The following is a 72,089-nucleotide window of genomic DNA, read 5'->3' on the forward strand; positions in this document are numbered from 1 at the left end:
TGGAAACGAGTGAAATGGAAAAATGGAATATGGAACAGACTTCATACGAAAACATCTTTCATTCTCCATTAAGTTCAAATGTTAATACCCACCCGACAATAAAACGAACTGTACGCCTCGATGCTCACTCAAGGCCATCAAGTAATATTGAACCTATTGCTTTCCTCAATTACCTGGTTTTTGGCCCAATGTATTTACATTACAAGCCCCCTCACTGCAAGACAGAACTTTCTTCATACAACCGTGAACTTCGGTTTTCATCAAAACATAAAAAACAGTTTCTATACAATGGACACATGATGAAAAATAGACATGAAATAGTTACAGGTAATGCATTTGTCTTTTGTTGCTTGAAAGGTCCGCTCTAAAACCCTTTGGCAAAGAACCCTATAGTAAAACTTCAACCTAAGAATTCAGATGCATACAGGAAATGGCCATTGGAAAACAGCCACAGAAAACTAGCATGGTTGTTATGGTAATATACCTAAACAGGTATCCTTGCTTACTATAAATAGCCTAATACAAAATCAGATTACTCTCATGATAGCCACACAAAACCATGCTTCGATAAAATGGGAGGAACACTGAATGAAGAATTATATTGAGTAGAGAACTGCATGTTTAAAGTTCTGTAAGTCGGTTCTAGGTGATATGTCTCGAGTGTGGATTCTACCTTCATTCATTCTCAAGCTATGCCTAATACAAGCTGACAAAAACAAGTATCAGACGTTGGCATTGACTTTTCGGGCTGCAGGGAAACTCAGGAAAGTAAAAGCATTCGACTGGAATCTGACGAGGGCAGGGAAGTGTGAGCTCTACACGGGGGGCCAAGATGGCTGCTTGTACACAGGAATGGAAAATCTGGCTTTTAACCCTTTGATCTGCTTACTGCCACAGCTGTAATCAGATCCATGTGTTGGCGCTCTGTCCAGGGAGAAGATGAGATCTGATCACAAGGGTGATTACACATGAGATTAGATGAGATCTGATCACAAGGGTGATTACACATGAGATCCTTTTTTCAGGAGGTCTTGTTGCGCTCTGAAAATAGCTGTCATGCACCTCCTGCGGCTCTACATATTTAGCCTCCTTGCTTACATGTGTATTATTGCTGGATTGCATTCAAACTATACAAATCAGATCTCGATGCAAGTTAAAAATCAGATTTCCTGTTCTTGTATGAATCTAACCATAACCATAATGGTATCGCCGCCACTGAAATCCTTAAATCTTTACAATATCCCAATGTGAGATTCATTGGCACAATAATAGATTTGGCTAAAATCCCCCTCACAGTCTTAGGGATCATTTCACTTTCAATTCGCTCACTGCATTGAAACTGCAATTCACGTAATTGACGAGAGAGCTGTTTCTTTTAAATGTCTTTATAGACTGGTTATAAGAACCCCCCCCCCCCCCCGCCCCCAATAAAATAATCTTTATTTTTTTCTTACTCAAAGGAAATGAGCGATTTGCAAGAAAATCGATCCCAACCCTGTTTTTAACCATTTTTAAAAGACATAAAATGTAGGCCTAAATCTATCAGCCACCTCAATGTTACAGCTTGAAAAATGTCAATACAAAAGCAATCAATCCGTGTCATTCAGGTGATGACGGAAGATGACAGGGTCAGTCACGGCTCACCTGTGACAGGGTCAGTCACGGCTCACCTGTGAAATGTGAGCAGAGAGAAAAAATGAGACTGAGCACTAGAGGGCATCCATCAGCATGCTTGGCCTGATTCTGTCAAAACCTAGGCCAAATTTGCCTTTGCTTCAAGTGATGTATAGGCTTCATGGTTTGTGTCGTGCTTTTTGTTCAATAAAAAAAGGTGTCGCAAATAACAGCATTTTGCAAAAACAGTCACAAATCAATCAATAAAATCCCAAACCCTTTCTGTGCTTTTATGAATTTAATTCAATGCAGTGTGATAATTCCGTAGGATTCTATCTTTCTTACACTGGAGAACTCATGATTAAAAACTCAAACTTAGCATTTAAAACCTAAATAAAATCTGTTTTGGTGGAATTCCCCTTTAAGCCGAAGTCAGTCCTGCAATGGCTTTTGGACTTTTGGACCAATATATATATATATATATATATATATATATATATATATATATATATATATATATATATATATATATATATATATTTTTTTTTTTAACTAGCCGGTTGAAGGCTTCATGTCAGCTTGGGAGAAACACACTCCTGATATTTTAGCCCATCTGAAACAAAATCACCAAATCATGAGCACCACATTTTCATCATTATGTTGTTTATTTTAATTTATTTTAATTTCTAATGTGTGCGCATGCTGGTCTGGCTGTGCTGCATGTTGCTGCCCTCAGTTGACAGCCCACTGAGTTTATGACTCCCATGTCTCCCACCCAAGCCAAAATGAATGAACTTAATACTCCCATTTAATAAGCAGCATAATAAAACTAAATATAGTTTACTATCCTGCACCTGTAAATAGGCCAAGAAGGTCTATGTGCTCTATATCGCTTGACCTACATGCCCACCACGGAGAGAGCTCAGCAGGACCATAAACACCTCATATTATTTACAGAATGTTACACTCTCAGAACCAACGCCTGTATGTGTCGCTCGCCATGTGCTGCACGCGTAACGCCAAGTCACGCAGCACACTTTCATATGCTGTCCTACACCACTCACTTTCAGTCTGGGAGATTACAGTAATGTGGCGTTTTTATTTTAATTTTATTTTTTTACTTTATTTAACCAGGTGAGTCCCATTGAGATTACAAGATCTCTTTTTCGAGGGAGCCCTGGCCAATATTATTTATATTTTGTTATACTTTATTATTATTATTATTATTATTATTATTATTATCATCATCATTATCATTATTATTATTATAATATTCGTATTATTTTTGCAGCAAAATACTTTTTTATCCCCATGATATTTTTTTGAGTTGAAAGACTGTACTTTTATCCCCATCTAGTGGTCATTTTTAGAATTACATTTGAAATGCCTTGCTTCAAACTTTCCTTCTCAAAACATCAGTTGCTCGGTTGAATGTAGTGATTGATGGTAATGTAGATCCTGACCTCTCCAGCCAAGACGCCTCACCTCACAATGGTGTGATCAGGAACAGTTGCAAAAATTGTAATCTTATGGTTTATTATTTGAAACCATTTGGACCCATTTTCAATGCTAGAGTGAAGAGACTCATATATGAAACTAGAAGACCTAAGACATAGTTAGTTAGTTACTTTATTGACACAATATAAACATTTTGGGGTCCAAACAATAAAAATCAAAATAATCAATAAATTACAAGATAGAAATACTACATTGGTAACAGCCATGGCATGCTAGCTTGTCTGCGGGTCTCCTGACCTCTCACCTCAATATATCTGAATGAGAAGGTCCTACGGGTACCCACATGCCCACTTTATGCTAATCCCAAGCAGCTTTTGGCAAAAAAAATGGGGGGGGTTCTGCATGCATTATGTGTTATTTTCACCTATTCTATTTGAATATTTCTGCATACTGGGGTCCTTAAACATCATTGGAATTACATAAATTGTGTAGGACTGGAAAGCAGATACTCCTGCGGATTCAATGAGCCCAATTTAAATTCGTGTGTGATGACGTTAGTCTCCGTGGTGGCCTTTTTATTGTGGTGAGACCATTTACTTATCAGTAAGGATGCAGAGTGACGGAAATGACCGACCTCGTTTCACTTGCTCAGCACGTGAAGCTGGGCGCTGCTCTTAGCCTTGCCCGAGGTGAACTCCACCAGGCCGCTGAGGTCCAGGGAGGTCTGTCTGAGCGTCAGCTTGTGGACCGTGCCCATCTTCTCCAGCCGCACCCTGGGGCCCGGCGCCAGCGGCTCCCCATTCAGGCTCCACACGGGCGCTTTGAGGACCGGCACCGACACCTCGCACTCAAAGCAGGCTTCATCAGGGGCCACCACCTCCACGTCCTGCAGCTCCCTGACCAGCAGCAGAGACTGGGCTGAGATGGGGAGAGGGAAACAGAGGGAAAGCTGTTAGCACCACTGTCCAGTTATGCTATACTGTCAAGCTATATTGTCCAGCTCTGACCACTACACAGTACTACAGTAATTTTTCAGATTTTTCGTTTCTTTTCCCCACACATACAGCTGATATGAAGAATCTGGGGCAGTGCTGGGTGTGGACAAGTGCTGGCATATAAGGTTGATTAGTACACTCCGCATTCATTTGACCCCGATGAATTTCCGGTGCAGACACTTTGTGCGGGGGATAAGGGGTACACATTTCCACATTCGCCCCTAAAATTGGACTTGCTAATATTGTTAGCATTGCTCACAATAAGCAAATAGCGATGCTAGCTGCAAACAAATCTTCACCTCCCGTGTCAAGGATAGATCCCCAAACACTGATGGAAACAGATGCCAGAGACTGGTGCAAAGCATCAAAACCATAATAATAAATATACATGTAGCCACACTAGTGGGGAGGGGAAGGGGGAGCCGAGGGGGATAACTCTAGACCAAAATATGGTCCAGGTGTTATGGGCAAAATTTTAAGTTGCTTCTCATAGCCCCACCATCTGGCCGTTCCACCGAGTCTAGGACTTCACATTGGGGTTTTTTTGGCAGAAAAAGAAGAAGAACAATCCTAACGAAAAGAATATGGTACACACAGGAAGTGTTTGATGTGTGCGGCAGTTGTTCTGGCCTGGGTAATAAGCATGATCTGAAACCGCATCAACAGAAAATCAGAGAAAAAAGAGGCCACGGTAAGCTACTCGGCACACTGTCTGTGATTCACGGATGATCTCTACAAAGTGCCGTGTAAAACACCACGGTAATGAGCGCATAGCACCGAAGATGCTACTGAAATAAAGACGAAGATAACAGGATCTGACAGATGACCACTTTAAATCGGTGAATAAAATCTGCATGTGAAGCGGTGGCCATGCTGTTTGTTTGAGAAATAGTACCACTTCCCATGACAAGGAGTGTAATGTAACTACATTGTTATGCCAGTAGATGGCGCTCTGAGGTTATTTATTATGAGTTGCTCCACTGCTGCACCAACCTAAGCGGGGGGGCCTCATCCTGTTGCTACGGTGCTGTACACGTCCCCCGTTACCATGGTTATTTTGCAACACACTTTTGTTGTGTCAGTGAGGAATGACAACTTGGGTGCTAACTTGCATTCACTTTAAATCTTTACCACACAGCAGGGCCCAAAATGTCGAGCGGCCCAACGCTTTCTTGGATATTGGCTATAGGACTACCAACAGCAAGAGCAGTGGTGCAAAGAAACTCACAGTGTTTAGTCTGGTCTTACTTAGATCTCCCCTGATAAACAAAATAAAAATCTGTTTCAAACAAATGTGTGATGATATGAGCAGCACACAATAACGTATGCAGAAACCCTTATCAGTGGAATGACACTAAAAAGATTGTCTTATTATGCAGAAAACCTCAGATGGCCGTAAGACAAGATGACGTATCCAGTCAAAGATGGAATATGAGTCATCTTACAGCAGAAATGAATGGGGGCCAATAAAAGCCTTACATTTGCTTGTGAAACTGCCCCGAAAACATGATCTAAGCTGTTCCAATGAATTGATCATCAACTCTTACCCTCCACTGTCAGCTTTGCAGAGCATGTATACTCGCCGACCTGCACACTGTATGTGCCCTCGTCCTCCAGCGCCACCTGCTGGATGAGCAGCTTGCGGTAACAGCCTTCACTGCAGATCTCAAAGCGCTCTGAGGGCAGGATGACGTTGCAGCCCTTGTACCAGCGGATGCTGCACCTGGGGTTGGACACGGTGCAGTCGAGGATGACCCGGCTCTTCTCCAGGACCGTCTTGTCCTGCAGAGGCTTCACGATGTTGACTGGAAGCTCTGAGAAGCAGAAACTCCAGTTTGGATTCATATATGATCAGGCCACACAGCTGCTGGTGCATTTGTACACTGACCTAATCCACAATTTCATAATTTTAACCATATTCTCTAAAACGAAATCCATTATTTTGACATTTTTTTTCTATGATAGTTTCCTGATAGCTTATCTTTATGACCTATAGCCTAGACCTATATCTCTCACTGTATGTCAACCAGTAGTATTTCCCCCTGCCCCCCCAAAATGCTTGTGATCTACTTATTACTTGGTATCAAAAGTAATGTTACTTGTTGTATTACTTTCGCTATCCCCTCCTCCCTCCATTTAGCGAGATCCTTTTAGAACTGAATCCACTTCATTGGAACAATAATTTATTTTGTATTCATTATTATTAAATACATATTATTTAATAACCTACTAGTAATATGCAATATACAAATGTAGACCTCCTTTGGAAACACCTGACATTAGATTATTGACATACCTTCCACCTCCAGGTAGGCGACAGATTCAACGTGTCTGGCAACAAACTTGATCTCTCCAGCATCCTCTCCTCGCACGTTGCATATGAGAAGAAAATGTTTGGTCCCTGAAATAATGATGATACAAATGTATCAGCAATAATTCAATGAATATAATATATATATATATTATATATATATATATACACACACATATATATATATATATATATATATATATATATATATATATATATATATATATATATATATATATATATATATATATATATATATATATATATATACATATATAGAGACGGGTAATTTCAAGTGAGATCACTGGAATGGAAAACTCTACAATGTATCAGTTGGAACGAATTAATTTATTTCCCTTTCTGTGTGCAATAATAACATACATTGTTTCTTCAAACCTTATTTATGGATCAGATTGTTGTGTGTGTGTGTGTGTGTGTGTGTGTGTGTGTGTGTGTGTGTGTGTGTGTGTGTGTGTGTGTGTGTGTGTTTGTCCTCTTTTAGTATTATAATAAACCTACGTTTAGCACCAGTGGCTCCTGCATTACATTACTGGCTTTCCTTGGGAAGCTAAGCAGGTCTGGCCTAAGATACTCCTTGGATAGGAGACTGGTGCTGGATGTGGTGTTGGAGGACCAGTAGGAGGTGCTCTTCCCCTCTGGTCCAAATGGTCTGATGAATAATCTGATTTGATGAATAATCTCCTCAATGCCCCAGGGCAGAGACAGGGACTCTGTCCTGTGAGTGAGCACCGTCCTTCGGATGAGATGTTAAACCGAGGTCCTGACTCTCTGTGGTCATTAAAGATCCCATCGGCACTCACCGCAAGAGTAGGGATGTAACCCCGGTGCCCTGAGGGGTGTAACCCCGGTGCCCTGAGGGGTGTAACCCCGGTGTCCTGAGGGGTGTAACCCCGGTGTCCTGAAGGGTGTAACCCCGGTATCCTGTCTAAATTCCCACCAGGCCTTCCTTCAATCATGGCCACCTAATCATCCCTCGTTACTTAATTGGCACATTCAGTCCTCAACTCTCCACCGTGATAGGCTGATGTGTGGCGAGCGTTCTGATGCAAACTGGCTGCCGTGCATCACACAGGTGGGTGCTACACATGACCCAGGTGGGTGCTACACATCAGTGGTGGATGAGTTGAGTTCCCTCCCCCTCCCTCCCCTGATATGTGAAGCGCTTTGAGTATCTAGAAAGGCGCTATATAAATCCAATCAATTATTATTATTATTATTAGTATGTATATAGTGTAAAATATCACAACAGTCAGCATCAGTATAGATATGCAGGATAACGATAAGATGTGTTGGAGGTTTTGCAGCTGACCTTCGTGGCGGATCTTGACGGTGCTGGTGGCTCGTATCTGCTCCCCGTTTTTGTACCATTCTCCTGGCACGTCCTCCACTGAGATCTCACACACAAACACAGCATTCTGATCTTCCTGGATGTCCAGGTCCTCCAGGCCCTGCACAATTAGCAGCTCGCGCTCTGTCAAAAGAGTCAAGTGAACATTACAGGATCTTTCATTATGACCTCTCACATGCTACCATGGGACACACACACACACACACACACACACACACACACACACACACACACACACACACACACACACACACACACACACACACACACACACACACACACACACACACACACACACACACACCAGCATCCAAAAATAAATCTCAAAGTTTCTTTCTAACAAGATGCAGTTGTGGTAAAATTACTATTTCTAACTTAATAAAGACCCAATAAACTAGAATTAAAAAAGTATAAAATGATTTATTTACAAAAGCAAAGTCTACGGGACCCTCTGGACAGCCACTTCTCACCTCTTGCTCCTAATGACTGACCCAGAATCACACCATTCTAACATTTCACAGGAAGTCCTAGCCTATGTCGAGAGCAGCTTACTGCATATAGCGCCCACTAGGCATAGGAGGAGGTATTACAACAACAACTTGTAAATCCTCACCACACAGTTCACCCTTGCATTATATTGTTCCTCATCTTAAAACATAATTTCATTTGATTACTGCCTTTGCATGTTGTTGTTGTTGTTGTTGTTGTTGTTGTTGTTGTTGTTGTTGTTGTTGTTGTTGTTGTTGTAGCTATACTTTCTATTGTGCCAATTTTAACTTTTCCACAGAAGTTTGTTATGTTATAAATATCAGAGAGGAAATCACAAAAAGTGTGGACCAAAGCAGCTCAAAAGGCAATAGTATACAAAGTGAAAAAAGGGGGAGCTACTTGGAGTTTTTAGGCAATATTGAATAAGAAGTAGGCTAATATATCTGTGTACAGTTACAAAACAGAATATCTACCCGTAGTATTGAAGATATATTCTGTTTTGTAACTGCTTGTACACAGATATATTACTTCTTATTAAATATTGCCTAAAAACTCCAAGTAGCCCCCCCCCCCTTTTTTCACTTTATAAATATCAGAGAACAATCATCTGCCAACATGGCAATAAAAGTAACTTCCACAGCCGGACGCTTTTGGAGATGTTTCATCACCTAAGGTTACAGTGGCATAGCTGTTTATTTTCAGAGGTCTCTAACAGACATGGGCCCGCCCCACGCATTTTATTTATTTGTATTTTTGGTCAGAAAGGGGGCTAAATAACGCTTCAAATTTAGGCAAGACTTTGGCGAGGGAGAAGCAGAAATCCAGTAGGTGGCAGACAGTAGCTATACGGGAAAGCGCGTTGTGAAGCTTGCGTCGCTGTGTAAGTAAGTCTCCCATGTGTTTTGAATTGCAGCCAGGCAGGTGAAGAAGTATCATGTAGGCTACTGATGATGATACAGCCTGGTTAGTTACAGTATGTTGAATGTTCAGTGTTTGTGTGTGTAACTTGGTAGTACAATGTCAACTAACATGTTTGCTAGCATAGCATGCACGAGGAATAGCTAACTGTTAACATAGCATAGTCTACAAAACAACAATAGCATAGCATTGACCTTTTGTTTCTTTGAGCTTTATTTTGACAGTTCTGCTGCTAAGTGTTAACGGCTACAGCTTAGTAACTTTAATACTTAAGTCACTTATCATTTAAAAGGTGGTGCTTGCTCATATTTTGATTATTCTTTTATTTATTGTTTTTCTTGTGTCAGATATGTCCACAGTAAGTAGCCTCAACGCGAGACTCATCAGTCATTTGGAATCAGCAGCTTTATTAGCAGCTACAGTAGCAGCTAACAGAAGATGGCGCTAATTGTGAGTATGTGCTTTCTATTCCTTTTAAATGTGCAACAAGTTAGAAGTTTACTGCCCTGTGGCACAAAATTACCATAATATACCTTTTGGGGTTTGGCTTGTTGTTAAATATGTATGGCTCATTGTGTCAATTACAGGCTCACCTTGTGCCAGAGACCTACAGTAGGCTATCCATGTTGCCATAACTTGCCAATCCTTGGTTGAGGTTGAAAGATTATGTATTATTATTATTATTATTATTATTATTATTATTATTATTATTATTATTATAGGCTATGAAACAATACGTGTTGTGTAGCCTAGCAAACACATGTATATGCTTCATATAAAAATGTATACTTCATATAAAATGGAATTTGGAAAACATTTGGGTAACGTTAGGTAGGGTCTGTGTCTTGGGTCTATCTATAGGCCAATAGAGAATGTGAAGGTACGTGGTGCTGTGTGGAGGAAAGCGTTCTGTTAACCTGTGCTTGCTATGGTGGTTACCTGCTTACCTTTTGTTTGGTTTGGCTGCAACGTTAAATCAGTCATGGAGAATGGAAAAGATGGAGAAGGGAAAAGAGAAATGGGGACCCTACCACCAGAAGAAATTGAATCTCAATGCTACGCAATTCTATTTGAGCAAACAAACCACGATAAACCTAGATCCATATGATTTGGCAGTAGACTGGATTACAGACACTGAACTGAAATAAGGCCAAGCCAACAGAAATGGCATAATATGGACAATTAATTGCTGCGCTGTTCTTCTTGCTAAATGACCTATGTGAGTTGCTGGAAATTCTACCCACTTGGTAGTTTTCCAGTGCCTCCTCTTCTACACTGGCACTGGGGCTTAACAATAACATGTTCACACAAATCTGCTTATTTCGAATGGGCGGCAGTTTTTATACTGTGAAAATGAGCAAAAGGTGTGGCTGCAAAGCGGATGAAAATGTGGCTACCTTGCGCTCAGTTTGCAAGGCTGTTTTTTTTTTTTTTTTTTTAAAGTTTTGGTCTGGGTGGAATGTTCTATGGTCTATCCCGATTCTAAATATAGCTGAACCGTTTGGTTTGACGAAGTAAAACTATTTTTATAAGCATTTTATGAAATGTCTATGGGGAAAATAAATGGCGGATGAAAATCTATGGTACAGTGCGGAAGCAGGAAGTGACGTTCACTTTGGCTCTCTATAAGCAGGCTCCCAGGCAGCAGAATGACTCCTGCCTCCTACAGTAGGTAGCTAAACAATGTCAGCTGCCAGGCAGCCTAAAGAATGCTAGACAATGGCAGATGCCTGGCAGGAAACAATACAGCAACAGGCATTGCTGCCTACAAAGCTGTATCTTAAGAGAACATAGTATATTGAATGATCATCACTAGACTTTACCGTAGACCTCCACAGTGCAGGATGTAGCAGCATCTCCAGCGTCACACGTGTATGTGCCGGAATCACCCACGTGACATTTCATGACCTGAAGAAAGCGTTTCCTTCCCATCGCGTAAATGCGCATGTCCTTGCCTGGCTTCACCTCAGCCCCGTTCTGAAAATGAATAGTCACATTTTCATCCCAGACATCTCAAACTCTCCTGGATTATCTTAGGCTGACTTCATACGACGACACTGTCACCCAACTTTAGTCGGTTGAAACTGAGGGGAAGCTAAAGTTGCTTGCACGGTCTAAAGCCCTCTGCAACGCACTTGCAACTTGTCTGAAACTCAGCTGCAACAGTTACAAAACTCTCCGCTTTGTGAAACTAGTTTCATGCAACAGCCAATCAAAACACAGATAAGTAGGCTATCAATGCACTGATTATTCTCCGGGAGAGCCATAATGAAAGAAAGTAACCAGCCAGTGGCAGAAGAAAACCTGATATAACGCATCTGAATTTATATTATCCAGCTAGAAAACGATACAAAATAAGATACAAAGATGCAAGTTACTATGAATGAATGACACTCCCCACTTGATACAATATAAATATGTACTGTAGCGAGAGAGAGGAAAGCAAAAACAATATGACAGATGAAACATTACCGATCTAGCCAGCTTGTTTGAGTGAAACAAACTACCGTGTTGCATGAGAATGGATTATTTTTGAATTGCTTTGTGTAAATTTCAAGTTGCATGAAAATGATGTTTTTACGCAATTTGCAACGTGCAACTAAGTTGCCTGAAAGTTTCACCGTGTAAAGCCAGCTTTAGATAACGCTTTGTCTAATCAAGTAGCCTAAATTCTTATTCTTTATTGTTCCAGTTGGAGACTGATAAAAGAACATCAGTCAACAAACAGTTGACAAAAAACATCTGTGTAGAAATTTGTTTTGACTGTAGACTTGATTTGGACTAAACTGCTCCACGATCCTGCTTTCAAATGCCGGGTGGTCATGACTGAAGTCCTTTGATCATCATCAGTTACGTGGTTGTGGGAATGAAGGTTTTACTGCTTTTGGCTGATCGGGGGTGTGTGGGGGGGGGGGGGGGGTTCTGAGTTTGCTGAAAGTCCCATCGTCTTTTCAAGTCAACTTGGCATCTTGGGGCTTCTGGAGACTTGACTCATGCCAGATGGGGAGTATGGAGCAATTTGCCCTGTTTTTTTTTTTTTTTTTTTTTACATTTGAAACTTGGTCATCATTCACTTCAATTGTCTAGGAGAATGCTGTAACGGTGTTTTGCTGTGAAACTCCACGAATGTTTTGTGGACTAAGAAACTTCACCCGTCCTTCCGTCGGCATGGGGGTGAGTAGATATTTAGATAATGACTGAATTTTTTATTTTTGCGTGAACTCATCCTTTAAGCTAAGATTTGCATTGAATCTATTTACTTGGCCCGTTTTGTTGTTGTAAACATCCTACACATTGTCGGTAATTAGTGAAACAAAAATGGAATACTTGCCTTCATCCATTTCACATCCATGTTGTGTCTTGACAGCTCACACTCAATAGAGACAATCGCCCCTTCAGGGAATTTCTGGTCCTCCAGTTTTCTCAAAATTGTCACAGGTGGCTCTGGTGGAGAAAAAGCACGTTTTATTTACGCAAGCTAAGATACCAATGAACAGGTTGATACAGGTGCATGTAGAAAATAACATAATACAATACATACTTAAATACAATACTTTTGGTCTATGTTTCCTAAATAAAATGTAAAAGCTGAAATGCACTAAGCATAACGCTCACTGCTCAAACGGTAGCCTATATTTAAGCGGTGGGGACTGGTGACATTTTCATCTGATTGTCATCCACAGCAGTGTCTCAACCCCTATAGCTCAAAGGGATGAGGCGTACTGAATGACTCGGCATGGAGCGGATTAACTTACAGCATGAGGTTAAACTAGCGTCTGACAGACTGAACAGAGCTACTACCTCTTTGGGCTCGTGCTAGGCTATTTTGTATTTGTAACGTGAGCCTGGATAGATGGCAACAGTAGCAGAGCTGTCACTCCTTTCCGTTATCGGGCCTCCACAGTTTGGCATTCGGTTTACTCAGAGTGGACGCCTTTAGCCACCAGTTGGAGGTCGCAATGCAGCTGAACAGTCACGTGACGTCTCTTGCCCCGGAAGAGAGTTCCCCATTCATTTTCTCCATAGACATTTCGGAAAATCCTTATATAACGAGTTTTAAGACTGGAACCAAGACATCCAGCAAAAACAAAAAATAAAGATGGAAAAAACTACTTTATTTTTGCTTCAAGTGAAATGTTTTATGGTCAGTCAGGATTCAGCAGCTCGCTGGTTGGCTTGGTTCCAACCTTAAAACTCGTTATATAAGGACTTTTTCTAAATGTTCACGGAGAAAATGAATGGGGAACTCTCTTCCGGGGCAAGATACGTCACGTGACTGTTGAGCTCAATGAAAGTGGTATGGGAAGAGTATGTTGTGGTAGTATTGCACTACTACTGTACTGTCACTAATATCGGTGTAACAATACACGTATCCGTATTGAACCGTTTAGGTACAAGGTTTTAGTTTCAATACGCATCGCAAAAGGAACAAGGATTACATGGTAAACTAAAACTGAGCGTGAAAAGACGAAAGGTGTTAAAAAAACATTGTCATACCTAAAAAAATCCTTTTTAACTAGACAATGAATAGTGAAAATAATCAAAGGAATAAGTAAAATAAATATAAATAATAAAATAAAATAAAATGCATCTCTACTTCTTTGCTGTATTGAAAACGTACCGAACTGTGACACCACTGTGTGGTGCCGAACCGTGCATTTTGTGAACTGTTATACCCCTAAGAGATACTGTAAGTTGAATTTATCTTACCGCAGGTGCTCCGTTTGTAAGTTCTGGGTGAAATATTAATTGGAAATTGATTATTTAGAAATCTAAGTGGGCCTAATAGATTTTTTGGGCTGGGAGGATTACGCCGGAAGAAGCACCCATAATGCATCATGGCATCTCAAAATAAGGTAAAGGTAAAGGTAAAGTCCCACTGATTGTCACACAATGTGTGAAATTTGTTCTCCGCATTTGACCCATCCCCTGGGGGAGCGGTGAGCGGCAGCGTGCGCCACGCTCGGGAATCACATGGTGATTTAACCCCCCAATTCCAACCCTTTGATGCTGAGTGCCAAGCAGGGAGGCAATAGAGAGCCGCAGGAACGAGTCCGGAAATCATCAATGCTAACAGTCCTGGTTCTTCACTGTTTTCGCCTATGGGAGTTTTGAATGGGTTTTTGGCGCGATGCTTCTAATAATCTCTCTGGGCAACGCTGGCTTAATCAAACGCGAACCAGTGTTTAGTAATATCATCTTCACACATGAGGACCACTTTTATGAGTTTTGAAGCTTTTACGTGCTGTTAAAAGAGCGGCTAGCTAGCAAACGGCTAAATGATACTACACTGTTGAGTCGATGGAGATATATACGTCAATAACGTAACCACTTCAAAGGACGAACACGGAAATTCTCTTTCCCTCACCTGGTTCAGCCCCGTTCAGCCCGGGGTAATCAGTGCACACATCAACAACAGTCCAGGTTGAGTGGTGACGTGACGTGGAAGCCTATGCGACAGTGTGTAGTTCTGGATTAGCTTAGCTCGAGCTTTTTACTTCTAGGGCTCGCATTTATGCTACAAAACTCATGAAAGTGGTCCTCATGTGTGAAGATTATCCGACCAGGATTCTGGTTCGCGTTTGATTAATCTTGCGTTGCCCAGAGACCGTATTTGAAGCATCGTGGCAAAAACCCATTCAAAAATCCCATAGACAGAAACAGTGAAGAACCAGGAAGTCCGGGACTTCCGTGTTCTGACTACAAAAATACGTCATCCCTGCGGCTCTCTATGGGTCCCATTTTTATAGTCTTTGGTATGACTCGGCTGGGGATCGAGCTCACGACCTTCCAGCCTCAGGGCGGACACTCAGACCACAAGGACACTGAGCTGGTAAGGTGGATAGGCTACCCTATGTCATACCATTACTTGATACATTTGCTTCAAAGTCCCTATTACATTGACTATGGTCAAAAGAATGGCCTCTGCCGCATTGATATGTTGGTAGAAATCCTCTCTCTTTTGAATGACCTACCCTTCACAGTAAGCCTGGCAGATGTCTTCAAATTCTCCACACAGAACATAAAGGTGCCAGTGTCTTCGATGGACAGGTTGGAAATAGTGAGGCTGTGGACTTGTCCTTTGGCACTCATACGGAAGTGATTTGTTGGCTTAAGCAGGTTTCCATTTTTCATCCAGGTGCCTGTGACATTGCCGTGGGACAGTTCCACCTCCAAAGACGCAGTTTCTCTCTCCGTGGTCCTGATGTCAGTCAGGCCTCGCTGTATTGTGATCTTTCGCGCTGCGGGGAGAACAGAACAGAACAGTCAAATTGACTTAGAGGGTTCTTTAGTCAAACAGAACATACTGTTGGTAATTTCATACCTGCCAACACTCCCGATTTAGGCGGGAGTCTCCCGATTTTTAACCCTTTCTCCCGCTCGGTCATTTCTCCCGATTTGTAGGATATGTGTCGTGGTACCTGGCAACCCAACCCAGCCAGAGGCAGCGACGAGAAATGTATGCCAACAAGAATAGATAGGCTACCTGCAGTCCACTTGGTGCGAGACCGTCCCGTTTCTAACTGCTACCCACATCAGCAAATACTAGGGGTGTCACGATACACTCAGTTCACGATACGATACGTATCACGATACTGGGTTCACGATAACGATACGATACGATACGATTTTAACAATATTTTTTTAAACTTGAATAATGACAATATATGACTGGAAAAGTAGTATTTTATTTGAAATGCACAAATACAAAACATGCTGTTGTGGGAAATTGTTATTACAATAACAACTAGAAAAAACATGAGATTGGAGATAAGGCTTATCTTGAAATAGAATGAGTTACACCGTCACTTTACTTTTACTAAAAGGTTTCTCAGCAGTATAAATTCTCATTATGCATCTTCAGTTTTTCTTCAAACTCAAACAACAAGACTTTTCTTAGTCTATTTTTTATGCATCTTCAGTTTTTCCTGTCAAGTAAACAGTTTTGCCAGAAACTCAATTGAATGGTTTCTCTCCTGTATAACTTCTCATGTGTCTCTTCAGAGACTTGTTCAACTGAACTACTTTCCACACATTGAACTTCAACAAACAAAGACGTTTCTTTGTCTACTTTTGGAAAAAAAAAAAAAAAAAAAAAAAAAAAAAAAAAAAAAATCACGATATGAGATTTCATCTCAACGATACATATCGTGACGTTTTACTATCGCGAAATTTCGTGGGACGATATATTGTGACACCCCTAGCAAATACCATGCGTTTTACAAGCTATGTTGGGCCGGCTATAGAGACACTGCATGAAATAGGCCACGCCCATCACGGGGGAAATCGCTCCGTTCACTCCCACTCACCAGCGTCATTTTCCTTGAATTAAACATAGCTAAAAGCTGTTGTGTGGTGGGGCTGCGCAGACAACAAATGTAAAAAATCGCCAATTAAAGTTTTTTTGTACTCCCGAGCAAAACAAGGAAGCCATTGAGCATTCGCGAGAAGAAAATGTGGATTTAGCTGTCAAGGAAGTAAGTTGGAGTGTTCATCTTCCATATTTATGATCTTTGTGTGCAACTACGTGACATAGGAGAACGCCAGCGCGTCTGATGCCATCTGTCTGACGTTACACCAGCGTTATTTTCATTAATTTAAACATGCCTAAAAGCTCATGTCATAGTATTTCACTTCAGGCCGCTGTGTGGGATCGTTTATCCAGCGTTGTTTGGGCAATGAAAAGTGACACTGCTCCAGGCCAACTGAGTTCATTTTCTCGATGTACCTTCCCCTCTCCGTTGGAGGAAGTGTACTGAAATAATCTTTTGACATTATCTAAAAAGAAAACTGTCCAAATCCCTGTAAAACCCCGCAAAACTATTTCTATCTGACGAGAGTTCCTCTGTTTGCCCCGGTTAGCCGTGGTTTGTTTTGCTCGCTGCAGTCGTCAGGCAGTGCTTCCTTGTATTTCCCCCTGTCTTGGGCGTGGCTTCTGAATGATGACACGTTTTGCAGTGTCTCTATAGCGTAGAACACGGTGGGGGAAATGACGTTAGCAAACAAACATGCTAACGTTAAACATGCCAAAAACAAACAAGCCGTGGAAGCACAGAGGGGAACTGCTAACATCATGTTCCTCATTGAGAGGTGTGTCGGAGACTGAGCAAGTCTCGTAGGCTATTAATTCTATTTATTCGTGGTGTAGGGTTATAGAGAGACAAAGTGGAACGTCACTTCCTGCTTCAGCACTGTACCAGAGATTTTCATCCGCCATTTATTTTCCCATAGACATTTCGTAAAATGCTTATAAAAAATTGTTTTACTTGGTCAAACCAAACGGTTCAGCTATATTTAGAATCGGTAGAGACCACAGAACATTTCACTCAGACCTAAACTTAAAAAAACAACATCGAGAAAATATTGTCTTTAAACCCGCCTTTTTTTACGTTTTGGTCCGAGTGAAATGTTATGCGATCTCTCCTCTTTCTAAATATATCTGTACCGTTTGGTTTGAACCAGTAAAACTATTCGTATAAGCATTTTACAAAATGTCTATGGGAAAATAAATGGCGGGTGAAAATGTCTGGTACAGTGCTGAAGCAGGAAGTGACGTCCCACTTTGCCTCTCTATATGGGGCGGGGGGGGGGGGGTGTTGAGGATAGGTCATTCGGCGATACCCCAGAAAATCTCCCTCTTTCACAGCAGGTACATGTACGCACTTTTAGCTACCTACTTTTACTTTGTAGGTAATGGTACTCCTCAATACAATCAAAACTGAACAATGGTAACGACGTTTGATACTGACCAAAAAGATAAAAGCATTTTCTGTCACACTAAACAGACGGACGTGGCATCCGTTTTATATGACTGAAGAGGCTTGTCGTCTGTGTGCGGCAGGCAGACTTGAACCATATACAAATTGGCAGATATGCACAAGTGCTGATATTTGTGTCATTTGAACGCACAGGAGCGTCAAACAAAACCTGCTTTGAAACTGCCATCATTTTTCACGTATTCTAACGGAGGCGAGCAGCATTCCCCGTTGGAAAAAGAAGTGTTTATTATTTTGGAGACCCTGATGACAACAACCTTAGTTTTGAAGGCCAGGGAGTAAATTTAGACGCAATGAGAGGAGATCCAAATTCATAGGAGGTGCCAAAAGCAGCCCCGAAGTCCAGAATTCCCCCTTCCCACCCACGCTAGTGTTGAAAGGACAGCCCCTAACTCAGGCACGGCCTGCAGATCACACAGCTAAGACATCTAAGAAAAACACACACAAGTATGTCTTAAACACTACCTGATGCAGATACTAACAAGTCTTGATAGTGTGTCGCTGCTGCTGCGGAAATGAAAGGGTGCATGTTCGTTCAGAAATGGTACGTTCTTGTAAAGGTAGGCCTAGCCAGAGCCGTGTAAGAAGAGACATCTCCATTCACTCCAATGGACCCGTTTTTTTTTACTCTCAAGAGTTCCAGGAAGTAAGGTCCTGGATTAAGCAGCACTGTCGAGTTGCAGCAAAATGGACAGTTTGTGTTGTCCTTTGAACGTTTTTTTTTTTTTTTCTTCTTGAATCAAATTGTACATTATCAGCTTTATTTTAGCATGCAAAAAGTAGCGCGAGACCCCTTCCTGGCTGTTCACCGGCTAATGAGTCTCGCATTTTGCTCCTCCGCCGACGCCACTCTCTCTCTAGAGGACACTAGGCCTAGCCATTGCCCACTCGCATCAGCAAGGCTAATCTGATTTGCCTTTGACATGACGCATAGTTTAAATGATCAGGGCTCCAGTGACCCTGTGTCAATACAGAAAGTCACTTTGAGGTTGAGCGATCAGCTGTTGTTAGCCGTCAGGTTCCAGTGCGACAAGTGCCACCCCAGAGCCCCGCCTCCCACCCCCGTCACTCAAATCACTCCTAACTCACTAAGTTGAGTTTGAGCCGTGAAAAAGCAACAAGCACTGTTGGGTGTGTGTGTGCAAGAGGCGGGCTCATCGGCAACGGCGGGTAAACAAAAACGACAACAACGGTGCATGGTGTGTGCACTCACGTTCCACGGTGAGCTGGGCTTGCGTGCGGTCGTGGAGGGTCTCACAGCTGTAGGTGCCCCGGTCAGACGTGGCCAGTTTGTGGACGGTGAGGCTGCGTCTCCGGCCCTTGTGCTTCAGGGTATACTTGGCTCCGGGGTGGATCAGCACCCCTTGCCTCATCCACTGCACCTCTCCGGAATCCAGACTCACCTCCACCTCCAGGGTCGCCTCGCTGAACTCTTCGGCTACGAGGGCTGCCATGTGTTTGGTGAACACCACCTGTTGTTCTGAATATGGATGCAATGTATCACTGGACAGCACTGTATTTAAGTTAAGTTAAGTTAAATAACTTAACTTAACTTATGGATACAATGTATCACTGGACTGCACTGTATTTAATTAAGTTAAGTTATATAACTTAACTTATGGATACAATGTATCACTGGACAGCACTGTATTTATGTTAAGTTATATAACTTAACTTATGGATACAATGTATCACTGGACAGCACTGTATTTAAGTTAAGTTATATAACTTAACAGCACTGTATTTCTCACATGGACTCTTGTCTTCTGTGTGCTTTTGTCTGTTTGAGCACTTTGTTAATTCTGTTGATACATTTAGTTCCGGCCAAGCAATTTGTTTTGACCAAGAGACATTACAGTCGTCATATTTAGCATAGTACCAATCAGCATGTTTGTATGTAAACAGACGTATTGGCTCTACTTCCACGCGCAACTGCCGTTAGTTTGAAAAAGGATTTAAACAGCAGTTCATGGTGAAACCATGCCCTCGTTGAGCTCGAACTGCTCCTTCATACTTTAAGATAGACACTCCATTCAAACTTTAAACCAGTCACCACTTTTAGGACTCCTTATCTCCTTCATTTCAGCTTTAATTTATCTTTTGTACTGTTGGCAAGCTTTGGCGGAAGGAGTGAAATTTACAATTTAAAAGTATTTTCCACCAAACAAAATCTGCAACGTTACGTAACGTTGCAAGTTCAAGTACAGAGCGAGTGCAGGAAGCTCTCAGTAGCCCTGTCTCCTGCCGTGTCACACCCCCAAGCTGCACAGCCACTTGTCTCTGTCAGTTACCAGAGGAATTCTAACAGGAGAAGCCACTAAGCGCTAGCCGTCAAAGGCGCCTCATCAACAATTCCAACTTGTCTGAAGGGGTCATTATTTATCACATATACTGTTGTACATATTATTATTATATATTATTATTATTATTAGATTATCACATATACAGTCAGTATGCTGATGTGGAACTAATGATGCATAGGCATTTTGACTCCCTTTCATGGTCACTTTTATTCCAGCGTTTCTATAGAAATAGTATTACAGTGATACTTAGCTGAGGAGATATATGAGGTGATTGTATTGCAGTGATACTTAGCTGAGGAGATATATGAGGTGATTGTATTGCAGTGATACTTAGCTGAGGAGATATGAGATGAGTGTATTGCAGTGTAGCTCAGGAGATATGAGATGAGTCGCAAATGGTTTTTGATAGTGCAGCCAGTATGAATATAGAGAATTCCAGCCAATATCCTGCAAACAAATATTATGACTGGGTCTAACTTCATAGTGATAGTGGAAGTCACCTTGAACCTGGAGGGTTGCCTTTGACACCAACCCCTCTGCGTCTGCGCTCACTCGGGCGCTATCTGAAAGCTGGCAGTTGTGGATGCAGAGCATGTGACATAGTCCGTTGCTTGAAACGATGAAGCGCTCATTCCGAGCGACCTGCTTGCCATTTAGGAGCCACAGCAGTTGAGTGTCCTCCGGCGAAACCACGCATTTAAATACGGCATCTTCCCCTTCACACACTGTCATGTTATGAAGCTCTGCAATGAACTCCACACAACGAGGGGCTGAAGGCAAAAAAGTTCAAACGCATTAGATTCGTGGCACTCCAAATTTTAACTTGGTAGGTGATTGATTACGCTTAAGTTAGAAGGTCTAAATATACTTACTTTCGACACTGACAGTGGCTGAGGTCCGGTCGTCTGTTGATTCGCAGGTGTATTCTCCGGCATCTTCGTCCACGAGTTGGTGGATGGTGAAGCTGCGCTCTCGACCGTGTGCCCTTATCGTATGTCGACGGCTTGGAGAGATCTCCTGGCCATCTTTGAGCCACTGGACATCTCCTTTGGGCTTGTTGATCTCGCAGCGTATCGTGAGGCCGGTGCCCTTGAGAGCCGCGGCGTTCTCCAGAGCTCTGACAAATTTCACTTTCATTTCTGACGGAGTAGAATCAAGAGACGTGACAGTTGGCAGAGAGGTTTACCGACTTCTGTCGCAAAAAATATTATTATGCGAGTAAAATATGCGCAAGGGAAATACAGTAGGTATTTTATCATTTTTGACATGATTTTTGGAGTGCCCAATTTCTTACCTTTGACTAAAAGAGTGAAATACATCTGATCTGCGCTTACGTCACAGACATACTCTCCAGCATCTGACAGCTGCACTGGATTAAGGTTGAGCCTGTGGGTGTTACCCTCGCTGGAGATGTGAATGTTGTCCTCGTTCAATAAGTGGCCATCTTTCAGCCAGCGGGCATTAGCTCTCTTTTGGCTCACCACAGCACACAGTGTAACACTCTCATTCTCATAGGCAGAGAGCTGATTATTCAAATATTTATTCACAAACTTGACTGTTGACTCTGAGAGGAGAGAGATTTAAAGCAATGGGATGATATTTTACTTGGCTGGTAACACAACATGCGGGGGGGGGGCACGGGGGGGAGGGGGTTCGCAGGTGTCGTCACCCAACTGTTGTTAAATGACTGCTGAGATTTCAAGCTTTTCCCCCCCCCTTCCCCTCCCAATTGTATTTAGCCAGTTTCTGCTGTATAAGCTGTCGACCAATGAGACAATGCAATGAGAAATCCCACCTTAAACCCGAGGCAACGTGAAAGTTTCAGCCCGACCGCACGTAAAGAGGCACGGCCGCGGCCCGGACGGAATTCTGCTCGCTCGCACGCACACGGGACGCTTCTCAAATGATGATAAGAATGGCAGATGGAATCTCTTGGTGCGCATGCTGAAGCAGTAAGTGACGTGGACTTTGGCTCTCCATAGGGGAAACACTGGCTTGGCACAGCTTCACTATAAATAGGCTATAAATATCTGTCAACCTGTTGCTAGTAAGCGGCTAAAGGTTATTGGGACACGTTGGCTGATGATGTAGTTCTGTGGCGGCTGTTAGATGTTAAAGAGCCGAGCGCATATTACTGATTGTTCCAGAAAATATACCTGAGGAAGTCCATGCCCATTCATGAAACAGAATGCTGGTCAAACAGAAACAAGAAAGAAAGAAAGAAAGACAGACAGACAGACAGACGGACAGACATAGAAACAAGGAAAACTGACACTGAAACATGTTCGGAAACTATTCCAACCTTACCTTGGACGTCAACAAAAGTGATCATTTTGTCATCAATGGCATCGCATACGTATTCTCCAGAGTCTGATGGCTGAAGTTCAGAGAGAACTAGCTTCCTCACAAAGTCATAGCTGTCAATTTTGATACGAGTGTCCGGTTTCAGTAACTGGTCGTTCCATAACCACTGAACAGTGGCGTTTGGCCGAGACACCTCGCACTCTAAAATTAGGTCATCTCCTGCTACCAGGATATGATGCTCCGGGTTGCCAGAGTTGCCAATGATCTTTACTGGAGGCTCTGAAGATAAAAGACAGAAGGCCATTTATTGTCCTCGGCGATCATTAGGTTTGCAAAGCCAATTCAGATGACATGCTTAACCCATTGATACCTGATGCAGCATTTGTGCGTGTATCCCTTTAAGACCGCGAACCGCGTTAACGCGGTTCGCGGTCTTAAAGGGATACACACACAAATGAGGGATATACACGCAAATGCTGCATCAGGTATCAATGGGTTAATGCATTAATACAGAATACTGGAGTCTAACATTAGTGTCCAAGATTGATACTTTGTTTTGTAATAGAGCTGTAACTATTAGTCGATCAATAGATTACTCGATCGACAGAAAATCAATCGACAACTATTTTTTATAATCGATTAATCGTTTAGACACATTTCTAAGAAAGAAAAATACTCAAATCATCTTGTTCCACCTTCTTGAATGTGAATATTCTCTGGTTTCTTTTGTCTTTTATGACATTAAACTGATTCTCTTTGGGTTGTGGACTGTTTGGTCAGGACAAAAGAAGACATTTTGAGGATGTCATATTGGGCTTTGGGGGAAAAGTGAGTTTTACACCATTTTGTGACAGTTTATAGACCAAACGACTAATGGATTAGTCAAGAAAATAATCAACAGATGAATCAATAATGAAAAGAATCATTAGGTGCAGCCTGCATAGCCCTACTTACCTTTGACAGTGATATAGAATAGCATCTTATCATCCACTGCATCACAGGTGTACTCTCCAGAATCTTCTAGCCCAGCATTTAAGACAACCAATGACCGAAAAACACCTTGCTCCTCGCTACAGTACCGCTCATTGTCATCAATTAGCTGGTTATTTTTGTACCAGTTGATCGAGGCATTGGATCTCGAGAGTTCACACACTAAAATGATGTCATCTGACACCAAGAACTGCTTTTCTGTTTTTGCATCAGTTTTTCCTAGAATTTTCACTGGCAACTCTGAAAATAAGCAGGACATTGTTTATATATATAAGTAGATTCATCTCAGAATTGTGCACCTTTCATGGACCATAATGAGAACATTTTATCTGATGTTAATTGTTTGGGATAAAAAATAAAAATAGAGATGATAACATGTATTCTATAATGCTATTATTTAGCAGGAAAGGGCTCAAGACGTACAGTGAGTTTAATTTGAATGCCATCATTTTGTCAGAGATGGCATTCACTTTCCACATGGTGGATATATATAAGTCGTTAGACGCTATATGATTACTTACCTTTCACTTTGACATGGAAATCCATCACATCATCCTTTGCATCACAGACATATTGGCCGGCATCTTCCGCTGTCACTGAGTGAATGGTTAATTGGCGCATGACACCATCCTCAAGGATGGTGACATTTCGGGAATCTTCTACTTCTTCCCCATTCTTCTTCCAGGTGACCTCAGCATTTGATCTGGAAACCTCACAGTCGAGGACCAAAGTCTCCCTGACAAACTTTTCTACTCCACTCGCCATCTTCCTTGGACGCACAAAGCGAACAGGAGGCTCTGTGCATGAATACAATTAGCATTAGTGTCAGAAATGGTCATATGTAATTGCACGCATCAACGGTCATTTGTTCTGTGAAGTTTACACAAAAAGTCACAACACTTTGTGGACCTACTTTTGTCATAATGTCGTTTTCTTTACCTGCTATGTTTACAAAGAACGTCATGGAGTCATCGGCAGTATCGCACACATATTCGGCTGAATCTTGAACGGTGGTCTCAGGTATAATGAGTCTCCTGTAGACACCATCCACCTCTAGGATGAGGTTGTCATTCTCCTCTACTTCGAGTCCATCTCGATACCAGCGCACCACTGCATTGGGCCGTGAGATCTCACAGCTCAGTACCATCCGTTCAGAAGTCTGCTGACACAGTTCCATTTGGGACTGGCTCGGAGAGACAATCTGCACTGGAGGTTCTGAAAAAGGATGAGTCATTGTTACTTTACTAATGAAAGTTGTGAGGAATTTCCAGCTGAAAGATCCGGCTGCATCACTGCGTGGTTTGGGAGCTGCACTGACCACAACTGCAAGACCCTGATGGGCATTGTGTCAGCAGCTGGAAGATCACTGGTGCTTCCCTGCCCTCCGTCCTGGACATCTACAACACCCGCCTGCTCCGCAAAGCAACCGGACACCCACCCCTCACACAGCCTCTCCAGTCTCCTGCCATCACCCACCCCTCATACAGCCTCTTCATTCTCCTGCCATCACCCATCCTTCACACAGCCTCTTCAGTCTCGTGCCAGCACCCACCCCTCATACAGCCTCTTCAGTCTCCTGCCATCACCCATCCTTCACACAGCCTCTTCAGTCTCGTGCCAGCACCCACCCCTCATACAGCCTCTTCAGTCTCCTGCCATCACCCATCCTTCACACAGCCTCTTCAGTCTCGTGCCAGCACCCACCCCTCATACAGCCTCTTCAGTCTCCTGCCATCACCCACCCCTCATACAGCATCTTCAGTCTCCTGCCATCACCCATCCTTCACACAGCCTCTTCAGTCTCGTGCCAGCACCCACCCCTCATACAGCCTCTTCAGTCTCCTGCCATCACCCATCCTTCACACAGCCTCTTCAGTCTCCTGCCATCACCCACACCTCATACAGCCTCTTCAGCCTCCTGCCATCACCCACCCCTCATACAGCCTCTTCAGTCTCCTGCCATCACCCATCCTTCACACAGCCTCTTCAGTCTTGTGCCAGCACCCACCCCTCATACAGCCTCTTCAGTCTCCTGCCTTCACCCATCCTTCACACAGCCTCTTCAGTCTCGTGCCAGCACCCACCCCTCATACAGCCTCTTCAGTCTCCTGCCATCACCCATCCTTCACACAGCCTCTTCAGTCTCCTGCCATCACCCACACCTCATACAGCCTCTTCAGCCTCCTGCCATCACCCATCCTTCACACAGCCTCTTCAGTCTCCTGCCATCACCCACACCTCATACAGCCTCTTCAGCCTCCTGCCATCACCCATCCTTCACACAGCCTCTTCAGTCTCCTGCCATCACCCATCCCTCATACAGCCTCTTCAGTCTCCTGCCATCACCCATCCCTCACACAGCCTCTTCAGTCTCCTGCCATCACCCACCCCTCATACACCCTCGTCAGTCTCCTGCCATCACCCACCCCTCATACACCCTCGTCAGTCTCCTGCCATCACCCACTGTTACGATTTGCACTACTCTTGATTTTTTTTTATTGCTGTCTTTATCTTGATATGTGCCTCTTTGTCCTTTGTGCCTTGTCCCCCCAGACCCCCATCTTAACTTAGAATTATTTGAACTCCTAGAATTGTTATTGTATTTTTATCCTAGTATTTTATACCCATATTGTTTTGTCTTTTACTTGTACGTATTTCCCTCCACCGTGGATTGAGCGATACGGCATTTTGATCACTCTGTCCTGTACATATGGCAGAATTGACAATAAAACTGACTTTGACTTTGGAATTTGCACTGTTGTCTTGAAAGTGCTTGTTATTGTTATTAGTGCAAATCAAAGGCCTGAACTTTGGCCCTGAACTTTGGCAATGTAAGTTCCATGGCCGACCCATTGGGGCTACACAACACCACAACTTCTAGATACCTACACAATATCGACAAAGTCCATTTTACCTGTAATACTGAGGTGAAATAATATATATATATATATAAATAATATTACCTGTAATACTGAGGTGAAAGAATATAGAATCGTCAGCTGTATCACAGACATATTCTCCAGAATCATCGACGCCGCTGCAAAGAATCTTGAGTCTTCGATAAGGGCCTTCGATCTTCAGTTTGATATTTTCACTCTCCTGTAGCTTTTGACCGTCCTTGTACCAGTTGACAACGCCATTTGGACGGGACAGTTCACAGCTCAGGATGATTTCCTCAGGGACATGGCGGTCAAGGTGGACATCCTCCTTGGGGTGGACTATTGTCACCGGAGGTTCTTTAGAGAAAGAGCACACGGAATGAACACACGGCACTTTACCTTTGAACAAAGGTCATTCAAATGTATTTCAGTGCAGTTTTCAGGTCATACTGTTTGAACGGTCGTACATTTGAGCCGTGGCATTTCGTTTGTTACCTCGTATGTTAACCTTGAACATCAGCGCGCTGTCTCCTGCACGGCATGTGTATGTGCCTGTGTCTGACAGCTGAGCTGAATGGATGCTCAGGATTCTTGTGGCGCCGTCTTCTTCTATTGTAACCTTGTTGCTCGGTTGCATTTCCACTCCGTCCATGTACCACTGGACAACGGCGTCGGCCCTGGACACTCTGCACGACAGAACAAGCTGCTCGTGTTCCACCACACTCTTGAAAAGGTCCTCCTCTGGGATATTGGCAAATGTTACCGGCGGCGCTGCAGAAGACAGTATAACAAAAAGAAATGATTTTGTGTGTAGGAAGGATTTCCAACCAGCTCTGTATCAAATACAATGTCGCTAGTATGTCCAAATGAACAACGTCCAACGACTTCCCTCCATCTCGCCTGCACCGAGAGCTCCCAACCCTGACGCCGGAACTTTTCTGATCTGATCAGATGGTGATCGGATGTTCAGATCTGCATATGTGACCCACATTGTAATGATACAAAGCTGGTTGGGAATGGACGAAGTCGTCCTTTTAATATTTGTAAAGCCAGGTTTTCGCAGGTTAGACATGCTGAACTCGAGGCCTGCTGATTGTCTATATAACTCATGTTAAAAGGGTGGTTCATCCACTGTTGAAGCAAAGTGAAAAAGTTAATAAAAGCTGTGCATGGATGAAGGATGGAGTGCAGCAGGGCATCGTAGTACATGCCTTTTTTTTCTTTTCTTCTAATGACCTCGAATGAGAAGCATTTAAATGCACAGCATCTAAATGTTGGATGGAAATGGGACATTTCGGATGGAAAAGATCAGTTATGATGAATATGACAGTTTGATGGACAAGAGTGCCTCCCTTTTGCATATGAGAAGAATGGATTGGCAGCTCCTAATGGCAAAGCATGAAATGAGCATGTCCATGAAATGAGCATGTCCATGGCTCAAAAATGGCATCATCTGGTCAAGAAAAGGCAATTAGTTGCAACTCAAAGTTTGCGTCTATGGAAAAGCTTTGCATGTCACCTTTCACCTCCACATAGAAATCGATGAAATCTGAATCACCAGTTTTACAACTGTACACCCCCGAGCATGAAGCTGTGGCCGATTGGATAACCAGTGTCCTCTCACTGCCCTCTGATTGGACGTTTATTCCCAATGTGGGCAGGAGCTTCATTCCATCCTTATACCAGCAGGTGTGGCTTGCAGGCTCTGAGATGTCACATTGCAGTATGATGGGGTTGCCTGGTTCAACACACCTGCTCCTCTCAGCCTCTGGAACAGCTGGAAACCCCACTGATGCTAGAGGTATTTCATTTCAGTCAACATCAAGTATTCAGATTTGATATAGTAACGTCAACATGCCACAGTTTGTTTACAAAAATGGGTGAATTCTGCATCTATGGGCTACAGAGTATGAGTTGACTGTTGGCTCCAGATTGAACATTGAGGGTAGCCTACAGTTTATACACATTTTGAAGTTTGTGAAAACCAAGGGTGATAATGAGGCCACTCTGAGACCATTTACACCTGGCGCTAACATGTGTTTTCTGTGATCAGATTGCAATCAGATAGTGCTTGATCACTTGAAAGTACCGGTGTAAACGCCCCCAAGACACATTGAAGACGGGATTGTGATCTGATCGGCCAAACCACCTCCGGAGGTGGTCAGAGACGCATTGTGACCAAATTGTGTAGTAACAAGTGTAAATGCAATGTGTCCGCTCAATCCACATACAGCAATTGTATGCGGATTGAGAGGACACCCGTTTTGCAATCTGATCAGCAAAAACACATGCTAACGCCAGGTGTAAATGAAATCAGCCTAATGTGGTCAAGCACTATCCGATTGCAATCTGATCACAGAAAACGCATGTTAGTGCAAGGTGTAATGGCCTCTCTGTTACCTAAAGAAGGTTAGAGTCGCTGATGCTCAAGCTATTAGTTGGCTTACTTTAAGTATTCAGGCTTCAAATGACTTTTTACAAGAGCAATTGTATTATTAAAAGCATAATTTCTAATGTATACATGCATTTACTGCAGGACAGCTCCAGTGTTTTGGAAATGCGAGTCATATTTCGTTACTGATATGATTTCATTTGAACTTCTATGTTGTCAAAATCAGAACAAAGTGTTGCAAAGAATGAGATAGGACCCGCATGTCACTGATGTCATGTTTTTAAACGATCTTAGATATCTCTTATGTACTAATCCACAATCACGTTTAAATACAAATGACCAAAATGTGAAATATTATCAGCTCCTCCTACTGTATTCCCCAGAATCCTATAAAACATTGTATTGTGAAGTAGGTAAATGGCTGCAAATATACATTAGGTTAGGATATTATGAAAATATACAGCTCATAGCTTGCTCAATAGCCAAGCATTAATTGAAAGAAGTTAGTGATTGGGACAAAAGTGAAAATACTCAGATCACCTGCCACATCCACCTTGAATTCTATATGGTCATCGGCAGCGCCGCAACTGTACAGCCCAGAGTGTCTGACCTCCGCAGCTTTAATCAGCACTGCCCTCAGTTTGCCTTCTGATTGGATGTCAAGTTCGTTGTGTGGGAGGAGCTCTACTCCTTCCTTGTGCCAATAGACTTGGGCAGTAGAGTCTGACACTTCACACTGAAGCATGATTGGGCAGCCCGCTTCCACATATTTGTTCCTTGCGACTTCTGGAAGTGTTGAAAACCTCACAGGAGCGGCTGCAGGCGTTTCTAAAAGATTCAAAGAGCACCGTCATTAAAGGTGTCAGAACATCATTTCACACTCTTCTGCACATCATCTCATTTTGGCTTGGTTATTATTATACGTATGAGGAGTTCCAGGGAATGACATACACTAACTACAGTGTTGAGCTGTGTTCACACCGACATATTTATTTTTCTCTCTGTCGCTCGATTCAACCCTTTGGAATCGCTCTGTCGCTGTGTTTAAATTGCTCGTCGACAAGCACAAGGATTGACGGACATCCGGGGGCTATAACGTTACGCAATGTTAGGGCTGTTCGATTTTGCCTAAAAATTAAATGGACGGTTTTTTCTCTCAAAACTCGATTTTCGATTTCGATTTCGATTTTTTTATACTATTATACTTCTCTAAACATTTGTTGCCTAGCAGAGCTCTTTTTTTCCTCTTTTTTTCATAAGTGACAAATTACGCTTTTACTCTGAAGGCAGAACAACCCAACTTCCTGTTTTAGCCTAACTTGCTATGCACAACTTCCTGGTTGTTGCTTGCTAACTGCAGTCACTTGACACTGGTGGATTTGCGCTTTTGGAGGTGAGTCCTAACGTTACTCGGTGGCCTCACGTGTTATGTGAACTAATGGCAACATTTCAGCATCCAGTGATAACGTCTTTGTTCGTGCGCGCGCGTGTGCGTGTTGTGGTAATCGTTATCTTGCACAGCCCGCCCCGCAGTGCAAGACACTGCTCAGTGCTCACACACTGCTTTTTGGAGGGGTTGAAATAAGTTCATTGCTGCCGTCTTTAGTAGCCAGCAGTAGTCACAGCCTCGCAGAGAGACTTTACAGCGGGGAGAAAAGACGAGTAGTGTCATGTACGCATGCTGCTACAGCACGCATACATGACAGAGAGCCGCCCCAGCGTAACGTAATTACCCTGAAAAAAATAGATTTTATGATTTTCATTTTTTTAACATCGTCCTAATTAATTCGATTACGATTCAAAATCGATTTATTGAACAGCCCTACGCAATGTGATGATGTTTGTCCCCTACGAGCCACCGTAGTTGTTTACAAGCTAAGCTTATCAGCGTGCGCCTAACGCGAGCTCCATACCAGTAGTAGGTACAGACTTCACTTCATGTCAGCTGTCAGCCTGTCAATCAGCTGTCAATGCGGTTTGTTGCCACACAATAAACCAGCGGTTTGTTCCAAGCCAGTGTGATCTTTGGCTCACTCTCACACGGCAGCCAATCAGCGTTGAACAGCGAGCGACTGATGCCAGAGAAATTTTGCTTGAGTTGGGATATTTCATCTCGGGCGACGGACGAATCTTCACTCTGTCTCTGTCGCTTGGACGCCCAGCGATTTTTCTCCCGGGCGAATATACGCTCAATTGCTCGTTTGCATTAACTTTGTATGTGAACTCGATGCCAGCAAAAAACTTAAATAGGTCGGTGTGAACGCACCTTTAGAGAAATAAACTGTCTCCACTTTAAAGGTCCCATATCTATATATATCTGTTGACGGGGATATTAATAGGTCATCACGCCAAAGGGCGGACACGGAAATTCTCTTTCCCTCACCTGCCTTGCCGTCCACTCTTTCAAACTAGATTTATTAGTAAAACACACGCACTATATCAGTGCACAGCAGCGCACACACTGACACACACAAACTCCTGTCACCATACTGTCAAAACCTAACCTCCCGTCACCAGGCTCTCTCAGAGGAGAGAGACCCCAACACTCAGTGCCGCCCCATTAGCCAATAGCATTTTAGATAAACGTGATGTACCTCTAGACTGACCAGTCAGAAGCAGTTAAAGCCGAGCAATATTAGCAAGTTAGTTTGTCACACGTGTGGAGCTGTTTGACAGTGTTACCAAACTATAAAGTGACGGGTCAATATTCTTAACGTATGCCCAGATTTAACCCGGGGCTACAATTAATTGCGTCGGGAGATAATTTACAGGACAGTGTTGTGCAGATTTTAATTAGCAGGTTTTTGATTTGCCAGTTGGTTTATAGTTATGTTTAAATTAAAATGTATTTTATTTGTGTGTGTGTCTCTTAACTAATTGGGTGCATGTTCCCCGTCCCACACATCGACATATACAATTATTTTTCATATTTATATATCTCAATGGTGGTCCCACACACTGCTCTCTGTCAGCTCACAGTAACAACACTCTAACACTAAAGGTTGTATTTGGCTGTGGTGACGTGACGTGGAAGCCTATGCGACATTGTGTGTAGTTCTGGAATAGCTTAGCATGAGCTTTTTACTTCTAGGGCTCGCATTTACGCTTCAAAACTCATGAAAGTGGTCCTTATGTGTGAAGATTATCCTGCTGAACACAGGTTTGCGTTTGAATAAGCTTGCGTTAACCACAGACCTCATTTGAAGCATCGCGCCAAAAACCCATTCAAAAATCCCATAGGCAGAAACAGTGAAGAACCCGGAAGTCCGGGACTTCCACGTTGCGACTACAAAAATACGTCATCCCTGCGGTACTCTATTGGCAAGGGTCAGCGAGATCCTGGAAAATGAAAGTGTAAACATGGATTGCGAATGTTTTTGTTGGTACATGACGCCACACAAACCGCTTTGAATTTACCGCAAGACAAAATAAAACACTGACAAGTGTAGAATATGGGACCGATGCGGAATGCACTACCGCGAGCGTCGAAGACTGAAAACAAATTGAGAGGCGGACCTTATACGGTGTCGATGATTTGATTTGAAAATTCTGTCGACTGGCTTTGGCATTGGTCAATCATGGCGTGTTCCACCCCCAAATCGAGTGAGATTCAGCCTGTTGTCGTGCTACGCGAGGATCCGCAGAGTACCAGGCAGCCAGCTGCTTCGTGCGGAGCGAGTTCATCACAGTACAGTCATATAATTTAGTTTACGGGTTAAAAAATACATCTTTTAGTGTGCGGTAGTACCTCTAAAAGCAATAAACACAAAAGAAATCACCTTGGACCTCCACCTGGAATGTCACAACATCATCATCAAGACTACAGCTGTAGAGGCCAGAGTCAGAGACCTTAGCGAAGTGAATCCTTAGCTTCCTGAAGCTGCCATCTCTTTTCATATCAAGGCCAGTTTTGGAAAAAAGCTCCACCTCATCTTTAAACCAGGAAACCTGGGCATTGGGGTCTGGGAGCTCACACTGGAGAAGAATTGGAGAACCAATTGCAATGGACCTGTATCTTTCTGATCTTGGGATTGGCATGATCTTTGGCGATCGGCCTAAAAAGTATTGGGATGTAGAGGAAGGTTTTGAATAAGATGTGAATTAATCAATGGATCAAAACACTGTGTTCAGTCATATCATGTACCAAGCCCATAAACATTCAAATGCAAATAGGCTACGTTTCACACACATCTCCATTCATACCATAGAACAGGATGGATCAAACATTTGTCAGCAAATTTGAGAAGGACAAAGTGTGAGAGTGATACTCAAGCTTGTGGTATATATATATTAGTAAGATAGTACAAGATAGAAATAAATCACCTTTGATGTCCACTTTAAACGAGATGGTGTCATCTTCTGCCGAACACTCATAGGTGCCACCATGTGTGCTGTCAGCTGAACGGATGAGTAGCGTCCTTGTTAGGCCGTCTGACTGTGTTTCGACGTCGTTTTGTAGTCGGAGTTCGATCCCATCCTTGGACCAGCTCACGTGAGTAGTAGGATCATGAGAGAGTTCACAGTAGAGAACAATTGGGGAGCCTTCTCGGATGGACTTGTTCCTCTCCGCCTCCGGAAGCTCTGAGAACTTCTTCACGGGTAGAGCTATAGGTTTCAGTGATCGCAAAAAGAATGTTTTAATGAAAGTCATTCCCTGTGCTGATTTCAAATAACTTAACGTCTATTCAACTGCAAAGAAGTTCAAGACAGCAAATACAATCTACCCAATGCAGCAGACAGAGAGAAAAGTCCCTCGGAAACAAAGTAGACTTGACAGAACAACATCGACACAATCAACTTGACTCAACAAAGACAACAAGAAAAACAATACAGAAGAGCAGGAAGTGCAAGAATGAAAAGCCCAGTTGGCAAGATGGCCAGCAGGAGGCGATGAAGAAATGCTTGCATTAGGGTTAGAGCAGGTGTGTTCAATGCACAGACATTAGCGTCCTTCATGAAAAAGATTAAGACAGAGGAACCGTTAGTCTTCTTAACACATTTGACAGGCATAATAAGTAGCTGCAAGTTTTCGAATGAATATATTGTGACGTTAAGATGCGTTTTTACACACATTGAATCTAAAAGTATATATTCAAAATGGAAATGATGATTGTTATTGGGGGTCGTTAAGTGTCGGCATACTGTGCTCACACCATGGTATGACTAACCCTAACCCTGTTGACTTTAAATACAAGATCATGTATTCAAGTGAACTATTTTCTGTCTTGGTTTGATCCACTGAGATCAGTTAAATTGGCCAAACTAATTACTAAATGGGAAGCTGGTGCTTTACATCTTTTAGAAATGTTGCTGTACACATTAGGGAAGCATCATGAAATCTTCTGTTAGGTGATCAGCCAAACATGAAGAAACCACCAGCTGTCTGTTAGGTGATCAGCCAAACATGAAGAAACCACCAGCTGTCATAGTTAGTTGCCAGTGCAAGAAGCCACATTAGATATTGGAGAGTTTCTGAGTGTCACCTTTGACTTCCACAGTGAATTGGATGTCATCATCCTTTGTCTGACAACGGTATAGTCCAGAGTGAGCGTGCTCTGCTGCCTGGACAACTAGACTCCTCACATTTCCCTCTGATCGGATGTCTACTTGGTTTTGAGGGAGGAGCTTTGATCCATCCTTGTACCAATAGACTTGTCCAATGGGGTCTGGCAGCTCACATTGTAGAACAATGGGACAGCCTGCCGTGACCCTCTTTTTCTGCTCAGCTTCAGATATAGCTGAAAACTTCAGAAGGTGAGCTACAGGATTGAATATACAAATATAGTTGGTTAATGAAACAGGTACTGTTATTATGCCAAATTTAGCAAAGCACAATCCCCTAAAGCTGAAGCTAAAACTGATAGCAGCATATTACACTGTCATTTTACAAATCTTGTATCCTCACCCAAGATTGTTTTAGGCAGAAGTTACCATTTTTTAACTGTACATTGTGCAGTTGATAAACGTGAACAAGATGTTAAACTCGGATTGAACTAATAAAGATAACTGAAAGCCATAAACCAAACCAGGGGTTTTCAAAGTAGGAGGCCGGCCTCCCCAGGGGGGCTCCAAGCAGTTTCACGGGAGGCTCAGTGAGTGGAAGGAAAAAAATATTACATTATTACTTTGGTTATCAAAAGGAGATCACATAGAATAGCCTAAATGTGTGCGATTTGGTTAAAGAGATATAGGGCCGTATCTTGGTACAGGCGATATCCCCTATTTGCGCTTGCGCACCTGTTTGCGTGCCTTAATGATAGCAGACCGCCTTGCGCAAGTGTCCAGGTGTTATGCCGAGTTTTGCACCCCCGTCTGGCAGCAGCTAAACGCATCCCCACCTCACGGGAGCATATTGTAATGATTTATACATACATTTAACTGTTTAAAAGTGATATAATTGTCTGGGTAAACATGACCTCCCTTCTAAGTTAAAACAGCCCCGAAATATGGTGGGGATGCAATTCTTGGCGGGGATGCGCAAACGTTCACGGCACCTGCCGCAGGCGCAAATTAGAGCCGTGCCAAATCATCTGCGCCCCAAAAATGCCAGTGCAAACAGGATTTGGGTGGTCTTAAGCACCAGAATTATTCACGTGTGGCCAGGCAATGCCTGGGCGTTACATCAAACAAACCAATCAGATTCCCGTCTCGCAATCGCTGTGTGTGCACGAGGCATGCAATATGCTGTAATTCTCTCCATGCATAATAGAGTGGACTAACTCGTGCCGAGGACAGAGAGAGATTGAGAGAGCTTATTAACAGATAGTCTGTGGTGCCAACGACCCTCCGGGTTATGGGATAGGTGAAGCTGAATAGCCTATGTCCATTGTCCACCAAGTTTTCTCAATTAATTTGCCTCTTTGCGATGTGATAAAAGTTTCTCAGTCAGTACGTTTATTATATGCACAGTTAAGTTGAGCTATGGTTATAGCTTGATTAGGCTATTTACTCTGACTATTGTCCTTGTCTCAGTATACATGCACGGGTGGGAAATCGATTTTTTTGATGGAATCACGTTCCCTCCGCTACGGTAGGTGGCGATATGCACTCTTTCGCCGCAGGCTCGGCCAATTCTAACAACTGGTAGCAGCAAGTCTCTTAATAATGCAGCTATTTCATTAAAAAAGATGATCTAATTATACAAACGTTTCCCCTCAAAATGATCACTTCTGGCCCATATAATAATGTGGCAGTGTCTTTATGTTGAGAGGCGTTTCGCCCTGTGTGTATTTTAGTGATAGGACATTGTTTTGCTGTGTTCTGTGTTTATGTGGTCGAGCGAGGTTGTGTTTATGTGGAGAGAGAGAGCGCCGATAAACTGTTAAAACGCAGGGATGTCACGTAACACAAAGCTGCCCCTTGTGAGCTCAATACAGTCAAACTATTATATTAAAATATTTTTTCTAGACACAGATTTAGCTCTACATCAACAAACTTCACATTTAGCTTTAGCTAATCGCTCCCTGGCCGCTAACGTAACAGTTTTACACGCTGTTCAACTTCCGGGTCAAAGAGCGTTAGCGCATGCGCTGATCGCCTCATCCAGGTCCAGTCCGACTGACCTTTATACATGCAGGAGTAAATCGACTTCCAATCACATTATCTGGGTGTGTTTGTCGGACTTTTATAACTTCGATTTCAGTCAAGCTAACATGTTTACATGCATTTCAAAAGTCCGGTTTTAGGCAGACTTAACACAATAATTCGATTTCTTTAAGTGCATGTAAACGTACTGAGTGAGTTATAGTTGATTGCCTCACTGAATTATCTGCTAATACCCAATTTTAACAGCAGAATTTGATGTCCTGGTGTGGCAAGGCTGTGCGTAATGACATATCCAAAAGGAATTTTACTCTGCACTCCCCTGCGCAGCACGGAGATTATGGTGCGCTCAAGTGCAGTGGGGTATTCAGTGCGTAAGAGGTGCTTTTAAAAGTTCTTAGCGCAAAGTAATTGTGCGCTGCTGACGATAGGATAACGCCATCTATCCCACCATTTTTGCGCTGAAACGTCTGGTTTGGCATGTGGCACGCCTATGTCCAATATTATAACGGGCATGCGCTTGTGCACCCCCCCAATTTGCATTGCGCCGGCGTTAAACGAGCGCAAACGCTAAATTACCGCATTTGTGAAGATAGGGCCCGTAGTAGTTTTGTGGAATTTTACTGTTTTATCCCACTTTCACAGTCAGAAACTACTAATGGCTCATTTCCACCACATTTTACAGCCCTGCACAGCTCGTCACCACTCGGCTCTACTTGTTTCAACCCGATGGACGTTTTGCTTCCACCGCTGTCATCTGCCCCCGCCCACCCTCGCCCACACCTGGTCGTCATAGCGACCGCATATCTGCCCTCCGTCCATATTCCGAAGTAGGCTATAACATATAACGTTACAATTAAATCCATACACAGAACTTTTAAACTGTTTATGAAATACTGGTGCCTCTAAATGACCTACAGTGTACATGGGCAAATGTGACAATCGGCCAGGAGAATGGATATCACTTTGTTGTTAGTCAAACTCACATGCGCTGCGCGAGGGACGGGCGCGAGGGACGGGGGTTGCGCTACAGAGTGAAGCCTCTACCCCGGCGGCCTCTCACCTGGCAAGACCGCGGCTTCACCAAAGCCCCGCCTGCGGCCTAGCGGAGCCGACGCTGCAGACAGCTACAAAGGGCTTCCTGAGGAGCGGATTTTTTTCTCTCTCAAAACAATTGAAAACCACCGTCATGTTAAGCTGAGTAAGGAGATCGCTTTTTTACCAGAGCCGAAGGCAGCAACACAAAAGACTGATGGAAATAACAGAAGAGAAGGTAATCCCCACTAAACTGGTATCCAGCATTGACAGTAGATAGAGTAGACACGATTCTGCCTGACCAATCAGTCGTCTGCAGTGTTTTCACGTCACTGTATGGTACCGGGTCCACAGCGCTAGAACCTCAACAAAGCAGGGACCAAAACTAGCACGACTCAACCCAGGCTGGCCAGGTTTTTGATCGGTGGAATGAGACAAAAAAGCGAGACGAGCTGGGCGGGGCCGCGCTGATACCAACGGTGGAAATGGGCCATAAGTGCCTTCAGACAGACCTTCAGACAGACCATGGGCTCTATCGTTGCATCGGCGTATAAACTGCGTTAAGTGCCAGGCGCAGCCTAGATTAGTGGGTGTGGACCAGCGCACTTGGTGTCGGCGCAACAGGTGGCCTTAATCATTATAACCACGCCTTTTAAGCATAAAATTATGCACCATCTGCTCATTGGGGAACTGCAGTAAACGAATCACATGCTTCACTTTTCAGCTCCAATTCCACGGAGCGATCCAGTCCGGCTTCAGAAAAGCTGAGGGCTCTGATATCCCCCCCCCCTTTTATCCCCTCTTGTCTGTCTCCATATATAGGCTATTATTCCATATTATTCTCAAACCAATTTAACTGCAGTTTAAATACTGCAAGCATGTAAATATGCTACACTATAGCAAGAGCAAAGTGAAAAGAATGTTCTAAACGCATCAGCTAGAAAAATATAGTATGATGAGATTAATTAGATTGGTGAAAGTCTGTCCAGAATGATATCGTTTTGCTACCTTTTCTTCTCCCCTGCTGCACAGGTAGGATGATGCACATAAATATAGCCTACATTATGTAAAGACATTGCATAAATGTGTTTTTATTGTAAAACTAAAATGTGAAGTAGAGCCAATTTATTGGAGCGGACATCACAGTAGGACATGACAGTAGAACCGCGTTACACTGTCACTCATCTAAATCATGTTAAATCTACAAGGGATATATATAGCCCCAATATGACATATATGTTTCACATAGGGTGGTGTTTTCATTTCGATGTTTTATTTGGTCCAATATTGAAATGTTCTACAATTGCAGGTTGTGTTACCATTACACATTATTTAGATCTACCTTTAGATCTATTTTGGCTCATTTGGTTGCTATTTATTAGCGAAATGGATTAGCCCAATGCATGCTGGGAGATTTCACATGCCAGGCAGTGAACTTACATCTTCTTTTTTCTATAGGACGTGTGTTGTGTCTGTCTGAGCTAGGGAGTCAGAGAGAGAGTCGTATTGTCCCTGTCAGACTGATCAAGAGAGATGGAGTGACACAGGAGAGGCAGAGGAGCGCTCCGCGCAACTGGCACACTGAATAGGCCTGGTTTTCAAAAGCGCAAAGCGCTAAATTAACGCCAGGTAGGAAGATATCATTAGGCCAGTATTTAAGGCCGAAACGCCCATTCTCGCCCATTCTGGGACTGCGCCACGCCCATTTCGCCTAAAGCGCAGTTCGGAGCCTAAAGCCATGTTGATATCTTCCCGAGGCAGGCGCAAGGCACGTTTTTTTGTAAGGCCAGTTTTTGCGCCGTAGTCTGAAGTATGTCAAACAGCAATATCAAGCTATCTTGGCACAATTGTTGAGTGCCTATGGGATCAAATAATGATCTCATAGCCATCTAGGAATTGAGCGAGGGGGGTGCCTTTTTCCAAGCTTTGACTGGGGGGAGGCCCACAGTATCAGACTTTGAAAATCCCTGTCATAGACAACAAATGGTTCAAGGTTCAAGGTCAACTTTACTTGTAAATGAGGATTCAAGCCCCCCTTTCCCCCCCCCAAAAACATGTTTTTTTTTGTTTTTATAGTAAACGTTTGGACCCAATTATAAGTTTGTTAATGAAGCAGTAGCTGGTGGTTCTTTGTATTTTATTTAATGATGTGGGGGCAAAGCCTTTGACCCCATCTATGATCTATCATAGAGCCCCAAATCAAAGGTTACATATTGTAACTTTAGTTGTATGATCACAGGTGGAGCCCAGTGGCACCATTTGCCTCAACATATCACGGAGGAGGAATCGAGCACTGAAATGTGCATGCAGGGTGAGGTGAGCCGTTTCATGGCAGAGCGCATAAAAGCAGCGGTGATGCTGCCCAAGTCACAATCAGAGATGAGCTACCGAGAGAAAAGCATTGCGCAGCTTCAGGGCCATGACCACCGTGGAACCATCTGTCAACAGCTGATCCACCCAAAGGGGCCCTGACTGCAAGGGCTGGTCGGCAGCCAATGAGGTGGCCGCTGGCAAACAAAGTCCTGCCTCTAAACCCGAGAAGCTGAGATTCTCTTGAATACTCACTCGGATCTCAGATCTCGCCAGGGCCGGTAGAGAGCCCAGAGCCTCCAGTGTCAAGTGGGAGATGCCGACAGCGGCTTGGTTGTTCTCTGGGAGGGGGCGTGACTAGTATGGTTGTATGGTGGCTGGCTGTCGGTGTCCCACTGCTGCCTGCGGGGACCTCGACGGGAGCTTCTCTGGGTCTTGGAGGAACAGGGAGCAGCATGTTCGGGGCGGGCAGAGCTATCAGAGCTGGCCGCTGGGGGTCGTCACTGTGGAGGTGATGGTAGCTGGGGTGGCGGATTTGTTAGAGTGGCGCCCTCTCCCCTTGGGAGCCGACTTGTTCCCTGACTCGGTGGATCGCAGCTCCTGTCGGGAGTTGCCTCTGGCAGCTAGTGGCCAATGTTGCTGGGCTTTTTCCTCCACTGGAAACACTCTGGAGACCGAAGTGCAAAGAGCCCGTCAGCGGATAAGGGAGTGCCAAGCTGGTAGCGATAGCGGTAGCGACTCCCCTGGTCAGGTTGTCAGTCTGGTTGTCTGCCCGGCGGTGCAGGAGATGTGCTCCTGCTCAGCAGCAGAGATTGAGGTCTTCCCCATCGTGACAGTAGACACTCCAAGTAGCCCCAAGTTATTGGTTAGGGCTGTGGTCTGGGCTGCTAGCTGGAATAATTTGTCCAGTGTTTCTGTCCCTGAAGTGCAGGAGTATATATTTCCTGTTTCCAGAAAAGCCAGTGGAGCCAGGGATGAAATGCACAGCCAGCACCTCGTCATGGGGTGGGATCCTGGATGGAGCAGGGGTGGATTTTCCCGTGATCTGGGAGAATTCATAGAGACCGCGGATACTGGTCCAGTTAGCCTCGACTGCCGTCCAGATGTCATCTAGCGGAGGGGCTTGGAAGACCGTCTTCGCTGGGGCTGCCTGCCTGTACACAGCCAGAGCCAGCCGGTCAGCAGAGCGAAGGGGTTCAGCGGGAGGGAGAGGCCCCCTGGCGTTAGCCGCCGCCATCACCATTACCACGGGAAAGTTGGACTTCAGCGTGGGAGTGACTTTGAGTCGCCCTGGAGGAGTCGAGGCTGGCATGGCGTCAGGGGCCAAGCCAGCAGCCTCAATGTTGGGCTGGCCGGCAACGGTGGCTGAGCGGGCAGCCTGGGTGTCCCAGCCTTTAGCTTGGTCATCATCGCTAGCATCGAGGCATAGCGCAAGGTCATCATCGCTACAATAGCCGCGCTGGAAGTGGGCCCAGCGCTCTTGATGGTGAGGAACAGGAAGCGCAGCTCAGCTTCTGGAGGCAGGCTCGTTGATGACGCCGGCGGCGCCATGGTTGTACCCGAGACACTCGGAAGTACAGGGTATGATGGAGGTCAGAAGACCTGGGCATACGCGGGAAGTCTTTCCAATGGCTTGCTTAGGCTGTGTTGTCATCTAGTCCGCTGACGTGAGAACAGTGAAGCTTGGGCAGCATTGCCGATGCTTTGCGCTATGCCGTGAAATGGCTCGCTCTCATTGGTTGAAGTGCATGCAAATTTCACTGCACAATTCCTACTTCGTGATACGCCGAGGCAAATGGTGCCACTGGGTGGAGCCTGTGAGAAATAAACTACAATGCATTAACTCTGTTCTGTAACGGGGCAAAACTAACATTGAGATGTTATGGTCTCAATTCTACAACATTTTGATTTTGATTTTTTTTTTTTTCAATCTGGTAGATTTCTTCTTTATGCCAAGGAATTCCCCCCCCCCCCCCCCCATCTCCTGAATTTAAAACTTGAAAACATCCCTTTATTTTCATTTGCAGAGGAAACGCTCATTGGATGCACTTATCTACCTTCACCAATATCTATGCACAAAACAGAAGAAAACAACTTTGATCACCTTTAACATCCACATGAAAGTGCATTGCATCATCTGTTGTCTTGCAGCAGTAAAGCCCTGCATGAGACGGCATCGCTGATTGGACAGCCAGTGTTCTTATGGAACCTTCTGACTTCATGTCCTGCCCGATTGCTTCAAGTAGCTCTTTGCCATCCTTGTACCAAGTTACTTGAGCGTTGGGATCTGATATCTCACATCGCAGAACTATGGGATCACCAACTTCAATGGACTTGTTCCTCTCAACCTCACAGGGTTTTATAATTCTCACGGGTGGAGCTGGGGATGTTTGAGGTGACATCAAGAGAGAATTGCATCACTGTTATTAGCTAAACACAAATTATGCTTCCAATCAACAGAGCAAATTCTCACAACCGAGATTAGTCATGCCAATTCCTATCACGAGTTAAATTAATTAGCCTGTCTGCTTAAAATAGATACTGTATATCTTGATGCACAGATATGTGATATTAGTGTTTTAACAGGAGGATTTCTTTGTTAGATCTGAGATAACTAGCCATTCAAGTTAGGATTTGGAGCTAATAAATTTGCTCTTTTCACTAGCTATCAGAAAGGCACAGATCACGCAAGCTTAAGGTTTCACATGGACTACTTTAAGTTTTAGTAATAAATTAAGTAAATGCAGAAATTGTCAAAATGTCAAAGATTGCAATAAACAATCTATTGATTTTACACAATGTCAACATTGTGCCCATCCATGTTCTTGTTTGATAATGCTAACCATTTAAATCACCTTCAACAGCCACCTTAATTGCAATGGCATCATCACTCCAGTGACTGTCGCATGTCCTTGATAGATAGATATCTTCTGACTGCACAGTGCACGTCTGCTTGACATAAGATGGCTCTGATGACACTGTAGGTGATCTTTGCTCAGAGTTAATTGTGTGGTCTTCTCGGTCTTCTGTTGTCTCCATAGTGTGATAAAAGTCCTCTGCTTGGACTGATGTTTCCTGCATGGAGTGATACTGCATCTCTGATTGGATAGGTACTGTTTGCCTTGTGTGATGGAGATAATCCAATTTGACAGATGTAGACTGCAGCAAGTTATCGAACTCCCCTGATTGGACAGTTGCTGCCTGCTGAGATAAATCCTTTGACTGAAGGGATGCTGTCTCAAGGGAGTTACGGAGCTCCTCTGATTGGACAGTTGTTGCCTGCTGAGATAAATCCTTTGACCAATGGGATGCTGTCTCAAGGGAGTTACGGAGCTCCTCTGATTGGACAGTTGTTGCCTGCTGAGATAAATCCTTTGACCAATGGGATGCTGTCTCAAGGGAGTTACGGAGCTCCTCTGATTGGACAGTTGCTGCCTGCTGAGATAAATCCTTTGACCGAAGGGATGCTATCTCAAGGGAGTTACGGAGCTCCTCTGATTGGACAATTGTTGCCTGCTGAGATAAATCCTTTGACCAATGGGATGCTGTCTCAAGGGAGTTACGGAGCTCCTCTGATTGGACAGTTGCTGTATGTAAGCAGTTACGGACCTCCTCTGACTGGACAGCTGAAGTTTGCATGGAGTTATAGAGCTCCTCTGATTGGACATTTGCTATCCATAAGGAGTCACAGGGTTCCTCTGATTTGACAGTTGCAATCTGTAAGTGGTTACAGAGTTCGTCAGACTGGGCGGTTGCAGTATGTAAGGGTTTACAGAGCTCCTCTGAGTGGACAGTTGCAGTCTGTATGGAGCTATGCAGCTCCGTTGATTTTGCAGTTGTTGTGTTGCTGGACTTGGAGTACTCCTCTGATTGGACAATTGCAGTTTGCAGAGAATTACAAAACTCCTCTGACTTAACAGTTGCTGTCTGTAGGGCATTTTCAAGCTCTTCCAATGGGTCTATTACCTGCTGTATGTAGTAAATTAATTCTTCTGTGTGTTCTTCTGTAGGCTGTACAGAGCAATGGTGCACGTCAGATTGGACTACTGTTGGCTGTATAGAGTTGCAGTACTCCACAGAATGGACATTTACGATTTGTTGATTGTCGGAGAGCTCCTCTGAATGGACACTTGTAGTCTGTTTAGTGTCATACTGACACGTTGACTGAAGGGTTGGCTTTCGCCTGGAATGTTCCTCCTGTGTCTGGGGTCCTCCTCTCTTGCTGCAGAAGATCTCTGAATGTGGGTTTGAGGACATGCAGTCATCTTCAACAGGGTAAGCCTCCTCAATGGACTTGTTCTTCTCTTGGTCAGACGAGAGCCCTGGCGGTGTAGCTATAGGCATTGTGATGTACACAGAGAAAGGTTTTCAGTAGTTGTTGGCCTCAATAGTTCCTCTCAAAATAGAACTTAACATCACTGTGTGGGTTAGCATGAAGGAGTTATGGGATGATCCATTGCAAAGACAAACACTTAAGAAGGGCGACCAGGTTTGGTCTGGGATTGAGGACAATCACTTATTCTACCACTACGGTAGACTCTCAATATTTTAATACCACGAATCTGTGCACTAACACTGACTAAGTCCTTTGAGAAAATATCCATTTAAGTACATTAATTTTCTCCTTTTTTGTCATTGCAACGGGGAGAGGTTCGGGGCAGCAGCGTGGATGAGAGGATCTGGTGGTGGATAAGACATAAGATGGGCTTCAAGATTTGAAAGGTGCTTGTTACAAGCATACAAAGATGACTGTTAAAATGAAGAATGCAGTCACAAACGCAACATATATGTTTGTTAAAAATGAAGAATGAAGTCACAAACACAACATATAGTGTTAGTATGAAGAGCAGCTCAGAAAACACCCATAGAGCCAAAAAACAGCCGGAAATGATATGAGATCAGGGATGACAATATGACGTAAAGCATTTTTGAAATGGAATATATATTTATATATTTTATAGATGCTTCAGGAGAATGAACTAACAATAAAATGGACCACTATTGTTAGTGGCATGTATGTGCTGGGTTAAAATGGATGACTAATGTTGAAGTATATCAAATCACCTTTGACATCCACAGTGTATTGGGAAGCTGCATCATCACCAGAGTGACACTGTTCTGCTGTTTGGACAAAGCCAAAGAGAAAACAATGAGCTAGTGATAGCTTCAGGTAGAGCTCAATATATTTTTTGAATGATTCTTAATTGTACAGATACAATGCATGTGAAACACCACCTTTCACGTCCACATTAAACTGCACATCACCAGTTGTTTCACAGCCAAACCTCCCATCACAGGATAAGCCATCTGACTGGAGGAGCAGAGTCAGCCTGCTGCTCTCTGATTCACTGTCAAGCTCTCTTTTGGGGTAGGTCTGGGTGCCATCTTTGTACCAACAGGCTTTGGCAATGGGATCTGGGTAGATCTGGGTGCCATCTTTGTACCAACAGGCTTTGGCAATGGGATCTGAAATCTCAAATTGCCGAACAATTTGGCACCGTGCTTCTATGGACTCTGCCTTCTCCAATTCAGGGCCAAGCAGATATGTTTCAGGTGGCACTACAGATGGTCATTTGGGGGATAATTTTTAGTGTAAGTCATTCTGAATACTGTCAAATGTCTAACAAAAAAAATGTCACAGATCTTATCTCCGTATGGTAAGAACAGGTAGGCCAATCCTACAGTTACAGAAAGAGAGTTAGTTACAGCTGATATAGGAACACACAACATTTAACAACAACAAAAAATCACCTTGATTTTGTACAATTAACTGTGCAACATCATCTGCTGTTGCACAATAGTATGCCCCCGAGTTGGAAGGGTGAGTTGGTTCAATAACAAGCATCTTCTGGACATCTCTCATTTCAAAGTCAGGCTCACTTTCAGCCTGGTTCTGATCTTCATGGTCCTGCCATGACACCTGGGCAGCAGGCTCTGACAGTTCACAGGGCAGTCCAGTGGGGCCGGTTGCTTCAAGTGCCTGGCTCTTCACAACCTCCAGTGAGGGTGGTGATGGCAACGTTGGAGCTAAAGATGAGTATTCATATTATAATTGTGGACTTTACAGTGCAAAGCTACATTTGATTAAGAGAAGAGCTATAGGTTCAGCTTCCCCCAAATGGACTAATCTGTCATCTCTCAGACCAGCTTCAAAGAGGTGAACTCATATATTCAAGCATTACAACGTAGTTTTATATTCTCAAGAAATTATGTATTTCAAGGTTAATTGTTCTATGATTTAAGAAACAGATGCAACTTCACACAAAACACCACTTGAACACAGACAGACAGATATGCACACACAGTAACTGTTAGTTGCATGTAGTCTCCAGAAAACTCTAGGGATTACTCTAAATTAAAAACAAAATGCCAACAAATCACCTTTGATATCCACAGTGAAATGGATAGTGTCATCGGAGGTTTCGCAGCAGTACTGCCCTGAGTGGAAGAACTCGGCGCATGGGATAGTGAGTTTCCTCAAAGTGCCATTGCCATACATATCCCACCCATTCTGCGGTAAGAGCTTTGCCCCATCTTTGTACCAGTTGACATGCGTAGTGTGGTCTGCAACCTCACATTCCAGGTCAAAAGGTCTGCCCGCCTCAAGTGACTTGGCTCTCTCAACTTCAAAGTTAGCTGAGAACGTCACGGGGATAGCTAGCATTGGGGAATTCAGGACATACTAAATAAAATCAAGGCTGTGGAAATGGATCATTTGCAAAAAAAAAAAAAAAATAGTCTGACTTTGGAGACTTTCTAAGTACAGAGAGCCACAGTAATCACAGAACAAATGATCAGATAGCAATAACCTAATGTGTTAACAGTTGTGCACGAAGGACTCGCTCAAAACGCGGAGTAGAAAGCGGGGATTATTAGTGGCGTCTAGAAAGCGGAGTTGGGGTTACGTTATTCTCTCGCACAAGATAAAAAAGTGTAAAGTCACCTTTGATTTCCACGTGAAACTCCACGGTATCGTCCTCTGTGGTGCACCTGTACACACCAGCATGGGACAGCTCTGCCGACTGAACGACTAAGGTCCTTGTGTTGCCCTCGGAGTGGATTTCTAATCCACGCTTTGAAATGAGCTCCATGGCACCCTTGTGCCAGCGCACGTGTGCCTCGGCCTCCGAGACCGCACACTGGAGGACCACGGGGCAGCCCGCTTCGATGGACTTCATCCTCATTTCCTCTGCAGTTGCTGAGAACTTCACAGGCGGAGCTATAGATATATTTAGACTCAGATCAACCTTAGGTCAACCTCACATGCCAGTCCTCAAGATTAATCATATTATTGCATGACCTAAATTCAGTTTGAATTCAAATTTAATTCAGTTGAGGTTTTCACTGGCATAAGACAAAAATGGGCAACATGCTCTATTGTAAGAAAAGGAGACAATATAGCTACACTTTTAAAAAAGCGGCAAGAAGGAAGAGCAACAGACGGCACAGTTAGTAGCTTTGCTGAGAAGGGGAGCTTGTTAATCTCATATGACTTCAAGTAAAACTTCAAATCACCTTTGATGTCCACACTGAACACGATGGTGTCACCCCTTGTCTTGCAGCTGTATAACCCAGAGTGGAAAGATTCTGCAGACTGGACAATCAATGTCCTCACCGAGCCGTCTGTCTGAATATCTAGTCCAGTTTGAGGGAGGAGCTTTGAGCCATCCTTGTACCAGTGCACCTGGACAGAGGGATCTGAGAGCTCACAATGTAAAACAATGGGGCAGCCTGCCTGGACAGTCTTGTTCCTCTCAGCATCTGGGATTGCTGAAAACCTCACAGGTGGGGCTATAGATGTTAAGATAATGATTGTTTGTTAGGTCTGCATGTTCTGTTTTTTTTTTTAAACGTTATTTACTGTTTGTTTTGATATGTCAGACTTGATAAGCGAAGTTTAAATGCATTTTTGCATGAAAAAGATCCATAAAATGTCACAACACAGAATGTTAGTCACTGTGACAGAAATGACAGAAATGACGTTTCACTCACCCTCTACTTCCACATTGAATCTGATGACATCATCAATGGCATCGCAGCAGTACACTCCCGAATGTGAGAAGTCTGCTGATTGGATGACGATTCTCCTCATGGTGCCCTCTGATTGGATATGAAGCCCTTCCACGGTTTCTAATTCCGCCCCATTCTTGTACCAGTGCACTGGAGCTGCAGGGTCTGACAGCTCACAGTAGAGCACAATGGGGTTCCCAACTTCTATAAATTTATTACGATCCATTTCTGACAGTGATGAAAACTTCACCAGAGGAGCTGCAAATTCCGGAAAAACAAAAAAAGATTATAATTTGGGAAATCATGGATTATGCCTTGTCAGAGTGAATAATGATATAGAGTTATGAGTTAATTTCTTATTGTGTTACGGCCATGCAGCATTTTAGTGTGATTTTTTTTTTACTCATTTGGCAAGTAGCTGGCTGCCAATGAAGCTGAACAGTCACGTGACATCTCTTGCCCCGGAAGTGATTTCCCCATTCATTTTCTCCATAGACATTTTGAAAAATCCTTATAAAACGAGTTTTAAAGTTTTAAGGCTGGAACCAAGCCAACCCGTGAGCTAAACGTGAGTGACTATAAAACATTTCACTTGGAGCAAAAAATAAAAATAAGAAAGAAAAGAAATCTTAACATTTGATTTTCCCCTCCATCTTTATTTTTTGTTTTTGCTCCAAGTGAAATGTTTTATGGTCACTCACGATTCAGTAGCTCACGGGTTGGCTTGGTTCCAAGTTCCAATCTTAAAACTCGTTATACGAATTTTTCACAATGTCTATGGAGAAAATGAATGGGAAGCTCACTTCCGGGGCAAGAGATGTCACGTGACTGTTCTGCTCTATTGTCTGACAGACCTATGGGACACGTGATTAATTAACTATGCATACTGTCAACCAATCAGAGCAGCATTCATTCAAACCCAGTCGTAGGTGGCGTCCTTTACACCAGGAAGTATTTTGGAATTCTAAATCTGATTTGGTTTACAAACAAGAGGGAGTTGTTCAAATTGAGTCAAATTTCCGCGATGTCGGGAAACTTGACATTAGTATGTCCTTTGTTAAACTATAGCATACGATTGAGCGAGAGATGCAGTTGTCGTTGCACTGCACCTTCACTCTTAAGTTCCAGAAAGGCTTCAGTTGCCACAAACCCCAGACATATATGCTTACATATAACATAGGCTTACACATGCAAGTTATAACCGTCACTAAATACAGTACATACCTTGAATGTATAATGCTGCAGAATCCCGGATACCATAGGCAATGAATGTGATCTCGGCCCCGTTGTCTGTGTGGCGTACTCCTCGAATGCGGAGAGATTGGTGTGTTCGTGAGCGACGCATAGCGTAGCGCTCATCCTCTTGAAGCTGGATACCGTTTAAGAACCATGTCCCAATAACCGAAGCAGACAGCTCAATAGAGAAGGAGGCATCTTGACCCTCGGGCACCAACGCATCCTGTAGAGGGGCTTGTATTCTGGCCACTGGGACTGGAAGACAAAATCAGTTGTATTTTATGCATTAATTAGCAAGCAATATTGATCATAATTCAGTTATTCCTGGAATCCGAAAGATTGAAAAAAAAAAATGCACTATCATTATTTTAGTATAATAGACCCTTCTCACGGGGGCCATTTTGTGTCGAAACGGCAGGGTAAACACTAATGAGGGTTTCCAACTTCCATGATTGGAATTTGGAAACCCTCATTAGTGTTTTGCTTGCACCTGCTTTTACCCTGACTTTTCGACACAAAATGGCTCCCGCCAAAAGGGTCCATTGTGCTTGATTTACCCAGGTGAACTGCTCGTGGGAACTCCACATTGTTGCTCTTGCCATATTTGTTCACACTGCAAATGCGAAACCGATAGTCGGCTTCACATGGAACGCTGTCGCCGAGGATCTCCACGGAGGTGGCGGAGTCAGTGGTCAGGCACTGGAGCCACTCCTGCGAGCCGGTGCCTACTTCCTGTCTCTCGAGCACATATCCAGAGGGAGGGTTCTTTCGTGAGTCCTGGGCAGGAACCCAGGAGAGGAGGGCGGCGTTGGCACGCTCCGTGTTGATCTGCACACTCACTGGACAACTGGGAGGACAATGTCTGGCCGCTGAAACAAAAGAGAAAAAGATGATATATATATATATATTATTATCTTTATATAAGGATTTTATTGGGGAATTCTCTTCTTACCTTTCACTCTCAGCTGAGAGGAGGTCTTGGATCTGCCTACGAAGAAGGTCACCAGGCCAGAGTCCTGGGGCATCGTGTTGACGAAAACCAGGATGTGAGTTCGACCAAACGACTTCAGGATGGTCTGGTGTGTTTCCCGCAGCTCGACGCCATCTTTGTACCAGTGAATGTCCATCTCTTCTTCTTCCACTTCAACACAAAAAGCAGCATTTTCTCCTTCTAAGACGTCCACTTTTCTCGGAAGCTTCCGCACTATTGTGCCTGTGAGACGAAGAAGACGCATTGAAAATGAAATCAGCGAAGGTCATCAAATCAATCTTCAGCACAATTTTGACAGTTCACAACACAACAATTCTTGGTGAAAGAGGACAACAACATAGTGGTTCCTAAGCTGCTTTTAAGTTGGATTTTAACTCCCATGTAAATGAAAGGCAGAATATGCAGAAAAATATTGCCATATCATGGAACTAGGACAATGATCATGTCGTGGACCAGGGCCATTGGACCAAAAAGTGTAATGAATTTAATTTAAAGTCCATATTGTTTTCCTACAGGCAGTGGTAGAAAACACTCAGTGTGTCGTTATTGTTTATTGTTACATTGACAAGGTTGCATGTTACAGGGTCCAAAAGATATAAAACTAGGGTTTCGGCCCCTTCGGGGCTGAAACACTAGGCTTGCCCGCCGTGCGGGCTCGCCCACCGTGCGGGCTCGCCGCCCGCAGCTCGGGCCTCGCCTGCAGCTCAGCTGCTGCAACCAGTAGGCCCCCCCGGCCCACAGGTTGGGAATGGCTGGTCTGTATGTCTTCTCACCAATCTGTAGTTGGCAAATTAAGTGGTTTCATTTTCTGCTTCTGATGTACCTTTCACAGCGACTTCTGCAATGCTCCTCCCCCCATCGGGCATCTCGCAGAGGTAAATCCCATCGTCGTCGACTCCGATGTCACGGATGGTTAGTCGCCGTTTTGTGCCCCACTCTTCCATCCCATATTTGGCCCCTGGCTGTAGTCGTCTGTCCTCCAGATACCATGTGATGGGAACAGAGTCCTCTGGAACCTCACACTCCAGAACAGCCAGGTCTCGTTCCCAAACCTCCAGATCAATGAGAGGCTGCTTGAACCTCACCGGCGGCTCTGTCATTACGGAGGGGGGAGAACACCAGTATGATTAAAGTAATATGACACACTTTTAATGTAGGAGCATCACCTTAGGGTGTATTCACACCTATCTCGTTTGGAGCAGTTGTTCCGAAACGGAGAGCGTTTTCCCCCTTGGTGCGGTTCGTTTGGGGGAGTGTGAACACAGCAATCACACATGGATGCGGGACAAAACAAGCGGGCCGAGATCGCCAAGAAAGGGTGGTCTCGGTCCGCTTCCAAACGAACTCTGGTGCGGTTCGTTTGTGGTGAGAACGTGATCTGACCTCGATCCGACACAACTGCAGGAAACGGTGCGCATTTTTGGATAAACCAGCTGCCGTAGTCAGCTGCGCTGTGCGTAATGGCCTGAAGAACGAGCATTTTTATCGTTTAAAAACATCTTCATTCATCGGATCCTGTTTTGGCGACTTGTGAAACTAGTTTGCATTGATAAACTTTGGGGGATTTTTGCATCATCACATCAGCAGTTTGAACTCAACCAACGGCAACTTACCTCTGGTCTCCATTAAATAAATGAAAACAAGTCGTGGTCATAAGAGCTAGCCTTCTTTGTGATCAGATTGTCTGCTTCAATCAGACAATCAGACTGATTGCATGTCCTCGAAATGTTTGTAGGCTATTATTAAATTATTTATTAATATTATATTCCTGACAGGACAGGTGTTCATAAGCGTAATCCTCTGAAGTCTCTGTGATAGTAATAGCAGAAGTTGCGAGGGTCTTTGATCTTCTATCTCCAAATTCCCGATAGATGGATGTCTGGGAACGCCCACAAAATGTTAAATGGCTGGTGCACGAGTGGGGTAAAACCGCCCATATATCTCATGGGCTGACTCACCAAAAGACGGTGCTGCGGCTCTAAGCTACAGGTTTGGGGGTTCTAGAGCAGAACACAAGACGTCTGCTCAGATGTGCGTTTACTGCGGTGGTTAAATCCCCGATCGTGTCTGCCTGGGCTGGGCTATCAGCTAAATTCTAACTTTGCTGAATGGATAGAACGGGGGTTTTTACCCCACCCTGACCACGCCCCCAGCCAGGCTGAGCCAGCTAACCAGCGTCTATTGTGGGCATTCCTAGAGCCTGTATGGGCGTTCCCAGACATGCGGACTGTCTCTATAGCCTAAATAAATGAATAAATAAATAACTTTCTCCCTCTCTTTCTCCCAATCCCTCCCTCTTTCTTTCTCTCTTTCTCCTCGCACGGTGCACGCTTGACATAGCCTACAATGTAGGTCTAACAAAATGCATTCTTATAATCATATAAAATCTCTGGGAATTATTTGTTCCATCCCTGGAGGCTATTAGCCTAGCGGAGTGTCTCCTGGCCAATCCAGGAGGCTTGGCAATACTATTTGGATTGTTTGATTTGTGGCTGTGTGAACACAAACGAACCAAGGCACAAGTGCAACAATTGTATCAATTAAGTACCTGAATCGGAAACAAAGCAAACGACCTACAGGTGTGAATACACCCTTAGTTTACAGTAGCATAACTTCAGTATACAGTACTTTAGTATGCAATACATATAGTGCAGTATTTAGTGTTGTGCTGTCTAACATTTAAACTTTTCAGTATACTTGTCCCATGGAACAGGACCAATCAGCGTGACAAGACGACAACAAAAAAGCACTTCCGAGTGCCACTGCAGCAGAAACTACGTATGCAATAAAGCTGAAATGTTGTGCCAAACAAACGTTAATATCTCAAAAACTATACACAGTACATCACATCGCTTATATTTTGACATTCTGACTGAGAGCAGAAGTAGCGAAAGGTATAATATATATATATATATGTAGTGTTAAAGTTGTGTGAACTGTAACAGTTTTTAAAATGTGTGAATTTAGTCAAAAGTACAGCCTGCTAGAAGAGTGAGACACACTCAAAGCTGGCTCCATAGGGTCTCATAAAGGCTGAAAAAAAGCATGAAACTTGAACTGTGATTTGAACAGTACAAAAGATAAATTAAAGATGAATGAGTGTCTAGCTTAAAGCATGAAGGAGCAGTTAGAGTTACAAAGAGGACATGGTTTCACCATGAACTGCTTTTTAAAACCAACGGCAGTTGCAAACAGAAGTATAGCCAATCTGTTTGTTTCCAAACGGATTCGTCCTATTTGGCATCCTGGAGGGTTCAACAGCAGCTTCTTTTCTTTTTTCTATGAGATTTTTTCTTTATTAAAAATTGCAAATAAGCAAACTTAATTCAATAAGTGATCCCAAAATGGAGAGAGATTATTGTTTGATTCTTTCAGAAGATAACTACTGGGGGGAAAAACATTAAACCAAAGTGAGTTCGAATTAATTCATATTTTTACCATCTATCAAATGATGTTGATACCACTATCCATCACCTTTAACTACACAAGTCCCTTACAAAATGCTCAATTTAAATACAGTACATTTGGTAATAAATACCAGTGAAGCAAACAAGATAAGCAAAATCATCAGACAAGTGGCTCATTTAGTGGAGGAATGGAAAGATCATTAACACATTGGGGTGTTGGATAGGAAATAAACTGTGTGTAACTGACACCATCAGACAGGACCAGACAGTTGTAAAGAAAAGAATGTGGACTGTATTTAGGAGTCTGTGTGTAACGCTCCCCATTTCCTGATCTCACCAATGTTTCAATGAGTCCTATCAAACACACACAACAGATGCACACATCCTTAGCTCATAGAGAGCAAAGTGAACGTCACTTCCTGCTTCAGCACTGACTGTACCAGAGATTTTCATCCGCAATTTATTTTCTGATAGACATTTTGTAAAATGCTTATAAAAATAGATTTACTTGTTCAAACCAAACGGTTCAGATATATGTAGAAACAGGAGAGAGCACATAGCATTTCACTCAGACCAAAACGTTAAAAAAAATGTGGATTTAAAGAAAATATGTTTTCGATGTTTTTTTTTAACTTTTGGTCTTCAGTGAAATGTTCTATGGTCTCTCCCAATTCGAAATATAGCTGAACCGTTTGGTTTGACCAAGTACAACGATTTTTATGAGCATTTTACGAAATGTCTATGGGAAAATAAATGCGGATGAAAATCTCTGGTACAGTGCTGAAGCAGGAAGAGACGTTCACTTTGGCTCTCTGTTTCATTCACATCTGAAATTGCCACTCGTGTCTTGCCACACTCTCTTCTAGTCACAGAGCATCATCTAATCTGGCACATGGTTATTTTCTCTACCTTCTACTGATACAATGCTTTCTATTGGTGCCATAGGTTTGCACTGCCCTGGGCCATGTGAGAAATCTGATCTCCTCCCCACAGACCTCCATCACATGGACGGCCCCTAGACCTTTCACAAGCTAAGTGACTTTGCAGACATTGGTACTGCTATTGGAGTCCACCTCAAGCTGATGAACTTGGCCTGGTGGTTGGATCAAATTTCAGATAATTAAGACATTTGATTAATCCTCCAGTGGACCCGAGATTGAATTGCTTTTAAAGTAGCAGGTGTCAAATTTGGATTATGATTATATTCACAGGTCATTGGCTTGTTAATCTGCCCTTTTATGAATGCCATTGATATTGATTAGATGATGCAAAGCTATTTTCACCTGTTTTTACCCTTCATTTGACATTTGTAAGCATTTTTACATTTGATAACAAGTCTTACCAGGATGACTAGATTATATTAGATTTTTTTTCTGATTCCCCGCGCCCATTTTCTCCACAATTGTACTTTGCCAATTTCGCCCTGTTGCCCTGGTCACTGCTCCGCCTCCACTGCCGATCTGGGAGAGCCGTAGACTAGCGCCATGCTTCCTCCGACACATGCGCAGTTGCCAGCTACTTCTTTTCACCTGACAGCGGGGAGCTTCACTGACAGGATGTAGCACGTTGGAGGATGATCACGCTATTCCCACCAGTTCCCTTTGGCCCTGAACAGGCGCCTCGACCGACCAGAGGAGGCGCTAGTGCAGCGACCAGGACACCCCTAAAGGATGGCTTTACCGATAATCAACCCACTTTGTATCATTCATTATTTGGGTAATATAAGCACATGGACATGGTGTTTACCATCTCTCTGTGTTTTCCTCATGGAGATCTCCCATGTCCTCCTCTGGCAAAGCGCCCCGTTGTGACGCGTTTTACGTCACAACGCGTCACAACGGAGCTGCGGAAGTTCTGCTGGAGAGGCAGAATCTGCTCCGAGGGCGGCTGTTATTGTTTCTTTTTACTTCTTAAGTATGCGCACATCCACAATTGCATGGAGAGCCTTAATCACTTGCAGCTGGCGGGGGCGGAGTTTCTGCAGGAGGATTTTTCTCCACGAGGAAAACGGAGAGAGAAGGTAAACACTGTCCTTGTGCTTTTACCAAGATTATATATGATACAAAGTGGATTATCGGTAAAGCTATCCTTTAATCCAGTTTCCCACCCGCAGACACAGCCAATCGTGCCTGTATGGACGCCCGACCAAGCCGGAGGTAACACGGGGGCGTGAACCGATTATATTAGATCTTTTACCTTGTGTTGTAATTGACGAACAAATTGTGTGGGTAAATTAATATTCAACCGCAGTCAGATCTCTCCTAAAACATACAAATTCTAACGCCATTGAAAATCATCTTGACTTACCCTTTATAGACAGGTGGACAGTACGGAGAGTTTAAATCATCTTCAGCACTGAGAGTTAAAATAATCTTGACTTACCCTTTACAGACAGGTGGACAGCACGGAGAGTTTAAATCATCTTCAGCACTGAGAGTTAAAATCATCTTGACTTACCCTTTACAGACAGGTGGACAGCACAGAGAGTTTAAATCATCTTCAGCACTGAGAGTTAAAATCATCTTGACTTACCCTTTACAGACAGGTGGACAGCACAGAGAGTTTAAATCATCTTCAGCACAGAGTTTAAATCATCTTCAGCACTGAGAGTTAAAATCATCTTGACTTACCCTTTACAGACAGGTGGACAGCACAGAGAGTTTAAATCATCTTCAGCACTGAGAGTTAAAATCATCTTGACTTACCCTTTACAGACAGGTGGACAGCACAGAGAGTTTAAATCATCTTCAGCACTGAGAGTTCAAATCATCTTGACTTACCCTTTACAGACAGGTGGACAGCACGGAGAGTTTAAATCATCTTCAGCACTGAGAGTTAAAATCATCTTGACTTACCCTTTACAGACAGGTGGACAGCACAGAGAGTTTAAATCATCTTCAGCACTGAGAGTTAAAATCATCTTGACTTACCCTTTACAGACAGGTGGACAGCACAGAGAGTTTAAATCATCTTCAGCACTGAGAGTTAAAATCATCTTGACTTACCCTTTACAGACAGGTGGACAGCACTGAGAGTTTAAATCATCTTCAGCACTGAGAGTTCAAATCATCGTTGACTTACCCTTTACAGACAGGTGGACAGCACTGAGCGTTTGTCCCGCAGTATTAGATGCAGCACAAACATAAACTCCGTTATCCTTCTGCTTACAGTACAGCACTTTTAGTGTGAAGTATCCCTCCCTGTCCTCATACAACAAATAACGCCTTCCAGACAACATCAGCCGGCCATCTTTCCTCCAGATGATCTCCGGTTTGGGTTTCCCCGTCACGAAGCAGCGGAACTTGGCATGTTTGCCCTCCGTCACTGCAAACATTTTCACTTTGGTCGACTTGGTGACCGTGTCGTCTTTGAGCCGACTGGACACCTGCCTGGCACTACTCCTCTGTTTGCCCTGGTGGGCTTTCCAGTGACCGTTTGTGTAGCCGTTGCGGTTGCCCTCGTCCTCGTGTCCCGGGCCCGCGTCGACGAGCAGCACCGCTCCCGCCAGCCCCTCCCCAAACTCGTTCCTGGCTTTGCACGTGTAGACGCCGCCGTCTGGCGCCCGCGTCTTAAAGATCTTCAGCTGGAACCAGCCGCCGTCCTGGTAGCCCACGCTGAAATGTGTGCTCTCAAAGATCTCGTTGAGTTTCCTGCCGTCCTTTTCCCAAACAACCTCCGGCCGGGGTTTCCCCCACAGCTTGCAAGAGAAGACGGCGTCTTCCCCGCGGCCGACGCGCGTGGACAGCGGTTTGATGAGGAAGCGCGGCTTGTTCTCCTCTCGCAGCTCCATCTCGTGTGCCTCGCCTTCCACCTTCAGCGTGGCGGCCGCGTACGTCTCCCCAATGCTGTTCTTTGCTTTGCAGATGTACTGGCCACTGTCCTCTGTGGTCACAGACGAGATGATCAGATTGTAAACATTTCCGTCCTCGAAGACCCTGTATCGTCCCTGTGGGTCAACCTTTTCGTTGTTTCGCTCCCAGATAACTGCGGGCCGCGGATCGCCGCCAATCTGACACTTGAGGACTGCGTCCGTCCCGGTCTGTACCACCACAGGCCTCGGATAGGCCAAGAAGCGCGGCGCCCCGCCAAACACGTCCATCTCTGCGTCTTTGTCGGGCTCAGCTCACCTCAAGCAGGCCGGGAGAGCAATCATTCGCTCTCGCTCGCTGGGGCAAGACTCTCCAACTTCGGCACTGTGCAAATTTCTAAACAAAGAAACGAATGAAAGAAAGAAAACAACATTAATATCAAACGGCTTTGTTTGATAATCTGAGAATAGAGTTTTTAAGTGTAAAAAGTGTCCAAATGATAACATTGTAGCCAAATCCTTCTACTGTATATGAATTTATTTTATATAGTAGAAGGTTCTCATTCTAGCTTTCTCATAATGATAACGAATAATTCACACTCTGTGTGTTGTAAGTTTGGCTGAATGAAAATACTAGTATTATTTCATCAGCTCATCCTCGGCCCACTTTGTGTCCATGTGTTTTGAGTGCAAACGGATGGGTATGATTATTAGTGCTAATTGAATTAGATCTGTCTGCGTGGGAGAAGCGCAGGCTAGCCGTGCCGTGTGTGTGTGGGGGGGGGGGGATAAGGGGGGCAGCCTAGTCCTATTGCAGAAGCAGCCACAACACATAGCCAACACAGCTGGTGCTGTATTTCAATGGGAAAGTGCTTAATATAGTGTGCCCTAAATAAAGAGCCTGCAGGCGAGTGTGTGTCAGGTATCACAAAGAACGCTCTGAAAGTCCGCGTGCTTCATACAAACACAGTCAGTATGCCCACCCAAGAGACCTTGCAGTCAAAATATGCTAAGCCTCCATCACACCCTTTGTTGGCAGCCCTGATAGAGAATTCCATCTTAAAATGTCACTGGTCAAATTGGTTTTCTCTGTCATTATTCCCAAATAAATAACAGCAGAGAAATCATCCCTCCCCCCCACACCCCCCAAAAAAGTTATTCTCTTCACAGCTGAGGTTGTAATTCTCTTCATCGTCTTTTGGACCATTTTGCGTGCTCTCACTGGATCATTTTGCCTCTCAGGTCTGCCTACAGCAGCTACAGCGTTGCAGTGATGGCCATGTGAACTTGCCTGAAGTCATCTCTCAGTCATTCATGTTTACAGGATGTATTTTGGGACAGCTCCCACAGGAGTGTTGAAACTTTGTCCCCTTGGATGCAGGGACCGTCTCAAAGAAACAGTATTCTTTTTCAAACCACCCTTGTGGTCCATCATACATACAGTACTGTACGATCACTTGGCACATATGTTTGAAGGCTTCTCCTTGTTCTACCTTTTAGTTGTTCAAACATACTAACGTGCAAATACTTGGTCACGGTCATACTTTGGAGTATTAAACCAGAATGTCATGTGTTCTCTCACACCTTTGAAAATGTTGTCAATCTTTACATAACACGCATAACGACATAAACGACAACAACAAAAATCAACCTTGATTTTTCCATCATATTTTTCAAATTGACCCCTGAACTGGATAGGGGGAGAGAAAAATGAATTGGACTTCATATTAACCCATTGATACCTGATGCAGCATTTGCGTGTATAGCCCTCATTTGTGTGTGTATCCCTTTAAGACCGCCAACCGCGTGATGCGGTTCGCGGTCTTAAAGGGATACACACACAAATGCTGCATCAGGTATCAATGGGTTAAAGTAGTGGTGGAAATTGAGGGTATTTTTTTTATATCTTCAATCACTAAATCAACTTGATTGCATGCCTATGGCAATGTTGCACATTGTCTATCTATCCATAGTGTTTTTTTATCCCAGTTGTACTGAAGTTTTATAAGTGTTGTAACACATACAACTGAAACAAATTCCCTCATCCTGGCTGTGTTTCACTAAAATGCATTTGACCTGAATTTAACTTGATGGATAACTACTATAGTTTAGATAACTATTATGTTAGTATACATTTTATAGCATAGAAATATGCTATAAAATACATATATACATTGCTAGACATTTCCTTAAATCCTTTTTGGACAATGCGTTGAACGTGGCTTCAATATTCCCCCTGGAGGTTTAAAGAGAGGAGATTAACCCCTGTGTTTACTCGTCTGCTTTAATTGGAATGACCTTTGCCCCTTGTGAAGCGGCGCGGCGTACCCCTCACATGACCTACCTCGCTTCAGTCCCCAGGAACCACCGTCGACATACATTCCGCACTCGCGATCTTCCCCCGCGAGTTTACGAAGCAATGTTGTTACCCCCGTCTCCTAAAAGGGCCGAGCAGCAAATGTCCCAAGTTTCACTTCAGTCGTCTCCCAACAAACGCTGTCCTCAAAGCTCCCGAGTGCTTCTTTGCCGGGACATCTTCACAGACGTGTGTCTGGCAACAGGGATAGAAGAAGTTCAGTATCCACGACAGAACCTCCCGTTCCACGACTTCAGAGTGCTCCCCCCCAAATCTCTGCGGCGTTCAGCCCTCAGACACCCCAAGTGTCATTGTTCGTGGAGGAGCGTTAAATGCTTTTGCAGCTGCTGCTGTCCCCTAAAAATACCGGCCGCCTCGATGACAGCAGGGAAGGATAAGTCGGGCGCTTCCATTCACTTGCTAGCATGGGCTAAAGATAGGCTAGATGGCCAGCGCAGGGCAGACTGCTTACTTGAGACTTGCAATAATAAAAAAAAACTCAGGTTAAGGGCAGGGCTTCTGGTCTTTAAAGATCTCAAAAGCTCAAAAGTTTTCTGATTCAGAAGTGACACATGATCACATGATGACTATGTGATCACATGATGCCTATGTGATGGTAAGTTAGAAAGTGGATCAACTAAGCGTGTATCTCATAAAGTTCCATCTTTAGATGAGTGATGGCTTTCAACAGGAGGGAAACCTCTTCCTGTCCCACTTGAAGTCTGTTTTTATAGAGTGAGCCAAAGTGAAACGTCACTTCCTGCTTCAGCACTGTACCAGAGATTTTCATCCGCCATTTATTTTCCCATAGACATTTTGTAAAATGCTTATAAAAATAGGTTTACTTGGTCAAACCAAACGGCTCAGATATATTTAGAAACAGGAGAGACCACATAACATTTCACTCTGACCAAAACGTAAAAAACTGCGGATTTAAGGGAGGGGGGGGGGGGGGGACATTTTTGATGTTGTTTTTTTAAGTTTTGGTCCGAGTGAAATGTTCTATGGTCTCTCCCGATTCTAAATATATCTGAACCGTTTGGTTTGACCAAGTAAAACAATTTTCATAAGCCTTTTACGAAATGTCTATGGGAAAATAAATGACGGATGAAAATCTCTGGTACAGTGCTGAAGCAACGAGTAGGCGGTCACTTTGCCTCTCTATTTAAGGAGACAAAATTGCGCCATATTATGGCAAATATTTGATCAATAACCCCATGCACACAAAAGGCAAAAATGTCACACTATTTGTAACATTCATGAATCAACGGTCCTACATTTGCCTATGAGTACAGTTGGGTACCGAAACCTGGTACCACTACAACAACCCAAGTAACCCATTAATAAGTTCAGTGACAAGATGCACGTAAAACCACACAGTACAGCAACATTCAGTCATTATACGTACATAGTTAACGGAGGCAATTGAGTTTTCTTATATAGATCTCAACAGTGACCACTAGGCATGGGTCGATTTCCGGTTTTACCGGTTCGGTTCGGTATACGAGCCCAAACCGGTTTGATCACGTGCAAACCGAAAAAACCTATTTTTTTTTTTTTTGCCAGTCCATTCTGATTGCACTATTGTTCGTATTAGCCTCTTCTCAAGTTGCACTAGTATGCAAAAGTCTTATTTTGTTTATTATGTTGATGTTTGAAGAAAAGTTAAGCTGAATAGTTATGAGAAATAAAAACAGTGTGTTGTTACAGTTAAAAGGTTCTGCTTATTTGTATTCAGTGTTCGTGCTGGTTGGCAGCATACCAGCTTAGAGGTGCATTATAGCCACCAACTGCAGCCGCTTTGATACGTTTTTTTGGGGAATATCGAACCGGTTTCAAAATGTTCAAACCGACCCATGCCTAGGCCCTATATTGTGTGAATTTGTGAGTTTTGAAGTTTATAAGGCAGCTCAGCTGTAAGCCAATCCATTCTGATTGCACTGCTTGTGTTTTTATTAGCCTTTTCTCAAGTTGCACTATAGGCAGAAGTCTTATTTCATTTATTATTTTGATGTTTAGAAGAAAAGTTGAGCTGAATAGTTATGAGAAATAAATACAGGGTGTGTTTGTTACACAGGTGTCCTGCTTATTTTTATTCAGTATCATTGCTGGTTGACAATACCAGCTTAGAGGTGTATTATCGCTATCAGGTGGACTGAAGTTGCACTACAGACAGTTATGGGCCACACTCGGGAGCCCTGCTTAATTTTTTTTTTTTTTTATTACAAAAAAAATCGGTATACCGGTTCGATCCGGTTTAGACGGCAATATCGAACCGGTTTTAAAATTTTCAAACCGACCCAGCCCTAGTGACCACACACTTTCTCTCAGCTCTCGTGCTGGAACAGCATTCTCCATTCATTTTCTCCATAGACATTTTGAAAAATCCTTATGTAACGAGTTTGAAGCCTGGAACCAAGTCAACCAGCCACCTACTGAATCGTGAGCAGTGTTGGGCAAGTTACTTTCAAAATGTAATCTACTACATATTACTAGTTACTTTCATTTGAAAGTAATAAGCTACTTTACAATATTACTGTCTGTGTAGGGTAACTCGTTACTTATTAACACTACTTTTGCATTACTTTTACCAAAACAATAGCAGCAGCAGAATGACATCGCCGCCCCGGAACCATCCCGAAAAATTATTTCAACCACCTTGAAGTCAGTGTAAACAATCCAAAATTCTAAATGTTATTCTTTTCCTTTGTTATTGTCAGCTATAGTGGTTATTTGCATAAAAACACACAGTTTGATTAGGAAATGATTGTACCTTTTTTAAATATGTGCTTTTATTGAATAAAATGTAACTCAATTTGTAACTTGAGTTACTTGACAAAGTAACTGGTATAATATTACTTAAATCCTATAAGTAATATAAGTTATATCACTGAGTTACTGCTAAAAGTAATATATTACATGTAATACGTTACTTTTGTAATGAGTTACCCCCAACACTGATCGTGAGTGACCATAAAACATTCTACAATTCAATTCGATTCAAGAAGCTGTTTCTAAAGCGGGCGAATGTTATGGCGAGTGACCTGAGACGCCTCCCGGAGGGAAGAGTCTGAAAAAGATGGTTTTCAGGATGGGAGAGAGAGGTCTGAGATCATCTTTTCAGTCTGTTTTGAAACATGTTGATGGTAGATAAAGATATGGATTCGATTGAGGGCAGAACGTGATCTAAAAGCCTTGGAAATGCATTTCCTCTGTGAGTGACTGTCAGTGTTTCCATACCAGTCCAGACTGTAATAGAAGTGATGATGCTTTCCATGATGGATGTGTAGAAGCAGACCAGGTGGTGTTTGTTAACTCTGACCTCTGTGTCTGTACCGGTGCGAGCCTCAAGTCGAGCTGAACCCAAAAATGACTTTTCTTTTCTTTTAGTTCAAATACCTGGGTATGCAGTGCACCTATTTAATAATGTATGCAAAACAAATCACAAAAATCTAATTTCTTTAGTTTTTCACGCTTTTTCACATCAAAAGTTCATTTTTCAAGATTTCATTGATAACAGTAATTTACAGTTTGCTGACATCACCTAGTACTATCAAATTTCTACCCCATTTCAACCAATCATTTCACGAAATGCAGCTGGCAATCAAATCTTCATTTCAGGATAATTTTCTCTTCCAAATGAAGGGGAAAATGGCGCCTAGTGCCTGTCATCTGGCAGAGTTTCTAGCCCATAAACTAACTACTAACTTAAGAAATTATGCAAACTAAATCAAACGGTAATTTCTAAGAATGCAAAGAAATGTAATTGGCTCATTAAAACACGCATTCCAGGAATATTATTTACATTTATAACGATAATGGCGCACTCCTCCGAGCCTGACAGCCTCCCTGGCTGTCAGGGGTCGTCTCTCGGAGATTCCAGGTGGGCGGGGAGCACCCATGCATCGGATTTTCCGCTCGCTACGCACGAAGCCGGTGGCTGCCTGGTACTCGGCGGACCCCAGTCGCGTAGCACGACAACACGCTGAATCCCACCTGATTTGGGGGTGGAACACGCCAGGATTGGCCAATGCCAAAGCCAGTCCTCAGAATTGTCAAATCAAATCATCGACACGTATATGGTCCGCCTCTCAATTTGTTTTCAGTCTGAAACGGACTCAGATGCACATGACGAACGGGTTCACCTCGACTTTAACAAACTAGTCCAGTGCCCAGTTGCCCTGCTGCTTCACAGAGTGCTGTTCACGTGTGTTTATTCAAAGTTTATAGAGAGCCAAAGTGAACGTCACTTCCTGCTTCAGCACTGTACCAGAGATTTTCAATTTATTTCCGAAAATGCTTATAGAAATAGTTTTACTTGGTCAAACCAAACGGTTCAGATATATTTAGAATCGGGAGAGACCATAGAACATTTCACTCGGACCAAAACTTAAAAAGAAAACAAAGGCGAAAAAATATTTTCTTTAAATCCACTTTGTTTTCCTCTTTTTTTTTCTTTTCTTTTTTTTTAACATTTCGGTCCAAGTGAAATGTTATCTGATCTCTCCTGTTTCTAAATATATCTGAACCGTTTGGTTTGACGAAGTAAAACAACTTTTATAAACATTTTACGTGTGTCTATGGGAAAATAAGTCCCACTGATGATGTCATCAGTGATGTCATAAGAGCAAAATAAGACACTGAAAGAAGAGGGAGTGTGGCTTCAGACCCCCATCTTCAGCCATGGTATGTTGCCAGCTCCAGGACAGGTGATCCAGCATCCCTGAAGTATGCCATCAAGGAGCGGCGAGGGCGAGGCCGCGCAGCCGCCGAGCTGCGTATGCGAACTGCAGGGCCAGCTCGGCGAGCCGGAGAGATGCCTAGTGTTAATATATGGGCAATACATATGGAAAAAAACATGCACCTGTTCTATTTTTGTTGGATCCCGCGTGCATCTGACAGATTACATGGGTGTGGGTCTGCTCAGCCTGTGGACATAGGCCTTTAAGGTTAGGGTTGTTCAGCTGAAGCTCCAGTGAACCGCCGCCGAGCCCTGCGCTAACTGCGAGGCCGGGCAGACCGCGCATAAAACACCTCCTATCAAGAGGCTGTTGAGATAGCAAAAAGCCAGGGGTCATTCAGGGCCAGGTGTGCGGGTATTCTGACCGGCAGCAGGAGGAATGAGGCCAGAGAAAGCGGGAAGAGAGCCCACGTGTTCAGACATATCCACAAGGCTCGGTGAACAATCTCCCCTGGACTGTTTGGTCTTTGGTCATAGTTTGGTCTTTTAGTGCGGGATGCTCTGAGAACCGAGGGCTGCAGCAGCTGAGTGGAGGCCATCCTCCATGCGAGCCAACACAGCAGTCAGGACAGGAGGACAGGATCTGAGCCTGAGGCCTGTGGAAGAGCATCGCTGCAGCGAGTAGGGTGACTCTTCCTCCAAGACGAGGAGGAAGTCTAGACAGCACCAACACGTGGAGAAGAGCCGGAGTCCACGGCAGGCTGAAGTCAGACAGCACCAACACGTGGAGAAGAGACGAGGAGGAAGTCAGACAGCACCAACACGTGGAGAAGAGAGGAGGAAGTCAGACAGCACCAACACGTGGAGAAGAGAGGAGGAAGTCAGACAGCACCAACACGTGGAGACGAGGAGGAAGTCAGACAGCACCAACACGTGGAGACGAGGAGGAAGTCAGACAGAAGTCAGACAGCACCAACACGTGGAGAAGAGAGACGAGGAGGAAGTCAGACAGCACCAACACGTGGAGAAGAGAGGAGGAAGTCAGACAGCACCAACACGTGGAGACGAGGAGGAAGTCAGACAGAAGTCAGACAGCACCAACACGTGGAGAAGAGAGGAGGAAGTCAGACAGCACCAACACGTGGAGACGAGGAGGAAGTCAGACAGAAGTCAGACAGCACCAACACGTGGAGAAGAGAGGAGGAAGTCAGACAGCACCAACACGTGGAGACGAGGAGGAAGTCAGACAGAAGTCAGACAGCACCAACACGTGGAGAAGAGACAAGGAGGAAGTCAGACAGCACCAACACGTGGAGAAGAGAGATGAGGAGGAAGTCAGACAGCACCAACACGTGGAGAAGAGAGATGAGGAGGAAGTCAGACAGCACCAACACGTGGAGAAGAGACAAGGAGGAAGTCAGACAGCACCAACACGTGGAGAAGAGCCGGAGTCCACGGCAGGCTGAAGTCAGACAGCACCAACACGTGGAGACGAGGAGGAAGTCAGACAGAAGTCAGACAGCACCAACACGTGGAGAAGAGACAAGGAGGAAGTCAGACAGCACCAACACGTGGAGAAGAGAGATGAGGAGGAAGTCAGACAGCACCAACACGTGGAGAAGAGAGATGAGGAGGAAGTCAGACAGCACCAACACGTGGAGAAGAGAGATGAGGAGGAAGTCAGACAGCACCAACACGTGGAGAAGAGCCGGAGTCCACGGCAGGCTGAAGTCAGACAGCACCAACACGTGGAGAAGAGAGACGAGGAGGAAGTCAGACAGCACCAACACGTGGAGAAGAGACAAGGAGGAAGTCAGACAGCACCAACACGTGGAGAAGAGCCAAGGAGGAAGTCAGACAGCACCAACACGTGGAGAAGAGAGATGAGGAGGAAGTCAGACAGCACCAACACGTGGAGAAGAGAGACGAGGAGGAAGTCAGACAGCACCAACACGTGGAGAAGAGCCGGAGGAGGAAGTCAGACAGAAGTCAGACAGCACGAACACGTGGAGAAGAGCCGGAGTCCACGGCAGGCTGAAGTCAGACAGCACGAACACGTGGAGAAGAGCCGGAGTCCACGGCAGGCTGAAGTCAGACAGCACGAACACGTGGAGAAGAGCCGGAGTCCACGGCAGGCCGAGGAGGAAGTCAGACAGCACGAACACGTGGAGAAGAGCCGGAGTCCACGGCAGGCTGAGGAGGAAGTCAGACAGCACCAACACGTGGAGAAGAGCCGGAGTCCACGGCAGGCTGAGGAGGAAGTCAGACAGCACGAACACGTGGAGAAGAGCCGGAGTCCACGGCAGGCTGGGCGGTGAACGAGCGGACCTTTCGGGGGGCCCTCGCCGGCGCCAGCTGCGACCTCCGGGACACCGTATAGTAGTGATCCAGGCCGGCCGCGACCATGACAGGCCACTGCAGCGTGCCATATAGACCCGCCAGAGGATCTGAACCAGCAGACACACGTGATGCCTGGGTCAGCCGGAGCTCCAGGAAGGAGGCCATCACCCCGGAGCTGCAGGGCTGCAGTGCTGAGGGCCAGGTGTCGGCGATGGACACAGAGCCCCACGAAGCTGCAGATGTGCTGCCTCTGCAGGAGCACCAGGCCCCAGGAGCACACACCTCACGCCCAGGACCATCACGATGGAGGGGATGGAGAGCAGTAGCGGCTCCAGACAATTGTGGCTGGGGGAGCTTAGTTATTTACAGGGGGGGGGCTCAGTGGTTCTCAACCTGTGGCACTTTCCATTGGAGAGGTGCATGCTGGGTCGCCTGGGAGTGGGGGGGGGGGGGGTCTGTGGGAGGCTACAGCGGCTCACACAAGAGGCCATAACCTGGGGGGGAAATAATATTTCTTGAGTCAAAGAGAAAGGCAGAATTGTGTTGGGCCACAGCTATGCCATTTGATGTGTTGAATCTGTCAGGAAGTGTAAAGAGCACCCCCTGTGGGTGACCTAGCCGAGTCGTTTTTTTAAAGGAGGTCATTAAGGCTGATTAATTGCCTTATTTACCGAATGGTTGCCCTAATTGTGTATGAAATGTGCTATCTCACCACCCTATAAGCAGTTGAGCAAGCGAGGCCGCGGCGCGTAGCGACTGAGCTGCTGTGTATGCGAGCCCGTGTAGTGGGCGAGGCCGGACGAGCTACATCCACTGCATCTGCGACCTCGAGGAGAAACCAACGAGGGACAATATTGTGACTCTAAGGCTGGGTTCACACCGGCGACCCAAGCCTTGCCTATGCCTTGCCTTTACCCACACTTTTAAATACTGTCTGCAAACAAATCTTCATGAGAGAGAATAGCGACCGAAGAAGCAAGATGGACAATGTTGTTGTGCCAGCACATATTCTTGCAAGATCACCTCTCTAAAATGTCCGACTATAGTCAGACCTGATCCAGCATCAATAGAACATTAAATATATCCGATTTATTTTACCTATGATAATTCGGGACCACACATGAAAAAATACAGTCGGGAGAGAGGAGAGGCGCTTGTGACTCGGCTCAGGTGAACGTGGAATAGGCGTGCGGTGTGATCGCAAAAGCGTGTAATAGGTTCACGCCCAGCTCAAGGTCTGCAGGCGTAGGCGTGGGTTGAGGCAAGGCAAGGCGTAGGTTCTCTGTGTGAACTAAGCGTAAAGCTCTACAACGTGCCCGCAACTGTCATGGCGGCGGCATGTCGGTATTTCCGCTCGGGACCAGACTCAAGCCCTGTTTGGAATCGGTCCCTATGACAGAAATAGTGGACTATTTAGTGTGTCGCCATTTTTTGTGTGTGTCCGAATTCTAAACTGTTAATTTGATTCACTATTTAGTCCACTATAAAATACCCACAATGCACAGCGATTTGTAGTGAACCACGAATGTACCCTACATTTTCGCCGGTATCTCACAATGTAATGCGGTTGTCTTTACTGAATCTGTGTAGTGTCCGAAACTCATTTTGATCATTCCCCATATAGTTCACTATTATGATAAACACTATATGGGAATAGTGAGTGAGTGAATGAGTGAACGATTTCGAACACGGCTAAAGAGTTGAACAAAGATGGAACAGACACACATAGACAGCGCTGGTAGGCTGTGCGCTCTGTTTGCCACGCCCACTGAGGTTTGAATCAACCAATGGGATTATTTCTACCTCCAAGAAAAGCGTGTCTAACTAAAAGTCCATATTGTTAATCAGTGTTGGGCAAGTTACTTTCAAAATGTAATATACTACATATTACTAGTTAGTTTCATTTGAAAGTAATACATTATTTTACAATATTACTGTCGGTGTAGATTAACTCATGACTTTATTACACTGCTTTTGCATTACTTTTACCAAAACAACAGCAGCAGCAGAATGACATCCCCGGCCCAGAACCATCCCAAAATAAAATTTCAACCGCCTTGAAGTCAGTGTAAACAATGCAAAATTCTAAATGTTATTCTTTTCCTTTTTTATTGTCATCTATAGTGGTTATTTGCATAAAAACACACAGTTTGATTAGGAAATGATTGTATCTTTATTTAAACATGTGCTTTGATTAAAAAAAAAAAAAACTCAATTACTGACATCCTAGTCATAAGTTATATTACTGAGTTACTGCTAAAAGTAATATATTACATGTAATATGTTACCTTTGTAATGAGTTACCCCCAACACTGTTGTTAATCAGACGCCATGCAGGCTGTTGATCATAGTTGATGCAATGTTACCACACATTTGAAGATCTTTTCACAGAAGCCAGTAGGAAATTGTGACAGTATTGAACATTGTCCATGAGGGGACTGGACAGCACACGTAGGCCTGGCTTTTCCAATGTGTCAGACTGTTGTGTGACCGTGGGCCTGAGCATGGACAGCAATGGCCCTTCAGCTGTTTAGTGGCTCATGTCTTACAGGCTCATACTCCCTCCTCTCTGATTTCAGCTGTTGGAAGTAATCTGATCTAACTCAGACCTCTGGAGCTAGCCGGCTGCTTATCAAATGCTTTGTGCCAGCCACTGGGTCAAAACTTGAAGGAGGGTTATTAGGCCCATTTTTGAAATGTCCAAATACCCCAAACTGATAAGAAGAATACATAACTGTATCACACACACACAAAAAACAAGTCTTGGTTATTTAAGCTGCTTGGAGTACAAGAAGGTTTTGATTTAAGCACCTGAAGTGACTATTTTCTTATCATCTTGTAATGACAAACTCAACCCATCTGGTCCAAGCTGGTTAAAACAAATGCCAAGAATGATGTACAAATACCATGTGATGGAGGTTTGGTCCGTACCCAAACCTGATTCTTGAGTGTACAGATAGGCTACTGTGCTGATACACATACCAAAACACAACATCTACAGATACAGTGCTGATCAGTGTTGGGCAAGTTACTTTCAAGATGTAATATACTACATATTACTAGTTACTTTCATTTGAAAGTAATAAGTTACTTTACAATATTACTTTCTGTGTAGAGTAACTCGTTACTTATTACACTACTTTTGCATTACTTTTACCAAAACAGCGGCAGCAGAATGACATCGCTGCCCCGGAACCATCCCAAAAACAAAATTCAACCGCCTTGAAGTCAGTGTAAACAATCCAAAATTCTAAATGTTATTATTTTCCTTTGTTATTGTCATCTATAGTGGTTATTTGCATAAAGACACACAGTTTGATTAGGAAATGATTGTATCTTTTTTAAATATTTGCTTTGATTTAATCAAATGTAACTCAATTTGTAACTTGAGTTACTTGACAAAGTAACTGGAATAATATTACTGAAATCCTATAAGTACTAAGTTATATTACTGAGTTACTGCTAAAAGTAATATATTACATGTAATATGTTACTTTTGTAATGAGTTACCCCCAACACTGGTGCTGATACACATACCAAAACACAATATCTACAGATACTGTGCTGATAAACATCCAAAAATACTGTGCTGATACACATACCAAAACACAACATCTACAGATACTGTGCTGATACACATACCAAAACACAACATCTACAGATACTGTGCTGATAAACATCCAAAAATACTGTGCTGATACACATACCAAAACACAACATCTACAGATACTGTGCTGATACACATACCAAAACACAACATCTACAGATACTGTGCTGATACACATACCAAAACACAACATCTACAGATACTTTGCTGATACACATACCAAAACACAACATCTACAGATACTGTGCTGATAAACATCCAAAAATACTGTGCTGATACACATACCAAAACACAACATCTACAGATACTGTGCTGATACACATACCAAAACACAACATCTACAGATACTTTGCTGATACACATACCAAAACACAACATCTACAGATACTTTGCTGATACACATACCAAAACACAACATCTACAGATACTTTGCTGATACACATACCAAAACACAACATCTACAGATACTTTGCTGATACACATACCAAAACACAACATCTACAGATACTGTGCTGATAAACATCCAAAAATACTGTGCTGATACACATACCAAAACACAACATCTACAGATACTGTGCTGATACACATACCAAAACACAACATCTACAGATACTTTGCTGATACACATGCCAAAACACAATATATACAGATACTGTGCTGATACACATACCAAAACACAATATATACAGATACTGTGCTGATACACATACCAAAACACAACATCTACAGATACTGTGCTGATACACATACCAAAACACAACATCTACAGATACTTTGCTGATACACATGCCAAAACACAATATATACAGATACTGTGCTGATACACATACCAAAACACAACATCTACAGACACTGTGCTGATACACATACCAAAACACAATATATACAGATACTGTGCTGATACACATCCAAAAATACTGTGCTGATACACATACCAAAACACAATATATACAGACACTGTGCTGATACACATACCAAAACACAATATATACAGATACTGTGCTGATACACATACCAAAACACAATATATACAGATACTGTGCTGATACACATACCAAAACACAATATATACAGATACTGTGCTGATAAACATCCAAAAATACTGTGCTGATACACATACCAAAACACAACATCTACAGATACTGTGCTGATAAACATCCAAAAATACTTTGCTGATACACATACCAAAACACAACATCTACAGATACTGTGCTGATAAACATCCAAAAATACTGTGCTGATACACATACCAAAACACAACATCTACAGATACTTTGCTGATACACATACCAAAACACAACATCTACAGATACTTTGCTGATACACATGCCAAAACACAATATATACAGATACTGTGCTGATACACATACCAAAACACAATATATACAGATACTGTGCTGATACACATACCAAAACACAACATCTACAGATACTTTGCTGATACACATGCCAAAACACAATATATACAGATACTGTGCTGATACACATACCAAAACACAACATCTACATATACTTTGCTGATACACATGCCAAAACACAATATATACAGATACTGTGCTGATACACATACCAAAACACAATATATACAGATACTGTGCTGATACACATACCAAAACACAACATCTACAGATACTTTGCTGATACACATGCCAAAACACAATATATACAGATACTGTGCTGATACACATACCAAAACACAACATCTACAGACACTGTGCTGATACACATACCAAAACACAATATATACAGATACTGTGCTGATACACATCCAAAAATACTGTGCTGATACACATACCAAAACACAATATATACAGACACTGTGCTGATACACATACCAAAACACAATATATACAGATACTGTGCTGATACACATACCAAAACACAATATATACAGATACTGTGCTGATACACATACCAAAACACAATATATACAGATACTGTGCTGATAAACATCCAAAAATACTGTG

At 43.6% G+C, this 72,089-nt stretch overlaps 1 protein-coding gene across 1 annotated transcript; it reads right to left on the minus strand.

Moving 5' to 3' along the window:
* Positions 1–3,712: 3,712 nt before the first annotated feature.
* Positions 3,713–57,429, minus strand: obsl1b (obscurin like cytoskeletal adaptor 1b; the record flags this gene model as incomplete). Its single annotated transcript, XM_083638306.1, has 32 exons — positions 3,713–3,990; positions 5,615–5,881; positions 6,364–6,468; positions 7,709–7,870; positions 10,978–11,131; positions 12,486–12,598; positions 15,130–15,396; positions 19,145–19,411; positions 20,735–21,004; positions 21,107–21,373; positions 21,529–21,798; positions 22,542–22,817; positions 23,493–23,558; positions 24,050–24,325; positions 24,468–24,743; positions 26,492–26,764; positions 26,903–27,178; positions 27,927–28,112; positions 29,340–29,627; positions 32,579–32,774; positions 40,681–41,165; positions 44,922–45,245; positions 45,567–45,713; positions 46,068–46,322; positions 46,630–46,905; positions 47,202–47,456; positions 47,679–47,954; positions 48,921–49,187; positions 49,490–49,801; positions 49,885–50,145; positions 50,747–51,016; positions 56,412–57,429. The coding sequence occupies 32 exons, from the start codon at positions 57,427–57,429 to the stop codon at positions 3,713–3,715; spliced, it is 8,679 nt and encodes a 2,892-aa protein (XP_083494432.1).
* Between the last annotated feature and the right edge of the window lie 14,660 nt (positions 57,430–72,089).

The sequence above is a fragment of the Poromitra crassiceps genome (genome assembly GCF_964638095.1).
Source record: "Poromitra crassiceps genome assembly, chromosome: 6".
NCBI classification, from domain to species: Eukaryota; Metazoa; Chordata; class Actinopteri; order Beryciformes; family Melamphaidae; genus Poromitra; species Poromitra crassiceps.